The sequence below is a fragment of the Gorilla gorilla genome, chromosome 1 (genome assembly GCF_029281585.2).
Source record: "Gorilla gorilla gorilla isolate KB3781 chromosome 1, NHGRI_mGorGor1-v2.1_pri, whole genome shotgun sequence".
In the NCBI taxonomy this organism is placed as follows: domain Eukaryota; kingdom Metazoa; phylum Chordata; class Mammalia; order Primates; family Hominidae; genus Gorilla; species Gorilla gorilla.
Genome location: NC_073224.2, coordinates 97702924 through 97763871, shown reverse-complemented (window position 1 = coordinate 97763871; position 60948 = coordinate 97702924). Strand labels below are relative to the sequence as shown.

General features: G+C 39.3%; 1 protein-coding gene, 1 long non-coding RNA gene and 1 pseudogene across 3 annotated transcripts; 1 reads left to right on the top strand and 2 right to left on the bottom strand.

The window, feature by feature from the left end:
- Positions 1–1683: 1683 nt before the first annotated feature.
- Positions 1684–17920, bottom strand: AIM2 (absent in melanoma 2). 2 transcript variants are annotated; one of them, XM_031012498.3, is made up of 6 exons: positions 17706–17920; positions 14289–14570; positions 9612–9745; positions 6941–7360; positions 4445–4633; positions 1684–3677 (listed from the first exon to the last, which is right to left on the bottom strand). In XM_031012498.3, the coding sequence occupies exons 2-6, from the start codon at positions 14548–14550 to the stop codon at positions 3642–3644; spliced, it is 1041 nt and encodes a 346-aa protein (XP_030868358.3). In that variant the 5' UTR covers positions 14551–14570; positions 17706–17920; the 3' UTR covers positions 1684–3641. The 2 variants fall into 2 exon arrangements, with proteins under 2 accessions (XP_030868358.3, XP_055219222.2); XM_055363247.2 differs by lacking the exon at positions 17706–17920 and having other exon boundaries at positions 4540–4633; positions 14289–14550.
- On the top strand, positions 7472–14565 carry LOC129527038 (uncharacterized). The gene is made up of 2 exons (XR_010129296.1): positions 7472–7598; positions 13694–14565. It is a non-coding gene; the product is annotated as an uncharacterized lncRNA (long non-coding RNA).
- A 3933-nt stretch (positions 17921–21853) lies between the features above and the next one.
- Positions 21854–22730, bottom strand: LOC129527035 (cell cycle checkpoint protein RAD1-like; annotated as a pseudogene).
- Between the last annotated feature and the right edge of the window lie 38218 nt (positions 22731–60948).

The following is a 60948-nucleotide window of genomic DNA, read 5'->3' as shown; positions in this document are numbered from 1 at the left end:
CCCTTCCCATCTGGCTGTCTCACTACTGCGAAGGTCCAAAGCTATCTATGCCCAGTAAGGAAAAGAGACGTTAAAGTTTACCATTGTGGTCTGCCGTCAAAGAGTGAAATAATAAAAACGTACTGTTTTACACTACCTTTCTGCTTATGTGTCTTTCATTATAGTAGGCTTAGATGCCAATTAGACATTTTTATATTTTTTTGCCCAATGCTATTCTTATACACACACACACACACACCACACACACACACATATATATCTGTGTATGTATATGTGTGTGTATATGTGTTTAAGATTATTTTGCTCATTTTGGGAAACCAGATTCTGAAGAAACTTCAGATGCTACAGAAGCCAGTTTTCTCATCTTTGAGAATACTGAAGTTCCGAGAGATTGAGTGAAGTGGTCAAAATCACAGTATCACTCAGCTAGTTAGGAACAGATGCCATCCTAAGATGTCATAGACTGCTAAAACTGCCTTTAAATTCAAATTTGACTTAATGAACACTAAGAAAAAGGACTGTTTTATACATAGATGATGTTTGTATTCTCAGCTAGTCTAATATTTCATGTTCATATCACTTGATGTAAGCTTTCTGTAATTGCCTATTCTTGAGTACCCTGGATGATGGTGATTTGGAGTTAGTGTCACTTAGGTGGGCTGCTACATCCCCACCTTTGCTTGCTTTCCTTAACATCATGCTGATTCCCCTTTGAACTGTACTTCCTAAGGACAATCTATCTTTAAATGAAATAAGAAAAAATTACCCTCTGCTCAAAAGAATTTGCCTCTTCAATTTTGTTTTCACTTCAATAGCTTCATCCTCTAATGCCTTGACCGCACTGTGTCATATTTTTCCACCTTACCACATATCAGAGCTTCTCCATGGGACTCAAATCAAGTAGATGAGAAGCTGGAGCTTCCCCTAGATCTGTAGTGTGTAGACCAGAGAGGATAGAACAACTCACAGAGATGCTAATCTGTCCTCATCAACATTTTACAGACCAGTTTGTATCAAGTGGTTTTGAGGTATGCAATAGCACCAAAGCCGACATTTTAGGTTAAATACCTATATGTGGAATTACTGGGTCAAATAATATGAACATAATTACTAGTAATGTTGCCAAACTGATGTTTCAACTAACACTTCTGAGGACATTTTCCTAATCATATCATCATCACATTCACAAATCCTGGACATTATTAACCTAACGGATAAGGAATATTCATTGTTTTAAAGTCCCTGATTTCTGTGGGTCTCTTTAAAAAGTTTCATCTTTCTTATTTATTATAAAAGCAATGAGTATTTATTCCAGAGAAATTAAAAAAAAATCAGAATATCAAAAACATCCTTAATTCTATCTTCCAACCTGATGCATGTTTTCCATGTTTATCATGGCATAATCTACAAACAATCATACTTATTTCTGTGAATTTTTACAAATGCATGTAGTCATGAAACTACCACAAAAGTTAAGATAGAGAATAGTTTCATCATAACAAAAATTTCCTTCCTGCTGCTTTGTTGCCGGCCTTCCTCTCAACTCCAAGCTCCTAGAAACCACTGATCTAGTCTTTACTATACTTTTGCCCTTTATGGAATGTCATAAAATGAAATTAAAATGTATGTAGAATTTTGAGTCTGGCTTCTTTCACTTAGAGTAAAGATCCATCCATGTAGATGTCGGTGTCAGTAGTTATTCCTTTTTATTGCTGAGTACAATTCAATTATGTGGATCTACCAAAGTTTGTTTATTCATTTTTCAGGTGAGGGATAATCGAGTTTTTTACACTTTTGCATAATTACAAATAAACTTTCATGAATATTTACATGCAGATTTTTGTGTGAACATACATAATTATTTCAAGTGGATAAAAAACTTACAGCAAGCTTGCTGTGTCATGTGGTAAGCATATGTTTAAATTTATAAGAAATTTCCAAACTCTTTTCTAATGTGACTTTTCATTCCCACCAGCAATAAGTAAGAGTTTCAATTGCTCTGTATCCTCCTCAGACCTTAGCATTGTAGATGCATATTAAGTTTTTAAAAATGGACAAACTCTTTTGCATAAAGGTTATACCATTTGACATTCCCACCAGCAGTGCACAAGAGTTTCAGTTTTTTCAAATCTTTGTCAGCACTTGGTATGGGTAATCTATTTTAATTTTAATTTTAGCTGTTCTAATAAATATATAATGGTATCTCACTGTAGTTTTAGTTTCCATTTCCTTAAAGATGAATTATGTTGAGTGTATTTTTATGTGCTTATTTGACTTCCATGTATCATCTTTTTGCCCATTTTAAACATTTAATTGGTTGTTCTGCAATTATTGAATTTTGAGTGTTCTTTATAAATTCTGGATACAGGATGTTTTTGTTTTTTGAGACAGAGTCTTACTCTGTTACCCAGGCTGGAGTGCAATGGCGCGATCTCAGCTCACTGCAAACTCCGCCTCCCGGGTTCAAGTGATTCTCCTGCCTCAGCCTCCCGAGTAGCTGGGATTACAGGTGCCCACCACCATGCCCGGCTATTTTTTTTTTTTTTTAAGTAGAGATGGGGTTTCACCATGTTGGCCAGGCTGGTCTCAAACTCCTGACCTCAGGTGATCCACCCGCCAGGGCCTCCCAGAGTGCTGGGATTACAGGTGTGAGCCACCGTGCCTGGCCTGGATACAGGGTCTTCAGCAGCTGTGTGACTAACAAATATTAAGCCCCAATCTATGGTTTGCCTTTCAATGCTCTTAATGGTACCTTTTGAAGAACAGAAGTTCTTCATTTTGATGAAGTTCAAATTATTAAGCATTTATGTTATGTAGATTGTGCTTTTGGTGTGATATCTAAATCTTTAATCTTTGCCTACACCAAGATCACACAGATTTTCTCCCATGTTTTCTTGTAGAAGTTTTATGGTTTTAGATGTTTATGAAAAGCCCATGATCTGTTTGGAGTTTATTTTTGTATAAAGAGTGAGGAATGGCTCAGATTCATTTTTTTAAGTATGGATATCTAATTGTTGTAGCTTTTTTTTAGTCTTTTCTCCATTGAACTGTGTTGTACTTTTGTAGAAAATCAATAGACTGTAAATGTGCAAGCCTAGTTTTGGCTCTCTAGTTTTCCATTGGGCTTTATGCTTATTCTTTCTCCAATAACACAAAATTGTGTTATTATTTCTATACCTTTTAAAATATTTCTAAATCATTGCCCTATGGGACAAAATATACATCTTTAATTATTCAGTATCTACTTTCAAATAATACTGCACTGCTTCACATGTTGTACAGGATCTTCTAACAGTGTACTCCTAATTCTTCCCTCTTGTATTTTGTGCAATTGTTGTCATATAGTTCACTTTTAAATTTGTATAAACATATAATACATTGATAAAGTATTTTCGCTTGAGACAAGGGATTGACAAACTAAATGAGATAGTGGGACTGTAATGAATGAGAAACAGATGTTTATTGTGATCATCTGTTGATATTCTGAATTTGTTTATCCAGCAATTATCCTATCCTAATTTGGTGGAGAGAGGAGCCTGTGAACTGCAGCTCTCAGGTAACTTACAATCTGATTGAAGAGGCTGTATCACATATTCTTCAATTAAATGCTGCTTAGACCAGTTGGCTTGAATTGGTCCTTTTTATTTCTCTATGGTTTTTTTTTTGGCCTTAATAACCTGGATGGAGAAAAAAAACATGCAGTCTGAGATGCAGTTGATGAGTGGCCCCTCCACTGTTTGCAGTCACTATGGCCTTCTGAAGTGTATGTATCATCTTCTCATAAAATTATTTTGTTCCCACCCTTCTAATACATTTGTCTGCCTTCGATCATACTCCTGAAGTGAATATCTGACCTGAGAAATACACTCCCACTTAGCAAGGTCACATACGCATATTTCTCAAATCTTGGCCTCCACTCTTACAGAGATAGCAGGCAGTGCAACCAACACTGAGACCTGGGGAAGAGCACCAAGTAGTGGCAGGACACGGGTAGGAGGGTGTGGTGGAAGCTCAAGAGTAGGGGTTTACATGGACTTAACTGCACTGGACTACGGTAGGTGCAGGCGTGGTGGGACTGGCTAGGGAAATGTGTCCTCGAAGCATTTATTGTCTGTCTACTTTCAAATACATTAGTCAGAATGACTTTTCCGACTCTGGGCAAGCTTTCTGCTTTAGACTTGTAGTATAAATAAGGAGCTCTTTGTTGGGCTCTGTGGGCACAATAATATGCTCCTCTGCCTTGAAAAGCCCATGTTCTCTTAACTGTGTATCTAGAATACATGTTTCCTAAGAGGGAGGTTCCTCAGTTCTGTGGGATGAATGTGTACTAAATATCAATGTCTTCCACTCCATATCCTGTTCAATGGCTCCAGTCCAGCTTTCTGATAGAAAACAAAAAATATCACCCCCTTGGAGAGTTGACTTTGTTCCATGCAGTTCCCACCTTTATGGTGCTATGAACTCCAAATGTCAGCTGTAGTTTTTCTCCATTTTTTGACAGTGTGAAGAATGTAAGTCGAACCTTATCTCCTTCCTTACATTTCATTGTGTCCTCGTTTCTAACCACCAGTACTTCCATTTTCCCAGTGTTGTCACTTAGGTCAAATAATACGTTTTTCTTCTTTTCTGTTACCTGTAAAAGAAAATCAACACCCAGCCTCTGATAATCTGATTAAGGAATGCCACATCAGTCACACATCAGACGTGCCGGAAGAAGGCTCTAAAAAGAAATACAGTTGATTCTTGAATAACACAGATTTTACCTGTGCAGGTCCATTTATATGGGGATTTTCCTCTGTCTCTGCCACCCCAAGATGGCAAGACCAACCCTCCTCTTCCTCCTCAGTCTACTTAACATCAAGACAATGAGGATGAAGAACTTTATGATGATCTACTTCCACTTAATGAATAGTTAGTATATTTTCTTTTTTATAGTTTTATTAATAACATTTTTCTCTAGCTTACTTTTTAAGAATATAGTATATAATATGTATAACACAAAAATGTGTGTTAAGTGACTGCTTATGTTGTCCGTAAGTCTTCTGATCAAGAGTAGGCTATTAAGCAGTTAAGTTTTTGGGGAGTCAAAAATTATATGCAGATTATCAACTGCTCAGGGTCAGCAGCCCTAATCCCTACATTGTTCAAGGGACAACTTGAAAAAATGTTTCTGCTTTGAAACTAGCAGGTATATATCTAATAGATGTTAGCAAGTTCACACAGAGGAGGCAGACGTGTCTTACTTAGAACATGTTGTCTCCTATGCCCATCTTTCCAGTCCTAAATTCCCTTCCTTTAGGAGGAGGCCAGGGTGGCCCATAGAAGCAACAACTGCTGGATAAAGAAGATGGAGCTTCTCCAGGGCCAGTAGCCAGATTAGTCAGGGGAAAAAAGAAGACCTTGGGTTGGAAGAGAGCTATTTATTCTATTTTTTTATTTTTTGAAATGGAGTTTTGCTCTTTCACCCAGGCTGGAGTGTGATGGCGCAATCTTGGCTCACTGCAACCTCCAACCCCCTGGGTTCAAGCAATTCTTCTGCCTCAGCCTCCCGAGTAGCTGGGATTATAGGTGTCCGCCAATACACCCGGCTAATTTTTGTATTTTTACTAGAGACAGGTTTTGCCATGTTGGCCAGGATGATCTGGAACTCCTCAACTAAGGTGATCCATGCGCCTTGGCCTCCCAAAGTGCTAGGATTACAGGCATGAGCTGCCGCGCCCAGCCTGAAGAGAGCTATTTAAAACAAGTCCAGGAGAGACATGAGGTAATGATGCAAGACCCAGCCGAGAGTCTAGTAAGTAATCAAAGACACGAAATAATTCACAATCAAGTCTAGATCCAAAGGGAACAGGAGGTTGGTCAGTTATTTAGGAGATTGATCGTATTTTAGGTTTAATTTTATGGACTAAATCAATATATATTAGTGGATAGCTGGCCAGATTGAAAGCTGAAAACTGGGATAAAGAACATGACCTTCCTATCCAAGGTCATTTTACACTTGAGTTTTCCAGGAGGACTGGAGAGTCTTCCTATCAATTCATTCTGAAACTAACCCAGGGCAGCAGAGGTTATTCTGAGGCTCTGAATGCAGGGGCAGCAGGTTCCCTCTCTATGGTTCTTTAGGTCCTGCCCTAGACTAGAAAAAGTCATCCCACAAGGCTAGTTCCCTGAGGCTCAGAATCATAATAAATACTTTATTATTTCTCACTTCTAATAAGTCTCCTCAAGGAGCGCCTCTGCCCCGCGGCCCTGTCTGGGAAGTGAGGAGCGCCTCTGCCCGGCCGCCGTGCAACCTTCCAAGTGTGAAGTGACAGCTTTGTGTGTGATCTTTTCTGTCTTCCCCAGGTTCGCATTTTTGACATTAAAGTTTACTTTTTAATTAAAAAAAAAAAGTCTCCTCAAGCTAACTCTTTCTTCTGTTTTCTTCATTTAATCACAGTTCTTTAATCCTGCCTTGCGTATTGGTTTTTCAGGTCAATTAATCTGGTTTATTACTCAACTACACTTACTTTGCATTCACAACAATAGTCACTTAAAATAAAGATAATCACAACTATAGTCACTTAAAATAAAGATAATCACAACAATAGTCACTTAAAATAAAGATAATCACAACTGTAGTCACTTAAAATAAAGATAATATGTACAAAGTACAAAAATAATGCAGAAATAAAAATTATGTGAATGAACTAATTCCTTTTTCAGAGGCTACTGGGATAAGAATAAGTTGAAATAGGATCATGACATTTTTGACAATAAAAACAATTTTTGAGTTTTTGTATGAATTTTGGCATGTTTACTCTGCAGCTCTTTAGCACTTTGTATTTTTTTATTTTGTCCATATAGAAAGACATTAAAACCATTTCTAAAGTTTCTTTAAGATCAGATGGGAAATACGTTATTCTTACTAATCAATATGAAATTAGATATGAAAACTTACCTTCTGGACTACAAACAAGCCATTCACAATTGTTCCAAGGGGCTGAGTTTGAAGCGTGTTGATCTTCGGGGTTTCACCAGCTTTTCTGATAATGTTCAGTGGGACATTAACCTTTTGGTCAGATTCAGCATCTAACACACATGAGGCACTATTTACCTCTAAGAAACCACTGTGCCGATAATATCTTGATATTATAATTATTCTCTTTGGAATGAATTTATCTTTCAGCAGTGTATCAAAAACTTTTACAAAGAAGAATTCCTTTTCTGTAGCCACTGTAGCATGAAACATCTCCTGCTTGCCTTCTTGGGTCTCAAACGTGAAGGGCTTCTTTGCTTTCAGTACCATAACTGGCAAACAGCCTTTCTGAAACCCTTCTCTGATAGATTCCTGCTGGGCCACCATCTGTTTCTGTTCAGGCTGAAGACAAGAGAAGAAAGATATCAGCTGTGAGTCAAAAAGGTACTATTGAAAGGACCTTACTTCACCCACAGTGCTAAACCTCAGAAAGCCAGCAGAAGATAGGTGGAATCAAGGGAAGAGATACAGAGGGGATACGAAGAGAGCTGAGGCCTAGAATGATCCAGATAGAACAGAGAGTGCAGAAGGAAGATTTCAACTCCTGTATTCAGATAAGACGGTGTAACACGTTTTGGAGGTAGGATCCCTGAAACCAAATCCTTGCTTTGCCATGTGCTATGTATAAAGACTTCATCAGATTTCTGAAATACTGCTAAGCCTCGGGGTAAATCTGATAAATCTGATTCCATCTTCTATCGATTCCATTTGGGCATGTGTCCTTGTTTCTCTATCCAATACTGTCCTAAACGTTCATTTTACTCTGGTATAAAAGTGAGGGAGCTCAGTGACCAGCACAGGGCTCCCCAAATTCCTAGGGAACATTGTACATAACGAAATGCAGATTACATTTAATGTGAGTTAAGGGGGAGACCTAGTTCAGAGATCTTATGAGTGAGTTAAAGGAGAAATTTAAAAGGAGAATTAATACTACATTTATGGATTTACCCTTAAATAATGAATTATGCACTAAGGTTTATATTTAAAAAGTACATCTTATTATTTGAAATTATAAAAAAAAGAAATAATTTAAATACCTAAAAAATAGATTTGGTTAAATAAAATATGGTATAGTCACAAAAAGATTACTATGCAAATATTAAAAATGCTTTAGAGAAATATGATAAACTGTTATAACTGATTCAATAAAGGGAAAGGTCCTAAACAGATAAACAATCTGTTTCTTATTGGATAAATAAGCAGTTAAAGCACACACACAAACACACTAGAGAGATATTTACCAACATCAATATATTTTTTTCCTAAACGGTACAATTATAATTTTATTCTCTTCTCTGTGTTTTTTATTTTTCTGAATTAACAGAGATAAGATACCTCTTTTTGGTTTGTTTTGGGAGAAAATACTACTTTTTAAAAGCCACTTGCCATTTAGAACCAAAGGGAAATACAGGGCAAAACAAACAGAGGCATAAAAAGCCAAGTGCAGGAGTCTCCGAAGGGTGTCTCTGATGTGACCTGGAGCTTGGGCCAGTGGAGCTTGGGCCAGTAAGGGGCCCTGAAGGGCAGCATAACTGACTGCATTTGGATCAATGCAGGGAAAGGTCAGCTCCACTGAGGTCCACTACAAAAGTCCTTCTCTTTGGTCCATGTATCTTTATTTGGGTCTTCCAGACTGAATAATGCATATTTTCATTACCGATGAGGGAATTACACCATTTATACTTGAACCTTGTTTTCCTGAAAAGTCCAGAAATTTCTGGGCCAAACCCAGAGGAAATGGTTCCTCTAGACAAAGAGAATGAAGTATATATCATCAGTTTCTAGAGCTCACACAGGTATAAAATAATGTAATACCTGCTTCATAGGAAATGAAACTGCATGTGTGGTGGATTCTGTGCTGGGCCTTTCTAACGTTGTCTGCCGCTCCCTCAGGACTAAAGTAATCATTCTCACCAATGACACTCTCCAGTCACTACTCTCTCAGCTAAATGGGGCCACCTCACCTTGTCCATGTATATAGGGCTTGTCCATGTGTATAAAGGGCTTTTTTACATTACTTTTAAAAAAGCAATTTGCTGTCAAGAACCAAGCAGAAAACAAACACAGGCATGCCAGCCCCAGTGTCAGAGTCTCTGAATTGGATCTCTGATGTGACCCAGAGCCTGGGCCTGTACAAACCACAGACTCCCTCACAAATCTTGGGAGCCCTGAAAGACATTCTCAGCTCCCGAGCTCCCTGTAGGGTAGGCCAAGGCCTCTATTGCAACTACATTGGACTTGACATTCTTCCTCTTCTTCTCCTTTCACTTCCTCACAGATATTAATTCTGAAAGTGCTCTAAAATAGACTTCCTGTAAACAACGGTCTATCTCAGAGTTTTCTTCTTATAGAATCCAAAACATAACAAAGTGTTAATGTGTCCAGAACCTGGCAGAGATTAGAAGCTCAACAGGTGTTTAATCTGATGAATCAAAGGTAGTTCCTGTTTTTGTGACTCAGAATGCTTTTCATGCTGTGGCCTTGCTTCCCTTATTTGCATGCTGTGAGATAAAGAACAGAGAACAATATGGGAAATGACAGTGACAGTGATGCTCTTACAAGGACAAAGACCACTCCACTCTCCTCATCCTACCTTAACATGAGGAGAGACTTTTGGTGCAGCACGTTGCTTTGCGACATCATTTCTGATGGCTGCAGATGCAGCAGGACTCATTTCAGCTTGACTTAGTGGCTTTGGTTTTGTTACCGATTTGTATTGCTTATCAACTGATTAAAAAATGAAAGACATGGCCAATAAGCATATAAACATATGAGCAGTGCACATTTTCAAATGTCACCAGGAATAAATACTAAAACCATATTAAGATATCTTCAAGAACAGCTAATTTTTCTTAAAAAAAAAAAATCTTATTTTAAAATGAAAGAAACTGGACCTGGCACAGACACCAGTAATCCCAGCACTTTGGGAGGCCAAGGCTGGAGGATCGCTTGAGGCCAGGGGTTTGAGACCAGCTTAGTCAACATAGGGAGACCCTATCTTTACAAAAAATATTTTCAAAATTAGCCAGGTGTAATGGCACATGTTTTTAGTCCCAGCTACTTGGGAGGCTGAGGCAGGAGGATAACTTAAGCCCAGGAGTTCAAAGCTGCAGTGAGTCATGATTGCACCACTGCACTCCAGCTTGGATGACACAGTGAGACCCTGTCTGTCTCAAAAAAAAAAAAAAAAAAAAAAAGACAAGAAACAATAACTATGAAGTAGTAGTCGTCTTAAATTGGTATAACACTTTGGAAAATGGTTTGGGATGCTATTTATTAAAATTCAATATCCACTTACCTTAACATCCAGTAATACCATTCACAGGTGTACAGTCAAGAGAAACACACATACAAATACAAACATACAAAGATAAGTATATAAGGCTTATAATGTACATAAATATTCATAGCAGCATTATTCATAATGGCCTCCAATGACTAAAATAACAATAAAAAATGTACCAATTCTCTCTCTCTATATATATATGTATATCAGTTTATGTGTATATGTAATTATCAATTAAATGGAATCTTATGTAGTAGTGAAAATGAATAAACTGCTGCTATGAAACAAGGGCTGATTTCTTTTTTTTTTTTTTTGAGACGGAGTCTCACTCCGTCACCCAAGCTGGAGTGCAGTGGCACAATCTTGGCTCACTGCAACCTCCGCCTCCTGGGTTCAAGTGATTCTCCTGCCTCAGCCTCCTGAGTAGCTGGGATTACAGGCTCATGCCACCACGCCTGACTAATTTTTGTATTTTTTTAGTAAAGACAGGGTTTCACCATGTTGGTAAGGCTGGTCTTCAACTCCTCACCTTGTGATGCGCCCACCTCAGCCTCCCAAAGTGTTGGGATTACAGGCGTGAGCCACCGCGCCTGGCCACAGATTTCTAATTATGTTCTACAAGGCCTTGCATTTTCCTTCTGTCGAGGGGACCCCATCCTGCCCTCTGAAGATTCTCTGTACTGCAGCCATACTGGCCTTCTTTCAGTCCTCAAGCAAGTCAACACCTGCTGTCAGAGGGATTTTCACACAGTGTTCCCTCTGACTGAAGGTACCTTTAACTCCTATGCATTTTTCACAGCTTAGTGCAAGTCACTTCCCCATGGAACCCGCTTTGACCAACACCAACTCTAACTCCTGGCTTATGTTAATGCTCCTTTGACACATGCTGCTGAAGAATCATCTTCCTTTCCATCAGAACATTTGTCTCAGTTAATTACATTCATTAATTTGCCTGTAAGAAAAATATCTACTTTCCCTTTAGAGTAAAAACTGTACAAAATTTGGATTTGTTTTTAATACCTTGTTTTATCATAAGAACCTAAAAGCTTTCCTTGTACCTATTAGCAATTCAATGGATATTTACTGAATGGATGAAGAAATGGATGGATGGGTGGCATGTTGGCTCCTCACTAGTGCCTACAAAATGCAGTCGTATACTCTGGCTGGGCTCCTCCACGTCTATGGTCAGGTTATATGTTATCGTGAAAAGCCAACTCCTACTCCTGATTTTTAAAAAGACCATGTAACAAGATGGCCATGTTTGATGACTTAAGGCACTCTCAGGCAGAAGAGGGCCTGGGAAATTATTAGATGTTATTTCTGATAGAATTTGAACAATTCTGGACTGAAATAGCAAGGCAATCACTTTGATTTTACTAAAAAGAGAAACGATTTAATTATTAGAGCTAAGAGTAGAATGAACTGTCTTATGAGGTAGTAGGTACTCTGTCATTTCCTTTCAAAGATCAGAAAGTGGTTGACTGTCTGACAGGGATATTGTAGCAGGATCTCTGCACTAGGAAGAAGTTAAACTAACCTTCCAATGGTAAGTTAGTTCCGTGAAATTGGTTTCAGAAAGGTATGCAGATAAAGTCTCTCTTCTATGTTCACAGCATCGGAGAGAAAACAGCATCAAGGGAGGCTGAAGGAATCAACCTACCATTCTACCACATCACATCAGCCATATTTCATTTCACACACTGTGGTACCAATGCAATATTTGTGGACAAGCTTGTCTGCCGATTATAAATCTCTCATTTGCCTTAATAATCAGGTGCACATTGTTACTGATTATTTCATTTATCATTTTCAGCATTTTACTTTAATCTTGCAGGACTTTTGTGGACTTTGATCACATTTTCTCTTAGCTTCCTTTTTCTACGCTTATGTGTCCTTATATTTTCTCATCTTGCTTCATACAAAAGCTTCTCCTGTCTACTAATTATTGCCTCTGTCTTCATTAAAGATTCTCCAGGTATCTTCTACCTTCCATGAGGTGAGGTCATGAGTAGAATAGCATATAGCACTCTACATGCAGACATGCAATGGCAATGGAGAAGGATCACTTAACCAAGAATGACAGATTAACTGTTCAAAAAATAAAACAAAAACTGTTTCCCTAAAATAATAGAAATAGCATGGACACACAAAAATTTCCTACATTCAAAAGCGGCCTAAGTATGTCCGTGGATAGAATTTTAGAGCTATGAAGGAACTTAATTGCCTTCTTGTATAGCATGCAAGAAGCATACTTTGTGTTTTGTTGTTGTTGTTGTTTGAGACACGGTCTCACTGTTGTTGCCCAGGCAGGAGTGCAGAGGCGTGATCTCAGCTCACTGCGACCTCTCCCTCCCAGGTTCAAGTGATTCTCGTGCCTCAGCCTCCCAAGTAGCTGGCATTACAGATGCCCGCCACCATGCCTGGCTAATTTTTGTATTTTTAGTAGAGACAAAGTTTCACCATGTTGGCCAGGCTGATCTCGAACTCCTGAACTCAAGTGATCCACCCGCCTTGGCCTCCCAAAGTGCTGGGATTAAAGGCGTGAGCCACTGCGCCTGGCCCAAAAGCATACTTTGAATCCTACAACTGTTACATTTGGAGACTCTCATTTGGGAGAGTCGTTGGATAATCTACTCCTGAGTTTCCAAGCTAGTCCCAAACTGGATCTTTTTTAGCTAAGCAGAATAACAAAATCCCAGAATCATTAGAATAGCAAAATGGGGAGAAGATTGTAGAAGGGGAAATTTTGTGCTATCCTGGTCAAAGAGAAGAATTAATTATTAATTTATTGCCAAAATAAAAGATATTTCTAAATATCTCAGCCTATGTTTGCCAATATACCTCGATTCCTGACTGATCCCAGATAAGAAAAACAGGGCAATGTTTTGGTTGGTTACTTGGAAGTAACATGTGTAGTTACTGCCATCTAAGGGCCATCTCTAAGAACTACACCTTCTAACTTAAAGCCTGGGAAAACCACCACTCCTTTCTCTTTAGTGCCTTAGAAACTACCTAACAGTTTATATCTGTATAGAATTATGAACGTACATAGTATCACTTATGTGGCTTCATTTAGCCTTCCTATAACTCATGTGTGAGAAGCCATGTCACCCTTGTTGTACACCCACAAATGCTACTAAAAGCTATTATAATTTTTGCTGCTACGGTTGTACTTTGAATCCTAAAACTGTTGCATTTGGAGACTTTCATTTTGGAGAGTCCTTGAGTGATATGCTCCTCTGTTAGCTCCTTTTTGTTCTTCAGACATAAAGCTGGGACATATCAATTGTTCTTAGTAAACAAAATCAGGAATTTAAACTAAATATAGATAATTCAGATGGAGATGAGTGATTTATTGAATAATGTAAAAAAAAATCTTTGTGTTGTAGGTAATTTATACTGTCACCTGTACTGGAGATAGAGAGGAAAGAAAATCCCTGAAGGAGGATTCTCCCTCCCTGAAGAAGGAGGAGATCGTCGCCTAAAGAAGGATAGTCTGGGACCACAGAAAGCTGGGGACAAGGAGACGAATAGACAGACTGTGTGAAGGAAAAAAGGTGCTCAATATCCTGGTTTACAGTTTTCCAATGCAATAATTTATACTTTCAAGACTTCAGTAGAATGTGACAGCATTACATACTGCGTAAATGGAGTTGGGAGAAGTTAACTTTGAAATTCTACGTCCATATTCACTGCAATTGAACTGGAGACAAAGATGGGCAAGGAGAAAAGACGTTAAATGGAAGTGGTAACCCTAAGGCTGGAAGAAGAGATGCAAATAAAGGCTGGAATGGATTTGTGGAATTTGTAACAAACACTTCCTAGAAGCGATTCTCAGTAAAAGGGGGCAGAGACAGGTGCACTAAGTTAGCAAACAAATTCCAACAATGTGCACTGGGGGGTCATATCCCAGGGATGCCATGAAAGGAAAGGCCCAGGCTTGGCAGAAAAAGGGACGGGGCAGGTGTGGAACTCCCACATTACCTTTCTCCTTCTCTTCCTGAAGACGTTTTGCCAAAAGCATATAATTCAACTTCTGAAAAATACGAATGGTCTTCATCACTGCAGACACCGCCCCAGCATTTTGAATCATCAAGGTAGCTACTTGTATTCTGTTTGCAGTATGTAGTTTGCCTGTGGCGATATTAAACTCGTCTGAAAGAAAGAACTTAAACCTATCCAGTTCCTCATCAGTGATGTTATCCAGGCCTGTTAGCAAGAGTATCTCCTTGTATTTACTCTCCATCTGACAACTTTGGGATCAGCCTATAAGGAATCCAAAACATGTAAGATTACACCACCAAAAGTGATTCTACATTCAAAATAAAGCAAGGTGAGCTATTAATATTTTTTAAAGAAAAATAAAATATTTGCAGTAGTAAAAGAGATTTGAGTAGGACATAGGTAAGAACTTCTTAAGCAAGATGATCACTATTCCTGGGAAAGACATCTTCAGAAAGTATACAACACCTCTGGAATTCTCAGAAAACAAGATACATTAGCTGGGCGCGGTAGCTCACGCCTGTAATAATCCCAGCACTTTGGAAGGCCAAGGTGGGCGGATCACCTGAGGTCAGGAGTTTGAGACCAGACTGGCCAATATGGCAAAACCCCATCTCTACTAAAAGTACAAAAATTAGCCGAGCATGGTGGTGGGCGCCTGTAATCCCAACTACTCAGGAGGCTGAGGCAGGAGAATTGTTTGAACCTGGGAGGTGGAGGTTGCAGTGAGCCAAGATCGCGCCATTGCACTCCAGCCTGGGCAACAGGAGCGAAACTTCATCTCAAAACAACAACAACGACAACAAAACGGAAACAGGATACATTTTCCTGTTATTTTTAAAATAGATTTATCGAGGCATAACTGGCATACAACACGGTGCATACATTGAAAGTATACAATCTGATAAATTTTGGCATATACATATACCTGATGAACTGCAATTAATCAATCTGTTCTTTCATGGATCATGCTTTCAGTTTCTTATTTAAGAAATCTTTTCCAATCTCAAGATTAGAAGATTTTATGTTTTCCTGTAAGAATTTTACGGTTTGATCATTTCACATTTGGCTGTATGTACTGTTTTGAGTTAACTTGTATATGATATAAGTGATGATTCAAAGTTCATTTATTTTTCATATGAATATGAATTTTCCCAGAATCATATGTTAAAAAGACTGTCATTTTTAATGATTTTTTTTTACCTTTGCAAAAATCAGTTGTCCAAATATGAGTGAGTCTATTTCTGGATTCTTTATTCTGTCCATCAATCTATTTTTGTAACTTGTTGCCAAAATCACGTTGTAGTAGTATAGTTGTTTATGTATAGTATCCAAAATAATACACAAAACATTATAAATAATAATTCAACAGTTTATAACTATAAGATTAATATACAGAAATGCATTCCTTTATTTTAGCACCATTCCAAGAGAGAAAAAAATTACATAAAAAAAGTAATTTCCAATAGCAACAAAACTACAAAGTACATAAGAACATCTAATACAATATATTTAAGAGTTTTAAAGGGAACTTTATAAAACTTTATTGGGAGATTTAAAAGACCTACTTAAGTGGGTGTATGTCTGATATTTTAAATGGGAAGATTTGATAAAATGAAGACAGCAGTGTTGTCAAATTAATCTATAAACTCCTATCCAAAATCTCAAAGGGTTTTTCATAGAATTTATCAGAATGATCCTAAAACCTAAATGAAAAAAATAAAGACAAAAACCTGCAAAACAAGTTGAATATGTTTATCAGGATGTACTATCCCTACCACTAGGTATCAATACTTACTACAAATGTATAATTATTAAATCAGTATGGCAGTGGCGTAGAAAAAAATGAACTGATAAATAGAGTGTGGAAACAGGACCACATGTAAATTAAAGCTTGGTATATAATCAAAGTGGCATTAAAAATCACAAGGAAAGAATGGCCAACTATAAAAAGTGTTCAGACAAATGACAATACACAGGGAATGATATATTCAGCCTTTCTCTTATATCATACACAAAATATATATCTGGTTGGATTAATTATCTAAATAGAATAGTAATGATGTTGAATAAAACACAGAATTTCTCAATACATTGAAGTAGAAGGAGGTTCCTTAAACAAGGTGCAAAAAGGACAAGCCAGAAAAAAAAAAATTTGTCAAATGTGATTGCACGCATATTCTCAATTTCTTTGTAGGAAACACACACATCCGTGCACACACACACACTAAACAAAGTGATTATACAAGGAAAAACTGGGCAGATACCTGCAATACACACACACACACACACACACACACACACACACATATATATATATATGGCTATACCTGCTATATATATATATATATATATAGAGAGAGAGAGAGAGAGAGAGAGAGAGAGAGAGAGAGAGAGCTAACAGAGGTTTTGCTTTTGGAATACATGGAGAACCATGTATCAATAAGAAAACAATAAACAGTATATTTGAAAAGTGTGCAAAAGATGTGAATGAGCAATTTGCTCAAATATCCAATAAACATAAAAAAGATGTCTGACATTATTAGCAATTAATGACTTCCAGAGCAGCAACATATGAAGTGGAAGAAATAAGCCAAAGAACAAGGAAAGATGTTTATGAGCTGAAAATAACTGATTGTGAATTTTAGGGAAGCTTGAATACCCCCATCAGTAGAGTCAATGTTAATAAATTCTAAACTATCACTGTTAATGGCCTTATAATGTTTTTTCCTGTATGTTGGTAAGCGCTGGAGAAACTCTACTTATACATGTAGAGTTCATGAGTGAAAATTAAAACTATTATCAGGACCATTTTCAAAATAAGGAATACATTAAAAATATTTGCAATGATAAAGCCATCCAAATGCCCCCATCCTACTGATGAAAGCGAGGAAGGACACTACCTTTGTTGAATATCTACTGTGACAATCAGCTTGGCATGATTCCTACTTTTCTACTTGTCCATAAGAAGCTAATCTTCCTATAACCCTCTTATATAATAACAATCACATTTTAATCACATTTTATATGATTGACTCAGTTTTTTCTCTGAAGTTATGTTGTCTTATAAATGAAAAACTTGCATTTTACTTCATAATATCTGTTAACTTAAAAAATGCTTGTATTTGCTATTGGCATAAAAGTCAGCCTTACAAATAAGCTGATAGACAAACCCCAAAGGAAGCCGAAGCTTAAGGAACACCAGCTCAGAAACACCAGAGGACATGGCTAAAGTGAATAAAAGAGAAATGAACCCATCCTTTCAGAGCTGATGTCCATGTTTGCAGGTTCAGGTTCTCAGAGGTGAGCACAGCATGGCTGGCCTTTCCTCAGTTGTCTTTTTCGGCAGAGAAACGGTTAAGTCTCTCGTCTCTAACCCAGCTCCTCTATGGTGCTTACCTCCTGATCCCTGGGGCGATCAGCAAACCGGGTCTGCCACCTTCTTTTCAGAGAGCTTAACTAGCAGAGGACTCAGGAGAGCATGCCCAAATAACCTAGGTGACTTTCAAAGCTACAAAGACTCTGACACTTCTGGACGGCTTCACATGTACCCCTAATAAACACTTCCCTTCACCCCCAGGCCCAGTGTGGGTAGGAGTGACAACTGGAGCTCTAATTGGCTGAGCTGGTTTGGGTTCTCACTAGCAGCCACAGAAGAAAATGTCTATAGAAACTTGTATCTGAGTCATGCCACATAGGAACTACACTGATTGGAAACAGAAAGTGGCCTGGAAACTGTAAAAAATGACCGCAGATGACTTCTTGATACACTTTGTGACTAAGGGGCCTGGTGATGACATTTTTCTGGTATAAACAAGCACATTGATCTCAGAGGGTATCTAAAAGTGTTGCCAGTAGGACAGTGCAGGGTCTTGTCTTCAAAGCATAAGAGAATCTGAAAATGAGACCAAAGCGAAAGTATAGACATTTTATTGTGGAGCAAAACCAACGACACCCTCAAGGGAGGAGTGCAGGCACTCAAAGATTGAGTCACAGGCAATGTGGTTCACGTACTATATGAATAAGCACAATGAAGGTATGGAGTACTCTGTAATCAAGGGGAGGGGTTTTCTGGGAAATGGGCGGGCAATTCCCGGAATCGGGGTGCCACCCTTTTCTTGACTAAAGATGGTTAATCCGGAACTGTCATGGCGTCAGGTGCATGATGGGAGTGGGAATTTCCCCATGGAAGCTTTATGATATTAAGGGCATAATGAAGCTAAGGGTCAGCAGTCAGCCAAGTTTTCGACCATCTTGGCTTTAACCAGTTGCGGCCAGTTTCTTCTGTGTTACATTCTCATCTGTGCCTAAGTAGGAAGTTTGCAATCTGTCTTCATTGTCACAGCCTGTTATAACAGTTCCTATCTACTAGTGGGGCAATCCCTCTGCTAACCTTTTTGACTGCATTTTTACTGCTTGTAGCCACCTGCAAGTAATCATGCCTCATTCCTTCACTGACTGCTTGCCTCAAAAGCATATATACAGTCTTTCTTCCTAACCCTAAATTCAGCGCTTGAGGGCTTGATTCTAGTCAGCAATTTACTTGAGGTTTTCCTTTCTTCTTCATTGAATTAACAATTATGCACTGAACATCTAATATGATGTATTAGATTCTGAGAATATAAAAGTTAATAAGACAAAGTTCCAGATGTTGAGCAGCTCTGCCAAGTCATGGAAACAGACATGTGATTTAATAATCACAATAGGACATGATGATAAGTGTTATAATTAAAGCATGCTCAAGATGCTCAAGGAGCAGAGGAAGAGCACTTAACCATGCCCAGGTAATCAGCCCAGAGCTGCAGGACCTCCTTCACTTTCTACTGCAAGGCTTGTTTCTATACTTTTGCCAGCTTTCAGCTCAAATAGCACCTTATCTGTGGGGCTTCTCTGACCAGCATGTTCTCTACCTCTTCCCCACATTATCTTTTCCCACACGTGTTACTGACCATCATCTGACATATGGTATATGTCATTTATTTGTTTATTCTCTGCCTCATGCTCCTAAAATGTAAGGCACATGAGGGAAGAGATTTCTGCCCACTGGCTCACTGCATCCACTTCACCTGACACAGTGCCAGGCACAGAGAAGGTGTTCAGAAAATATTTGTTGAATGAGTGAATGCATGAATGAGTGGATCACACAAGGCGAAAGAACACCAAAGAGAACAATATGTAAGAATTAAAAAGATGTGAAGTGTATGAATTTGGTAACCTACTGAGTAAACGAGAGAAAGCTCCCTGTTGAGGAAGAACCCAACAAGCACCAACCCCAGAGAGGCGTACTGATTTGAGGCTTCAGGTCCTGTAAAAGGTGAGTTAAGTGATTAAGATGGGAAGTGGTCTCAATGAGGAGCAGGTACACTGCTGCACCTGGGGCAGAGAGACAAGTACTCATCGTCCAGCTTTGTTTTACCAAGAAATTTAATCAGAGAGATACCCAACTTGGTGACACAAGACACAGAAGGGAAAGGAGGCAACTGTGCTGAAAAAGGAGGTTTGTTAACAGTCTCACGGAGAAAAGTGGGATCCCCAAGCCCTTTCCTCCCTGACTTCTAGAGTACTGACAGCAAGGTTTATGCCATAAGCAGAAGACTGGAGGCTCCTACTGTAGCAACTGGCCCAAGAGGGGAAAAACTCTCACCGTTACTGACATTTTGAGTTTTCCAATACAAAGACTCAGGCCCTTTCGTGCTAATCCTATAATTAAACTAACTCATAAATAAACCAGGCCAACGCAAAAAGAATTCAAGTCAGTTTTGTGCGTATACATGTATGGACATTTCTTTCTTAAATATGAGTAAACAGATAAAAATAACATTCAGAAAAGCCTCCAACTTAAAAAAAAAAACAGAAAACAAATCAGAAGAAGGAACTTAAGGACAAAACAGAGGGTAGAAGAAGAAATATATATGGTCATCAGAGAGATAAGAAAAGACATTGCATCCATGAAACAAAAAGACAGTGCTAATACTTGTAAAAAATGAACAAATTACAGAAGAGATTTTATAAATATATTTTCTAAATGTGATAGCAGAAAAGTTTTAAAGCTAATAGAGTGATAAAGCTGAAGAGCTCTTTCTAAAAGTATACCTAGAAAAGAATAAAATGGAAAAACAGGAGAGAAAAGATAAGAAATATACAGGTTTATGCCCCGATGAATAATAACCAGCTAATAAGCATTTAAACAAGAGCGAATGGAGAAAAAAGCAAGTTATCAAATAAATATCGAATTTGATGAATGAGAAAGAACACACACAAAAGCATGTCACTTTGCATTTTTTTCCAGTTTGTTTCTTTTTAGTAGACTTTATTTTTTAAAGCAGTTTTAGGCTCACAGTAAAATTGAGCTGAAGGTACAGGTTTCCATATACCCCTTTCCCTCACACATGCACAGCCTCCCCATTATCAACATTCCCACCAGGGTGGACTGAGCATGACACATCATTATCACCCAGACTCCAGAGTTGCCACTAGGGTACACTTGGTGTTGTACATTCTGTGGGTTTGGACAAATGTATAATGAGTATCCACCCTCACAGTATCATACAGGGTGGTTTCACTGCCCTAAAATCCTCTGTGCTCTGTCTAGTCATCTCTCTCCCGACAAATCCTGGCAACCACTGATCTTTTTACTGTCTCCATAGTTTTGCTGTTTCCGGAATTTCATATAGTTGAAGTCATACAGTATATAGCCTTTTCAGATTGTCTTCTTTCACTTGGTAATCTGCATTTAAGATTCCTCCATGGTTTTTCATGGCTTGATGGCTCATTTCTTTTTAGCACTAAAAAATATTCCATTGTCTCCATTTATCTGTTTATCCATTCACCTACTGAAGAACACGTTGGTTGCTTCCAAGTTTTGGCAATTATGAATAAACCTTCTATAAATATCTGTGTGCATGTTTTTATGTGGGCTTAATTTTTCAACTTTGGGTAAATATCAAGGAATGCAATTGCTACGTTGTATAATAAGATTTAGTCTTGTAAGAAACCACTAATTGGTTTTTAATACAATGATTTGGTCAATAAATGTTTATGAGCAAACGAAAGGTATCTAATAAGTACTGCATTGAACAGTTTTAAGAATAAGGAGAAAATCTATGACTCTGAAGACTTTCATATCTTGTCCATAGATTTCTTAAAAAGGTATACTTTAGAAATACATCACATAAAGAATTGTTCAGACTTGTTTAGTGATGCCTCAATTTCAGAACTTTTGTAAAGAAATCACAAGTAAAAGCAAACACCTCAATGCAATTAAATGCTAATTTTAAAAAATGTATCCTTTAAACAGTGGTTTCCAAACTTTAGCATGCATTAGAATTTCCTGGGGGAAGCTTGTGAAAAATACAGATTTTAGGCCTCACCCCCAGCATTTCTGACAGGTTCCTGGGTGATTCTGATGCTGTTGGTCTTGACGCAACACTTAGAGAACCACTGCTTTAATATCTAATCTCTGGCATTTAAACTAATAAGCAATGTCCATATACCTTTGCATTTTCTAATAGTAAATAAACAAAAGAACAGTTCTGATATGCCTTCAACAAACTTTAAATCTTCAGACTCTTGAAATGTTTTACTTAAGTGGAATAGAACCTATAACTTATTCATCTTGGCTCGCAGTGATTCCCATGAGTTCAAAAGACAGAGCCACAGGACAGTCTAATACTAGATAATCTATGACTTCATGAAAGCATTTGTTCACAAAATACATAACTATTAGGGTACAGGGACCTTGCTTTTATCTTCTCCATGCATCTTCTCTACAGAAAATTCAATAAAATTATGAAGATTTTTATACTCATAATGATAACTCAACTTATGAATGTACACATAAATATCACAATGAATCATCATACTCAAGACTCAGATTCAGGAACTTCATCATCAGGGCAACAGTAATATTCCACAAAAGATACTTGCCCCCCTTCATTCTAATAATTTACTATAATGAAAGAAATCCTGTTAGTTGTGTGAATAAAATACCTTACAAGATAGGACTAACGTGTTTGTAAAGGGTATTAGCAAAGAAATAAAATCTGTTGACCTGGGTCTGATTACAATGAAATGCTTGCATCAAATAAAAATCTTTGGAAGTCAAATTGCAAACTTTCTAAATTTTCAAAAGTAGATAACCTGAAATAATGCTTGTCAGGAGACATGATAATCTGTAGGACCTCAGTCGTCACATCCAATCTGGGAAATGCTTCAGAGTCCCTCTGACTGCAGAATAATTTTATTAATAACATTGGTGCTGCAGAAGTCAAAATCCAGAGGCTCCTCAGGCTCTTGAGTATTGATTTTGCAGACTGTCACCATTCGTCTTTCTTCCAAAAATAGCATCCAAGGGTCACCATAACCTTGGTAACACATTCAAAGTGCAGTTAAAATCCCTGGCATAGGACTTGATCCAAAAATAAACAGTCTAAAAGGACAATTAAGTTAACTTTAAAAGTAACAGACTCTTCGTGACATGTAAACTCTTAAAATACTCCAGCCTTTGCAGTGTGGCCCAGATGCTAGAAAGCCCTTCCCAGCTAAGTCCCTGGGGAAGTAAGCTCCAGCTCCCTGAAAACAGGAGGCAGTGAAGCACTCTTAATTTTTGTTTTCAATTTCATTGATTTCAGCTCTAATTTTTTAAAACTGTATTTTCTTATGCTTACTTTGCAGTTAATTTACTCTTATTCTTCTAGTTTCCTAATGTGGGAGCTTAGATGATTGATTTTTAGGTCTTTCTTTTTTTCTAGCCACATGCTTTTAAAATTACAAAACACCAAGGAGAGAGAAGATCCTAAAAGCTTCCTGAGAAAGAATAGATCATATCTGAGGATTAGGAATAAGAATAGAATTGGCATTCTTGACAACAACACTAGAAGCTAGAAGAGAGCGGAGCAATTCCTTTAACATTTGAGGAAAACAATTTTCAGCCTAGTCTTCTATACCTAGCTGATAATTATAATAATCACATGTACATGTAAAGAAGGAACAAAATTATTCAGGAATCTCCATGTCTCAGTTTGTTTGGGCCTCTATAACAAAAATACTATAGACTAAGTGACTTATAAACAACATTTATTTACACATTTATTTCTTACAATTCTGGAGGCTGGGAAGTCCAAGATCAAGGTGCCAGCATATTCAGTACCTGGTGAAGACTTGCTTCCTGGTTCACAGACAGCCATCTTTTTTCTTTTCTTTCTCTCTTTCTTTTTTTTAAAGGCAAGGTCTTGCCATGTTGCCAAAGCTGGACCCTAAGTCCTGGACAGCAGGTGTGCACCACCACACCTAGCAAGATGATGGCTTTTTGCTGTGTCCTCACATGGCAGAAGAGATGAAAGTGCTCCCTGGGCACTATCCCACGTAGTATAAGAGCACTAATCCTATTCACGAAGCCCATACCCTCAAGATCTAATCGCCTCCCCAAAGCCCCACCTCCTAATATCATCACATTAGGGGTTAGGATTTTAACATATGAATTTTGGGGGTAACACAAACATTCAGTCCACAAGGATGATGTCACCCCAGGATAATGGTGACCAGAAGCCCTTGAACCTTGACTTGTACACAGCTAGACTGAAACTTGTTCAAAACAGGGGGACGGAAAGCTCAAAAAAGAATATTTCCTAAGGAAAAAGTGTGTGAGATATATGTGTAAGTTTTGCAGGTAGTGTGGGTGGTTGCAGAGAAATTACCTGAACTTATTTTGAGAGAAATTTTACTATTTTGGATCTTTTAAAAGAATTAGCAATAAGCACGTCAAGATGGAACAAATTATTAAAGATATCTCACTGACTTCAGAAAAAAATAAAGATGCATAAAGAAGGAATCTAAACATACTACATGGCTTAACTATTAGTTTTATTTAGATAGTTATGGTAATGTAAAACACCAAACAGTGATTTAATCAACAATTGTGAAATGACCATATTGGGAAAGTGGGAAGAGAGACGATGTACATGTATTTGTAAGATGTAGGGTTCCAATAATGTAAGAAAAGAGGTGTAAGAAAACTAAATTTGTATCTTCTATTGCAGCAAATCAATAGATAATGGAGTGGCTGAAATTGAAAACTAGGAATGTAACAATATTATGAAAGGTTAAAAAATGTTGCCTTGAGTGAGTGGGAATTGGAAGTGGTAAGGTATGAGGCAGGGGACTACTCTTTATTATCATCATTGTAATATTATTGATTTCAATCAATAGTAATATATTAACTGAATGAAAATAAATTTAAAACATAAATAGCTCTACTAAATGCTCATTGAAGTATCTTCCTATTCTAAGGATTTATATTCTATACCATTTAGCTCTACTAAATTTTAGCTCTACTAAATACTCACCAAAGTATCTTCCTATTCTAAGGATCTATATTCTATACTATCCTAAGGATCTACATTCTACACCATTAATCCAAATATGACCTATGATAAAATATAATAATATTTCAGAAATAGAATTCTGTACTTCCAGCTAAGTGAATTTGGAAAGGTCCAATTAGAGAAAAACAATAGCACTTGGACTAGTCCTATTAGAAGGAATAAGAGTTTTAACATGTGGAAATACAAAAAGTGGAATTCTAGGCCAATGGAATTGAATAGTCAATATTTATGGACCACCTATATATAACCAATTATTGATGCATTCTCTAGAGTCCCTAATTGCCTCTGGCACACAGAGCTAACCTTTACCACTCAGCCAGTAAGCCAATAAGTGAGAGATCTTTTTCACAGGCTATCTCATGTAACCCTACCACTCTATGTGGTAAATATATTAATTGAAACCCATAAGTGAGGGAACAGAATTTAAAGAAGTTAAGTCATTTGCTCAAGGGTACCCTGCTAGTATGTGGTAGAGTCAGAATTTAAACCTGGTTATTTTCTAAAATTCCAATGCTCTTTCCATCACTCTGCCCTGCTTCTTGGCATATTTGTACATAATTTATATATTCTATATAATGTGATCAAATGAAAAAACCCTGGAGAGGCAGGGCCTTCCCTCCTCCAAGCCCACTTATTTCTGGTTCTCGCTCACCACATTCTTCCCTTCTCCTTTAACACAGCTCAAAACACAGCTAGACTTCCTACTGGAGAGAAAGCAACAATCTTGAACTGTTCAAGATTCCTACTGCAAACAACATAAGCTTCCCTTGATAGTTTAAGGAGACAGAAACTTTATTAAAAATATTAAACCCAGGCCAGGCACGGTGGCTCATGCCTGTAATTCTAGCACTTTGGGAGGCCAAGGTGGGGGAATCGCTTGAAGCCAGGAGTTCAAGTCCAGCCTGAGCAAAAAACAGCGACCTTATCTCTCCAAAGAATTTTAAAAATTAGCAGGGCTTGGTGACACATGCCTGTAGTCCCAATTACTTGGGAGGTTGAGGCAGGAGGATCACTTGATTGTCTAGGAGTTTGAGGCTGCAGTGAGTGGTGATCAAACCACTGCACTCCAGCCTGAGTGACAGAGCAAAACCCTGTCTGAAATACACACACACACACACACACACACACACACACACACATACACACACACACATCCCTCAGAGATCACTGGAGAGTCTGAAGGACTGAAGGAACAAAGTCAAGACTAAACTCACAGAAAAAACAAAAATGTGTTTCCCACACCTTCTCCCTCCACCCACATACACACACACCAAACCAGGCAACAAAACTATTCTGGATAAGTTCACTGTTTCTGCTCCCTAAACATATAATGCCAAGACCTGACTACACTGCAACTGCTAAATCTACAGAACAAATGCCACTTCCGTATGTACTTCGCAATTGCTGCTATTGCCTAAAACCCAGATGTCTGAAGCCAGCCACATCAGCAAGATGGAAACTCCATGGAGAGCCAGGTTCTCATGTTGATGACTTCTAAATCAAGCCTCCCTTGGAAGCATCTGACAGGGCAAGCCTAGTTCACCTGTGTCCATCTGGGCTGCAAGAAAAAAAAAATGAGAATCTGACTCCTGTCTTCTGAGTTGGGGACGTGAGAATTATTACATGTGAATTATTTAAAAGGTTCTGGGAAGGCACAAATGTGACACATGACCACTAAAAACTCATTCAAGAGAGATAAGGATTCCAGAATTATTCCCAGATTTCTGGCTCAGGAAAGTAGGTGAATGATAGTGTCATTACAGAGGCAGGGAGCACCCAAGGAGGAGTAAGTCAAAGTAAGTGAGGAAAATGTGGGTTTAGCAGTGGAGGTGTTGCGTTTGAGGTGCCCAAGAGATATGTAAATGGAGATGTTTAATTGAATATATGAGCCTGGAGCTTAGACGAAAGGTCAGAACTCCAGACAGTAACGTGGGCAGCATCCAAATACAGATGGCAGCTGATGCTGCAGAACAGGATGAGACTGTCAGGAGAGGCCATCATGAAGGAGAAGGGGGCAGGCCTCCAAGCCAAGTAGAGCTCAGACAGCAAGTGGTTGGGCTAAAGAGGAAGAGTCAACAAGGAAGACTTACAAAGAAAGGTCAGAGCAGTAGAGAAAAGAAGCCAGACCTGGTGGAGTGCTGGAAGGCAAGGCAAAGAGTATTTCAAGGAAGATGGCACTCAGTGACGTAGTGTGTACTTGAGTATCGCTAAGAGAGTAGATCTTAAATGTTCTAACACACACACACACTATGTGAGGTGGCAGACATGTTTATTAACTTTATCATTTCATAATGTACACAAATATCAAAACATCACATTGTATACTGTAAATATACAATTTTTATTTGTTGATTATACCTCAATAAAGCTGGTGGTGGAGTGTGAGGGGAAAGAAGGATAGGGCTCAGATCTAGCAAATCCTGTTTCAGATCTAGGAAACATCCAACAGATAATTATTTGCTTCCACCAGATTTTACCCATCATTCTATGATGTTTAATTTGGTTTGCCCTACTTATATTTGATATCAACGTACTGAAACAGGGAGCAGGTAAAAAGGCAACAAGGGTGAGGCAAAATATTAATAAAAGCCAGAGAATAGATCCTAAAGCTCTTCCAGCTTCTGAACCACCTATCTTTGTCCTCATCGTCAGTGTCTCTCCTCTTTCCACCTCATAAACATGGATGCTTTGTTTGTGACATGAGGCTGTCTCTGTTTTCCTGTTGGCCAGCTCATCAGAGCGCTCTGGGGCCAGGCCCTTCCTGGCCTCCCTCTGCCCACATACACTAGGCTCCAGGTGAATCTGCACATACCTCGCCCTCTACTTCATCCCCCTCCCCGATCTGGCTAATTCTTCCTCACCCCCAGGTCCTTCTTTATATCTCACTTTCTCCAAAATTATTTTCAAATCCTGCAAGCCCAAGTCTGAGTTAAGTGCTCCTGTTGTTTATTTTCCCATCATCTCCAGGACTTTCCATCACAGCAATAAAGTGGAAAGAAGTAAACTCACAGGCTTGGGCACCATACCTGTGCAAGTTAAAATCCCTGCTCCACCAACCTGTGTGGCCTTGAGCAAGTCTCTTAATCTATTGAAGGCTGTCAGTCCCTAATCCTAGAAGGTGTTGTGAAAATTAAGAGTTTACACGTTTAAAACACTAAGCAAAGTAACTGAAATAAAGAACTCAGTAAACTCTATCCATTATTATTATGACTATCAATATATTGTTTTACGAGGGCTGATGTCTTGTCTGCCTTTTTCAGTGAAGTGTAAACTCCTTAGGGGCAGAAACTGAATCTGTATAAAATAATTGCAAACTCAAATCACCAAGACTCACCACCTTAAAACTCCAAGTGTACATTTGAAACTTTGTGCTACACATTTTTATTTAAATACATAATGAAAAATTCAACCTCTACATATCCTAAATCATTGATTGTCTTAGGACTCTAAGTACTTTCTCATTCTTACTTCCCTTTTACTGTTAATGGAACCACAACTCTCCCACTGACCTAGGCTCCCAACCCAACAGTCTCTACTTCTTCGCTTTTCCTTGACCCCTACACTACTCAATGTCCTTTATATTGACAACACTAGTGATAGGGCTGAGTCAGGGTGATGGTAAGGATGATGGCAGTCAGGTGAGGTTGTGATAAAAAAATAAAAATGATCACCATGGCTGAGACTAAGTTAACCTTTAAGTGTCAGTGGAAGGAACCATACTTGTGCTGAACTGTGGAAGTATACCTGAAGACAAGGATGGGGGGATCAGGAGGATGATTCTGGTATTTACAGCCCACCATTTATATTAATCAATTATTAATAAATTCTTAATAACCTATGATGCCATCTGTGTGTTATAAAAAGCAATGCCAGGCTTTTTCTTCATTCTGGATAAAGTCTTTTTTTTTTTTTTTTTTGAGATGGAGTCTTGCTCTGTCACCCGGGCTGGAGTGCAGTGGTGTGATCTTGGCTCACTGCAACCTCTGCCTCCTGGGTTCAAGCGATTCTCATGCTTCAGCCTCTGGAGTACCTTGGATTACAAGTGTCCACCACCACACCCAGCTAATTTTTGTATTTTTAGTAGAGATGGGGTTTCACCACGTTGGCCAGGCTAGTCTTGAGCTCCTGACCTCAAGTGATCCGCCTGTCTTGGCCCCCCAAAGTGCTGGAATTAGTTGTGAGCCACCGTGCCTGGCCAAGTCTATTTTTTTTAAATGTAATAGTGATAAGTGGCAGAGTTTGGTAGATTTCTGCATTGCCAGAGTGATCCTTTGATCCCTAAGTTTTTTTGCATAATTAAACATTTTTCAGTTTATTCTTGCTTCTTTCCTGTTTCTCATTTAACAAAGTAGATGAAGGGAAATTACAAAATAGTGGAAAGATTTAATATAACTGGTGATAAGTTGAGTCTCTAGGTGGAACATCGGGTGGACAGAAAAAGAGGAAGAGGCATAGATGAGGCACAGGATGCTTTTGATGTTATCAGGCCTGCTTGAGGTCTGGGGGTGACTGAACTGCCTCTGGAAAATGGCTTTGAGGTATGTGACTGTGAGATGTGAGACACAAAAGTTATGTCTCTGACACTTGGATCCTACATCTTCCTGAACATGTGGCCAAGAAGTTTTTTCAATAAAAGAACATGCCTTAGAACCATGAGAGGAAGGAATGCCAGGATTCAGGAGCTGCATGAGTCAGCTGGGCCCGATGTTTGCTGCTTCATAATGCCAAGGGCATGACTTACAGCTTCAGTCTGGTTTTCCCCAATTCAATACCAAAACATATGCCTCCATGGAGGCAAATGATGTTCCTCCACCAAGAACCAGTTTCAATGAAACTGCAGTGTCTAAGTAACTGCAGCTTTTTCTTTCTATGTATTGATGTCTGACATGATTTAAATATTTGTCTCCTTCAAAACTCGTGTTGAAATTTAATCCCTGATGTGGTAATATTGAGAGGTGGGGTCTTTAAGAGGTGATGAGTCGTGAGGGCTCTGCTCTCATGAATGGATTAATGGCTTAGTGGACTAATAGCTTATGATGGGGGTGGGGCTTGTGGCTTTAAAAGAAGAAGAAGAGACCTGAGCTAGCTCACTAAGCTGCCTCTCCATGTGATGCTCTCTGCTGCCTGGGGACTCTGCAGAGTCCCCACAAGCAAGAAGGCCCTCACCAGATGGGCTCCTCAACCTTGAACTTCTCGGCCTCGAGAACTGTAAAAAATACATTTTGTTTCTTTATAAATTACCCAGTTTCAGGTATTCTGTTATAAGCAACACAAAATGGACTGAAACAATGACTAAGAGCAGCTGTGTTCACAGGTATCTCCATTTTCACATTTTAACTTAGTTCATCACCAAACCCATTACATCTTACTTCCCTCCTTCATACTTTATTCAAAGAAAACACTGACGAATTTCTTAAGAAAACTTGGTTAAGGACTGTCATTTGTATGAGATGGAAAAAGTGTTTGTAGCCTGGGAGACAATTTCTGGCAAGTGAGACAAGCTGTGAGCTTCTGACCTAGGTGCTTACAAGCATTCTTTCAATTTAATATTCCTAACAATCCTGCAAAGTGAGTACCGTCATTATTCTTATTTTATAGATGAGAAAATAGAGGCTTAGCGGTGTTGTGTGAATGGACTAAGGTCATACAATTAGTGAATGGTAGAAATAGGATTTGAACTTCATCTGGTGTAGCCAAAGTACATCCTCCTAAGCACTAAAAAACACTGCCTCCTGGTGGCAAGATGAAGAAGTTCAACTCCATAACCAAAAGGATAAAAACCAAGGTAGATCAGGATAGAAGCACAGAAGGTAGACATAAAGCATGTCACTTGCTTAAAGAAGCCCCTGTGTTGGATTGTTTGTTCAACCCCCTTACCTACAGGCTCCTCTGCTTAGTTTCACTATCTGGTTCTTCCTTAAGAAGTTTCTTTCCTAGTTTCACTCCTTTACTCTCAGGATAGCTGAATGCAAAACCAACCAAACAAACACAGGATCACTCTGCTTAGTTCTTTAAATTATGTACCAGTCAAAACAAAAATGGCCACTCAAAACATGTACCCTGAGTCCCAGAATCACACAATCATAAGAATATACACATGGTTTCCTACGACGAAGTTATTCTTCTAAGCTTTCCATAAATCACTGCTCTTTCATCTCTGCCCTACCTATTCTATCGGTTTTTAGTTCAGTAACTATTTGTTTTCAGTAACTGGACTCTAGACCCCTTAACCAGACAACCAAAGTGCCTATTCTCCCAGCTGCTAGAAGTGTTAAAGCTGATATCTGAGTCTGTGTTCCAGGACTGCCCTATGCTGAAGGGAACTGCCTTCCCCAAGGTTGCATCCTTCCATGGAGAAAGCCTGAAGCCAAGGATATAGGGTCTATGAGGAAATTCAAGGTCACAGCCTTCTTGCCTCACTTAGGCATAACTAGAGGCCATCCCAGCTCTAGGGTTCCCAGGGGGATTGGCTGCAGCCCTCACTGCAATTTAACTTCTCCCTCTGCCCAACCCAGTTTCCCTCTCTCCTTTATAGGTGTTCCCAAGAGCACCCTCTAATAAACTTGCAGGCAAATCTAACAGTCTATTTCTTGGGGACCCAACATAAGACAACATTCAACTGTTAACTTCAGTCATATTCACAAATACTGTCACTTTAAATAAAGTGCAGGAATGCAGTGTAAAGATACATACACCAGAAAAAGATGTGAGTATAAAGTGCAAAAATATACCAGAATGTAAAAATAATACATGACTTTAAAGTCCATGAATCAGTCTCTCTCGCATGCTGCTAGAAAGCGTGTGATTGCTTCACATTTCATAATTTTGTCATTGTAATTGTCATCACGCCACTAAAATTCCATGCCTTTCAATTTTTGTTTTTGTTTCTATCTCTAAATAAAAATGTTTAATTAAATGCCTTCTATGGACACTTCAGACCAAGTCCAAAACTTTACCTTAAGGTGAGGACTCTTACTATTTTTCCTACAAGGTTGTGTTTGGGAGGTTATTCTTTTGTCTTTTATTTTTTACCATGAGCTGTTTGTCTAGTCTCCTGACATGGTAACTGGAGACACAGATCCCTCCGTCAGAGTCAGCATCAAACATGCGTAAGGCATGTTTTGACTCTAGCAAACCATCAGGGAAATAATTTTTGATCGTTCTTTGAGTTAAAATTGTCTTTTACATTGATGCTAAAGACTTTCCCTAAGCAACCTCTACCACATCAGCATAAAGTGTCTGAGTTTCAAAGATTCCACCTCAAATGGCTCCCTTGTGTTCAGCACCATCACTTCCTCCTGGTATTCTTCTTCCTGAGTAACTTCCTATTGACCTCCTTTCCCTTTCAGTCTCTTGCTGAAATGGAAACATCAGAATGAAGGGGCAGGCTGTATGTTGGAAAGATGAATCACCATTAAATGAGAAACCTCAATCCTAATGCTAGTCTTGTAGAAATTGGCTTGTATGGTCCTGAGAATGGTAAAAATAATTAATACAAATAACTTTAAACGTTACTTAATAAAGTAACAAATAATACAGCTAGAAAAGAGAATGACAGGATAAAGGTTACATTTTTTATATTTAGCCATTCTTGGTCTTGTAAGTGTAGAAGACAGAAAAGCTTGTGTCCAATCCTATTAATACTTTAAAGCCATGTGTGGCATTACAACCACTGAAAAAATGCTGGGTAGAGTCAGTCCACAATGACATGCTTGTCACGACGTGCTTTGGCAGGTTCTGCCTTTCCCTTTACTTATTCTAGGCTGGGTCCCTTTTGACTACTGTCAGCAGTGAAGAGGAGGAGAAACTCCTCTGATTTCTGAAGATTCACAAGTTACAAGACTATCTTATATGCTTGAGGATGGCCAGCATGTAACTGGTGACAATGAATAAAATTATATACTTACAAAGTGCAATCGTTACATTATCCTGATCATCTCTTGTGTTGAGAGCAGTCTGTAGGATGGGATGAATCAAGGCAGACAGCTGAAGTCCTGCCCTCTGGATGCCCTTGGGGGAAAAGGTATTTGGAGAGTAACTCAGGGTGTGATGTGTAAAGGATGTGGTAACAATTGATATGAGTGTGTCTGTGTTCACTGACACACCAGCAATTGCCAAAGCAAAAATGGCGGCTTTGTCCCTCTCTATTGAAAAGGGCCTGCTTAGAATGTGGATGCTTAAACTGCTGTCACCTATAAAAATATTCTAGCATGAAAGGGGCCTCAAGGACACACAAAACAGAAAGTAAATGGTATCCACTGAAGTTAGCAATGTAGCAGGGCCACAGGAAACAGAGGGTGATTGCCCAAGGGCACACACACCCTAAACATAGCCCTATTTCTAATGTTCAAATTAAGGAAAAAAACAATTAAGTGAAATCCTTAGGTGAGTCATCTTATCATGAATTAAAAATTATTGAAAAAAGAGGGCAATTATAACCTAACAATTCTAATTCCTGATATTTACTGTAGGAAACAAATATATAAACTCATTTAAATAAATGACTATTCACAATTTTAGCAGTAAAACATGAAAATATTATCTGAACATGAAAAACTAAGAGACTAACCACCAAAGTGACTCAGGAAATGATTCACCATGTTGCATAAGCTGAAAACAATTAAGTTACTATATAATATGTAGAAGATGGCCTAAATGTTATAAATATATATATGCAGCAGGAGTTTGTAATAGCAGATAACAATTTTAGCCCTAACTATGAATAAGTTAAACTCCAAAAACATACTCCGCAATTACACAGATTAGAGACTGGCCCCTCTTCTGGACCCAGGCCCACATTTTCAGACTGAAGGAGGTTAAAGCTTATTTTCTGAGGACAAGGAAGAACACGGTGAAGGGTAAGGTGGGAGAGGTGGGGAAGCATAGGCAACATCATATCAGGAAGTGGAGAAGGAGGTGAATCCTCATGTCCTAAGTATTCTCTAGGCCCAGCCACAACTCTGGGAATAGGAACAATTGTACCTACGTTCAGACAGAGAAACCAAGATGCAGAGGAAAGAGGATAGGTTACTTGCCTGAGGTTACAAAGGTGTAAGTAGAGGAGTCAAAATTTGATCCCAGGGGCTGGACGCACTGGCTCACGCCTGTAATCCTAGAACTTTGGGAGGCCTAGGTGGGCGGATCAATTGAGGTCAGGAGTTCAAAACCACCCTTGTCAACATGGTGAAACCCCATCTCCATTAAAAATACAAAAAATTAGCTGAGTATGGTGGTGGGCACCTGTAATCCCAGCTACTTGGGAGGCTGAGGCAGGAAAATTGCTTGAACCCAGGAGGCGGAGGTTGCAGTGAGCCAAGATCGCGCCACTGCACTCCAGCCTCGGTGATAGAGTGATGCTCCGTCTCAAAATAAATAAATATAAATAAATAAATAAATAAATAAATAAATAAATAAATAATTTGATCCCAGAACTTCTATTTCCAGAGGCTGAAATCTTAACCCCATACCATTCTGATTTCGCATAAATAAAATACTGAAAGCACATTAACCCATACAAATACACAAACACACGCAACTTCATGACACTAATGGAAAAGAAGTACTAATGACAGCATATATATAATTCTACAAGATCTAGCATGATACTTCAATTCCCCTTCCCAGCCATACAATATTAAAAGGCATCTAAATTTCCTGAGAGTCAGTGCAGTGACGTAGCCAGAACACACTGAATTCTGGGAGAAAAATTGGATTTAATATTTCTTACAGATTAACAAATCTTATTCACTGCTGGTAGCATAGGGAGATACAACTTGTTTAGAACATAATGCTGTATTATCTATTAATTTTGAAGACACATACATCTTATGACACAGCACTCCCAGTCCCAGCAAAACTTTTAGCAGCACTGTCAAAGCCAAAAAACGGGGAAACCTGTCAAAGGGACAAATAAATTGTGGCATATTCATGGATACTCATGTGCTGGAATACATTACAGCTGTGAAAATGAACTGCAGTTATGACATAATGAAGATCAGCAAGTTACAGAGGAATGTATATAACATTTTATTTATTCAGAAAATATATATATACATATATATGTATGTGTATATATATATATACAGAGAGAGAGAGAGAGAGAGACGGAGTCTTGTTCTGTCACCAGGCTGGAGTGCAGTGGCACAATCTCGGCTCACTGCAACCTCCACCTCCCAGGTTCAAGTGATTCCCCTGCCTCAGCCTCCCGAGTAGCTGGGATTACAGGCGCCTACCACCACGCCTGGCTATTTTTTTTTTTTTTTTGTATTTTAGTAGAGATGGGGTTTCACCATGTTGGCCAGGATGGTCTCGATCTCCTGACCTCATGATCCACCTGCCTTGGCCTCCTAAAGTGCTGGGATTACAGGCATGAGTCACTGCGCCTGGCATATTTAAATTATAAAAATGTGTAAAAACTTAATATATTGTTCATTGTTATAAAACTTAAATGAAAAGCAGAGAGATAATAAGACACAAAATTTAGTCGTAACTTCAGGAACTGGAAAGTGGCTAGAACCAGAGGACAGACGGGAACTTCAGAAATAATGATAACACTCTATTAGGTTGGTGCAAATGTAATTGCAGTTTTTCCCATTTAAAAGTAATGGCAAATGCCACAGCTACTTGTGCACCAACCTAATACTAATATTTCATAAATTGGGTGGTAGGTACATAGCTATTCATTGAGCTGGTGTACTTTTACACCTTAAACATGTGCTTAAAAGTGTTCCGTATGCAGTATTCAACAATTTTAAGAAATCAAGGCCAGGTGCGGTGGCTCATGCCTGTAATTCCAGCACTTTGGGAGGCCGAGGTGGGTGGATCACTTGAGGTCAGGAGTTCGAGACCAGCCTGGCCAACATGGTGAAACTTTGTCTCTACTAAAAATATAAAAACTTAGCTGAGCTTGGTGGCGTGCACCAGTAATCCCTGCTACTCGGGAGGCTGAAGCTGGAGAATCGCTTGAAACTAGAAGGCAAAGGTTGCAGTGAGCCAAGATTGCACTACTGCACTCCTGCCTGGGCGACAGAGCGAGACTCTGTCTCCGAAGAAAAAATGAAAAGAAAAGAAATCAAATGTTCTCAATGAATTTTTTTAAGTATTGGTAACTTGACATACCATACAAATTTTTTGCAATGATTTATGAAGATTTACATTTTAAAAATCAACTTTCCAAAATTGAGAATGTCATTTTACCTTTTTGCTTTGTATGTCTAATTTATTTGGGGCCAATTATTCTTAGTCTAGGCTGCTTATGCGAAAAAGGTAAAAAAAAAACCCTGAATATCAAAAAAATTATTATTTCTTTTATTAAGCCCATTTCTTTTTGTCTCTGTTACAAAAGCAATTTAAATCGTTACTGAAAAAAAATCCAGAAAATGTAGCCAAACAAAAGCAGACAAAGAACAACACTCATAATCCCATCATCCAGAGAGAGAAGCACTACAGGTATTAACTCTTCTGCAGAAATCCCTTCAGATCATTTTCATTGCTATCCGTAAATTAATATAATTATGGAAAGTGTTTATTTTTGTTGTACATGCTTTATCATCAAGCATTATAGTCAGTCTAAATCAAAAGGAAGAAAACATTTAAATCTATCCCTTCTCTCTGTCTCTGTACCCTAAGGAATTTGTGAAATGATTCAGCCATTTCCCCGAGGCAGGAAAAAAAATAAAGCATGATAGAGAATAGTTTTTGTTATAAATGTCAACTCGAATCAATTTGGTATTGGTTGCATGTACTTGAGCTACGAATTCTCAGTACTGAGGGCTCAGGAAGAGAAAGGTGAAGTAAGAGCATTGAGACCTTGTATCTGCCATCCCGGCCTACAGGGCCTCTGCTTATGTGACAGCTGTTACCTCTGTTTCTCCAGCTACGTGCTCAAGAATGCTCTCTGCTATGTTCTGCACTTTTTTCTGGACCTTCCTCCTTTGCTGAAAGATACCTAGTTTACTCTGTCTGATATAGAAAATGTATGTAAATTAAGAATTTTAAGGTACCACGTTTGTCTTGAAGTGAAAAAAAAATACTCTTAAAATATTATAAAGGATGCTTGGAAATCTGTAGTGGTTAGAAGTATTTAACATTTTAGTCTCTTAATTGGCAATATCATACATTGTATATTATCAGGAGTTCCCTAAGAAGGTAAGACCACTGAAAAGGAGAGCCTCAAAATTTCAATTCAATGCTTTATACTGGTGACTATGGATGTTCATTTTCATTTCAGGGATATTATAGTGAAAGGAGGGATCAAATTGAGAAGAAATTGCAAAGAGTATGGAATTAGACTAGGGTCTCATATATTAAATCTCAATAAAATTTGAGACATCACATAATAAAGGTCCATTTTCATAAAATCTCACGTTACCACAAGCCAGATTATAAGCTGTCTTGGTAGAGTACATCTGGGCTTTGGGATGACTCCACTACCAGAGACAAGGGTGCTGGTTCCTGATTCAACATAAACACAATGCTACTGTAGGCTGAAAAGATCCTTCTTTAATTAGTTGTCCCAGCCTTCTCCTTTGTGCTTCAAGACAGGCAACTTTGTGTAGCAGAAAAAGCAAACACTTAAAATATTTTTAATGCATCTTCAAATCCTACTTCATTCACTAGCTAGTTGGCCTTGGGAGGGTTACTTAGCCTCTCTCTCTCTCTCTGATTCTTGTCTGTAAAATAAAAATATAATGCCTATCTTGCAGTAATGTTGTGAAGAGAAACAGGATAATGTGTGAATCACCTAGCACAATGAATAGCTCATAGTCTGAGCTTAATAAATGTTGGATGTGTCATGTATACCAGGGGAATAATAATATAGTATTTAATAAATAAATTGCTATTTATTTTCATTTAAAAAATTTTATGGATTTTGGTGCTCTATATATCCACGGGCTCCTTTTCCAGCTTTAAGAGACAATTTAAATTTATTTCTTTGTAAGACTGCCTCTCTAAACTTTTCATAATTTCTGTGGCTTGCCATTTCTTTCCTGAGGTATGATCATAGACAGAATTGCAAAAGGCACTCTCAGGGCAGACACACCATGGCTCAGTAGACTCAGAGCTGGGACCAACCAGAAGAAGAATGCCTGTAACTATTTGTAGGTACCAGCAGGCTGGAGAGCACAGGTATGACATGGGCTGCTTCAAGACTTAGAGGTAACTTTCATTCCCTGAGGGTGAAGGATGATGGGGGGAATGGGGGGTATACAGAGACTAAACTGGCCTTTAGCGACAAAAACAAACAAAAAGTATTCCCTTCATCCTTCGATATTGTCACCTACTTGTAATCTAGGTGATTTCCTACTCATTAGGTTGCTCTGAGATTTAGGCAGCTCCAAGGCACAGAAAATCTGGGATTGTAAAAAAGAAAATAAAGTCGGGAAGTAGGCAGATCCCTACCTCTCTTTCACCCCTACAAGGGCATGAATTCTTGAGCTGCAGGAGACAGAAAAGTCTGAATTCTGCCCCAGTCTCATGCAAACCGCTAAGTCTTGTAACTGTGTAGTCTCTGAGACCTGACATTCCTTACTAGCCACTGTGCCAATACATCAGATTCTCAGCCCCTGCTCAGGATGAAGCCCTTTCACATACATATTTTATGTCATTTTAACAATAAAATTAGGAAATATCTCCCCAAATTTCATAACAGAATAAATTGGAAGGAATTAGAAGCAGAGGCTTCTAACTCCAAGGTGAATTATTGTCCCCTGGGCCATAGCTACATCCTCCCACTCTTTATTCCTTCCAGTCCCCTCACCTCCCAGCCTGCAACCCAAAATATTATCTTTAGGAAACTCTCACCAAATGTGGACACACACAATTTCACAGCCATAATGAGGAGCAGAATTATGCTAAGAACAGAGAGATAGTACAAGATAGTACAAGTAATTATACAGTAGGCAATCCAAGTGAGAATGGATTTTGGAACCAGAATGCCTGGGCTCACATCCTCATTTCTCCACTTAACTGAGTTATCTGAGTAATCTTGGTCAAGTCCCTTCCCCTTCTATGTTTAAATTTCCTTATCTGTCAAATGGAGATAATAGTAGTACCTATTTAATGAAGTTGTTGTGAGGATCACATAAGTTAATGTACATGAAACACTTAGACGAATGCTTGTTATATGATACAAACTGTAAGTATTAATTCACATTACCAAATCGGCAAATCAATTTTCTAACTCAAGAATTGCAGGCACTGAAACCACTCAACCACAAAGGAGAAATAAAGTGAAAACGCCATTCTGAGACAGTGTTACATTCCCAGGAAGGGTCTTCTTCTTTTTTCACATTTTGTACATCTCCAGACAATTTATGAAAACACATTTTTAAAAATCTCTATGGTATAGTTCAGAGTTGAGTCAGAATAAGCAATTTCTACAGTGAATTCAGATATCTTAAGCCTACCAGCTAATGCTAGCTCATAGCTGAAGACTTTCACATACCCAATAATGATCATTTAAATATCTTAAATCCATCAGTGTAGATATCCAAATCCTTTTGAGACAGAATTTTTTCACATTGAACTTTCATCTCACCATGGAAAAGAATAACCACTAAGAGACACACAATCTACAGATTATGTGCCCAACTTTCTTCATATTGTCGGCACAAGCCAGGCACCGTGCTGGCCCTGAGAAATACACCAGAGAGCTATACAGACAGTCCTCACAGAGCTGAAAATTGAGAGTCGTGTGTGCTCTCCAACAGTTGCCACTAACCGTATATGACTATTTCAGCTCAAAATTAATTAAAATTAAATATTAATAAAAGTAAAAATGTATTTCTTCAGTCATGCTAGCCACATTCCAAGTGTTTCATAGTCATATGTGCTTAGCGGCTACTGTAGTGGACAACAGAGATATAGAATATTTCCAGCATTATAAAAAGTTCTATTGTGTATTGCTGACCTAGAGAAAGATAAAAATAAGTACACAGGCAATGAGAATACAGTGTGAAAATGCTACGACAGAAAAACACGGGAGGCTGAAGGAAAATCCATAAAGTCAGACTTGGTAAGAGATAGGGATTAGAGAAAAATTCCTAGAGTTAGTGACATCTAAGCTGAGACTGTTTGTTTAACAAACATCTTCTGAGCATGTGCCATACTCCATATGTACCATGTGCTGGAGACACAGGAAAGAATAAACAAAGGCTCTTTCTCATGGAGCTTTAGTGGAGGAAGATAATAGACAAACACACTCCTGAGATAATTTCTGGTTATGATGAGTGCTATGGAGAAAAAAACAGGATAACAAAAAGAGGCTACTTCAATCCACTGAAAAGGTAGGACTCGGTTGAGTCTGAGAGTCTTAAAAACATAGTGGCACAAGCTTCATGGTTGTGTGATTTTTTTTTTTCCATCAGTGCTCAGTCACTCTGGAGAAAGTTGGAGAAAGTTCAAGAAAGTCAGACTGTTGGGGTCTTGTAACAGTAGAATGGTGGGTCCATAGAATTAAGAGTATGGCAAGGGTTATTAATGCTCAGGACCATGAAATCCAACTTTAACAGGAAAGGAAGTGAAGACAGGTGGACTAATACACACTGAGAAAATAGGTCGAAAATTGCAGATCTGAATGGGGCAAGAGGAGACAAAGGGCAGGGACAGCTGGCCACAGGATTGAAAGGACAGTCAGAGAGCCAGGGAGGCAATGGTTAGAGAGCAAAATGTTCAAATTTTATTGTTCAGAGAAGAAAAGTTCCAGGGAGTGGCCATAGAACTGGGTGGACAAAAGAGACTAGAGGTGAAAGCAATGCAGGTGAAAATGCATAGATGTGAGATTCTGACTTGCTCCTTGAGGCACGACTCAGGACTCATTCCACAAGGTCACCATAGACCTACTTTATTTTTTTTCCCTCCCAAAGACTACTAGACCTATCACATCACTCTGTGCCCATTTCAGGGAACAACTTTTCTTTTTTCAAGTCACCTACTTGGATTGAAAGTAGGAACATAACTACATCTGTTAATGGGCTGGTGTCTGCTCATATCAGCAACCAAGTACCCAAATTCCCAAGCTGGAATTGATTCTCCTTGATAGAGAATGCCCTACAGCTCTAGGATCCTCCCATGTTCCCAGCAAAAGCCAGAGGATCACTTATTCTTGGCTTTTAGGCCTAACCTTGCCTGTAAAAACAAGATCAGTCTAAGACAAAGGAGACTCATTTAAAGAGCAGCAAGAAAATCCCCTAGCCTCAAATAATTCCCCCAACTGGGTTTACATTTGCACATTGGCTTTAATAACTGCCTTCTCTGGCCTTAAAAAAAATGAGAGCAAAATGTCATTCTTACTCCCAGCCTTTCCCCTCATTTTAGCTTCTACCATGAGAATCGTTTGTGCTTCAGCCAAGGCTCCCTGGTCTGCAATCAAATTAGGAACCCTGACACCATGCCCACAATAAGTGAACTGGCAGATAAAACCTGGCAAAATCATCACGCAAAGTAAACTTTCCAGAAACATGGTCTGCCCTTTCTCTACCTTATAATGCCTAGGGTATTCCTACTTACCCTTCCAGACCTTGCTCTTTTGACTCTCCATGTTAATGAAGACTTTCGCAACCCTTAGCCACCTTCACCTATAAAACACTTTCTCCTATATGACACTACTATTTCTCTACTGCAACTTTAAAAAAATCTATCTGGTCACCTTATAAAACCATTTGTGTCGGGAAATGATTTTTTTAAGTTCATCTTTATTTTTCTGGTACTCTTGTAATATCTAATACATCAAATGCATGTAATGAATATTTCTGGTAGAAAAGAAGAAAGAGTAGGACCAACGGAAAGAGGGAGGAAGGAAAGAAAGAGTGCATGAAATCAGGAAGGAGAGGAACAATGGGTCAGTTGGAGAGAAATGATGAAATTCTAGATGTTCCTATTACAAAAGGTGGAGGCAGGAATAAGTAGAGAAGTGGCTATGAAACCCATTCTGAACCTAAGTCCGCATTAGTCTCTAGAGTCTAGAAAGTCTATAATGTTCCTTTACAACAATTGAATCTGCATTCCTGTGTTCTTTGTCTTACATTTTACCTGTAGAGGAAAGCAAAGCTTAGTGAAGAGGAAGCTAAAGTCAAAGACCTGGTTCTTGGTTGTGTGGCTAGTTGGTCCTGTGACCCCGAATGAACCACTTAAACCCCCTGAATCTCAGTGTCAGCGGGCTAGTCATATCTGCTCTATGTCCTTCTGGGGAAGTTCAAGTGAGATAATGCAAGTGAAAAATCTTTGTAAAATCTAAAGGGCACTGAGGATGGATGAAATTTCTGTCACTGGATTTATATCTACATGGCTTCCAGATCTACCGTCCCCCAGGCTGAAGTGTAGATTCAGTTGACTCAGGCTGTCTCATCTACATACATAACAAGAAGTACACCTCACTTTCACCTCACTTTCATCACAGATAAGTTAGACAACATCACATATACTCATATGATATGGTTTGGCTCTGTGTCCCCACCCAAGACTCACCTTGAATTGTAATAAGCCCCACGTGTTGTAGGAGGGACCTGGTGGGAGGTAATTGGATCATGGGGCTGTTGGGGGCGGGGGGCGGGGGTGGTTTCTCCATGCTGTTCCCATGATATCGAGTGGGTTCTCATGAGATCTGGTGGTTTTATATGTCTGGCATTTCCCCTTCTGGCACTCATTCTCTCTCCTGCTGCCCTGTGAAGGGGTGCCTTCTGCCTAGATTGTAAAATTCCTGAGGCCTCCCCAGCCATGCAGAACTGTGAGTCAATTAAACCTCTTTTCTTTATAAATTACCCAGTCTCAAGTATTTCTTCATAGCAGCGTGAGTATGAACTAATACGGTAAATTGGTACTGAGACAGTGGGGCACTGCTATAAAGATACCCGAAAATGTAGAAGCGACTTTGGAACTGGGTAACAGGCAGAGGTTAGAACAGTTTGGAAGGCTCAGAAGAAGACAAGAAGATGTGGAAAAGTTTGGAACTTGCTAGAGACTTGTTGAATGGTTTTGACCAAAATGCTGATAGTGATATGGACAATGAAGTCCAGGCTGAGGTGGTCTCAGATGGAGATGAGGAACTTCTTGGGAGCTGGAGCAAACGTCACTCTTGCTACACTTCAGCAAAGAAACTGGCAGCATTTTGTCCCTGCCCTAGAGATCTGTGGAACTTTGAACTTAAGAGAGATGATTTAGGGTATCTGGTGGGAGAAATTTCTAAGTGGCAAAGTGTTCAAGAGGAAGCAGAGCATAAAAGTTTGGAAAATTTGCAGCCTGACCATGTAGTAGAAAAGAAAAACCCATTTTCTGGGGAGAAATTCAAGCCAGCTGCAGAAATTCGCGTGAGTAATGAGAAGGCAAATGTTAATCACCAAGTAAATGGGGAAAATGTCTCCAGGGCATGTCAGAGACCTACACAGCAGCCCCTCCCATCACAGCCTCGGTGGCCTAGGAGGGAAAAATCACTTCCTGGGCTGGGACCAGGTGCCCCCTGCTCTATGCAGCCTTGGGAAACGGTGCACTGCATCCCAGCTGCTTCAGCTCCTGCTATGGCTAAAAGGGGCCAATGTACAGCTCAATCCAGTGCTTCAGAGGGTGCAAGCTCCAAGCCTTGGTAGCTTCCACGTGATTTTGGGCCTGCAGGTACGCAGAAGACAAGAATTGAGGTTTGGGAACCTCTGCCTAGATTTCAGAGGATGTGTGGAAATGCCTGCCTGTCTAGGCAGAGGTGTGCTGCAGAGGCAAAGCCCTCATGGAGAACCTCTACTAGGGCAGTGTGGAAGGGAAATATGAGATAGGAGCCCCCACACAGAGTCCCTACTGGGGCACTGGCTAGTGGAGCTGTGAGAAGAGGGCCACCGTCCTCCAGTCCCCAGAAAGTAGATCCACAAATAGCTTGCCCCATGTGCCTGGAAAAGCAGCAGACACTCAACACCAACCTGTGAAAGCACCCGGGAGGGGGAGCTGTACCCTGCAAAGCCACAGGGGCAGAGCTGCCCAAAGCCATGGGAGCACACCTCTTGCATCAGTGTGCCCTGGATATGAGACATGGAGTCAAAGGAGATCATTTTGGAGCTTTAAGATTTGACTGCCCTGCTGGATTCTGGCCTTGCATGGGGCCTGTAGCCCCTTCTTTTTGGCCAATTTCTCCCATTTGGAATGAGTGTATTTACTTAATGCCTGTACCCTTATTGAATCTAAGAAGTAACCAACTTGGTTTTTTGGTTTTACAGGCTCATAGGGAGAAGGGACTTGCCTTGTCTCAGATGAGACTTTGGACTTGGACTTTTGGGTTAATGCTGAAATGAGTTAAGACTTTGGGGTACTGTTGGAAGGGCATGATTGTGTTTTCAAACGTGAGGACATGAGATTTGGGAGGGGTCAGGGGTGGGAAGTTATAGTTTGCCTCTGGGTCCCCACCCAAATCTCATCTTAAATTGCAATAATTCCCACATGTCGTGGGAGGCACCCAGTGGGAGGTAACTGGATCATGGGAGTTGTTTCCCCCATGCTGTTGTCATGATACTGAGTGAGTTCTCATGAGATCTGGTGGTTTTATATTCTTCTGGCATTTTCCCTGCTGGCACTCATTCTGTCTCCTGACACCCTGTGAAGAAATGCCTCCACCATGATTGTAAGTTTTCTGAGGCTTCCCTAGCCATGCAGAACTGTGAGTCAATTAAACCTCTTTCCTTTATAAATTACCCAATCTTGGGTATTTCTTCACAGCAGTGTGAGAACAGGCTAATACATCATAGTTTTCACAATTCCCACTTTTTTTTTTTCCTGCATCTACTATGTTGGTATGGGTTCACAGTATTCCTCAGCTTAGTGTTCATCTCAGAAAGACAGTCAGTCACAGCAGCAAAACCTGCTCCAGGTCAATCTGGAGAGACAGCCATCTCCTCTTTCCACCTCACCTAGAGAGGAATTAAAACAAGGGTAGGTGGAGGAAGATTTTCATAGTCCTCAACCCATTGCTTTTGGATCTAGGCCTGGCATACATGAGCAAGGTGACTGAAATAATCATTTTCCTTATTTTTAAGGTGGTGCTTACCATTGACTAGAATACAAGAGAGATACACTAACTCCTGAGTCTTCCCTTTTTCCACTGCCTTGCACACCTCTCCTTTCTTCTCACTTTCACTTCCATAGCCTTCCCGAATAACAAATCTGCAGTAGCAAAAGAAATTCTAGGGGGAGTTTTCTCCTTTCTCTTTCTGACAAATCACTTTTCTCTCCCAAATTCACCCACGCCAGCCAAAGGAGGATGTAAGGAGATTTAAAAAGTAATTGCAGGAGCTATTTTGGAACCTCATTAAGTAATGGGGTTTGGCATAAATCTGTCTGGCTATTATTTTCCCCCAGGATGGGTCATCCCAAATTTTCTGATCTAGTAAGCAGAAATAACAGGAAAAACCTACACTTTTTTTTTTTATTTTATGAAGTTTCACTTTCCCCAAGTAGGGAGTATGGTCTGTATAAACTGGGGTATTTGAATACTAATGCTGAATATGAGGATGCCAATATTAGGGGCTAAATGTCAGAAGATCTGAAAAGCCCATGAGAAGAAGATGGAAAGAGACTATTCCAAGGTAGGGGAAATGGGGGCAGAGCCACGGTGACAAGAGGGCTTCTCCCCTGATATTGAAGCAATATGGTATCATGGCTGCAGGCATGGACTCCAAACCCACACTGCCCACAGCAGCAGCCATATGCCACACATAGCTCTCAAACATCCTAAATGTGCAACTGAGGAACTGAATTTTATATTGTATTTAGTTTTAATTTAAAACTCATATTCAATTCAGTTATTGAAAATAAGTATGATTGAAATAAGTTAAATATGTAAACCTTCATTTTCAACTAAATTCTATGAAATCTAAATACTAATGAAATATTCCCGATTAAAATTTATCATTCAAATTGAGATTGCTGTAAGATTAAAATACACACCAGACTTCAAAGACTTAATACAAAAAATGTGAAGTGTCTTATTAGTGATTTTTATAGTGATTACATGTTGAAGTGATAATATTTTGGATATATTGGGTTTAATCAGATATATTAAATTGACTTCATTTGTCTCTTTTTACTTTTTTGAGGTAGCTACTGGAAAACTTTAAATTACACATGTGCTTGCATTATATTTTTATTGGACAATGCTTTTCTGGAGCATGGACTACATGAGTTCAAATTTCATTTCTACCACTTTCTAGCTAGGAGATGTGCTCAAATGTGTTTTCTGGGCCTTTTATGAAAAATGGGCCAATAATAATACCTACGACATAGAGTTGGTGTGAAATATAAGTGAATTATATGTGTCACAGGATGTTTCAGGGGTTGTTTCACCAGCCGGAAACCCCTGTGTCCAGTGGTACCTTTGCCTGAGTTTTGCTTGGGCCTGCTGGGCTCATTCTACCCACTCAGCCTGGCAGGCTGTGCTTGGCCTACACTACCAGCCCAGATCCCATGCCTGCCAAGGGTGAGCCAGGCACAGAGCAGCAAGGGATGTGTGAGCGAGCAAGTGTGGGGTCCAGCCACTGCACACAGCCAGGCACTCCAGCTGCTGCGGCAGGGCAGGCAGCTCCAGGTGCCAGCATAGGCACTGGCTCCATGTGAGGCTACGACTGGACCAGACGTACTGCAACTGGCGTCTGGACGGGGGAATGCAGTAGCATCCAAAAGCTTGCAGATGCCAGAAACCACAGACCTCCAAAGAGGGTGTTACAGCCCTCTCCCGTGGACCCTCTTGGTCTGGGCCACAGCTCCTCTTTCTCATAGCCTGCAACATAGTGAGTGGGGGGACATGTTTCTGCCCTGTTTGTGTTACAGCTCTTTCAGTCTCACCATTCAGCGGTCCTGAGTTCTTGCCCCATGTCCAGGAAGAATGAACTAAGTGGACAACTGGAGGGTGAGCAAGGTGGAGAGGAGCTTTATTGAGTGACGGAACATCTTTTGGGAGACCCAAAGTGGGTAGCTCCTATACACAGGCAGGTCGTCCCGATGAGTATCCAGCTCTTAGCAGAGAGGAGACCCAGAGTGAGTAGTTCCTATCTGCAGGCACGTCATCCTGATGAGCTGAGGAGACCCGAATTGGGTAGCTCCTTCCGCAGCTAGTAGTCCCAATGTCTATGTGAGTCTAGCTGAATCTGTGGTTTTTATGGGCTCAGAAGAGAGAAAGTGTGTAGCTATTGGTCCATGGGTAGTCATAGGTGGGCCTGGAAAAAGCACCGTATGTTCTCACTCCAGGCTGCAGACTCCACCCAACACTGACAGCCTGGCCCCCATGCTTCGGGCCATCCTTGGTTTGAAGATGGAGCTTCACTGAGGACCCACCCCTTTCTGCCCAGGATCCTGTCTTCCTCCTGTCTCCATTAATCATGTTGTCCACAGGCACCCAGGCTGTTCATGGCAAGGTCATGACAGTGCCTGGGCTCAGCTACAACTTTGCTCCACACTGGAGCAGATGCCAGGTGCAGGGAGAGGCCAGGGAGTGAGAGCAGGCACTTCTGAGACTGCGGGGGAGAGGGGGCTTCCAAACCCCCAAGAGCACAGCAACGCTGGGTCCGGAGCTGCAGCCATGCCCAGGGAGCGCCGGTCTCCCGCTCCGCCAACTCAGAAGCAGGCAGGGCTCCCACCTGTTCCTGGCTCCCACAGGCTCTGTGGAGCACATAGGTCCAGCCAAGCCTCCCCTGCTACAGCCAGCATCTTCACAGTGGCTGCTCTAGACAGGCTTCTGCTGCCATCACATGTAAGTGTGTAATTCATGAATAGCTCATGTCAGATGGTGTGTTCAATATATGTTACCTATTATTATGCTTATAGCTGTCAAGGTTGTGGGAACAGCAAGAAACTGGAAAAAGACTGTGAAATGTGAGAAAGAAAAAAATTTTCTCTTTCTTCTGAAAGCCTTGTAGAAAATATCCATTCAGATCTGGGTGGAAAATGACTGAGACCTTGCTCCCAGGGCATACAGCTGCACACTAGGACACCACTGACATCCCCTCATGGGTTGTGGATTAGAACATTCTCTGTCTCCTGAATACTTTCCTACAAAATCTCAAAAGGAACAACTAATGCAAGGTTGCCCTGATATAATTTAGAAAGCGATATTAGTAAAAATGTGGCACTGAACCACAAGTGTGAAGGCTCTCTGCCACAACTAGCCTTATGCCTTTCAGAAAGTCCTTAGTTTCTCTGGGCTCTGTTTCCTCATCAACTAAATAGAGATAATAGGAAGTGCTATTATGAGGATTAAATAAAATGGCAGGGTAGAGAGAGGTCTGTAAACTACATAGTACTGTACCAATGTCAATACCTTTTACTTTTAGAACCATTACTGCAGGACTAGCTTTCCTCCTGGACAAAACATATGGATGCTTCTATAGGATTATTTCCAGAGATCATGAAGACCTACCCGTCTTCCAAACTTTCTCTAAACTGGTCTATGGTAAAGTGGTCAAATCCTATGCTGTAGAAAGTTCCAATAGTCCTTTGGGAAACAAAAATGCAAAAGACATCCAATTTAGGGATAAACTAGTAAATCACCATCATCTATTAACATCTTGTCTCTTTAGAGCTTGCAGTGACCTGATAAGTCTTTGAGGAAATGAGCCACAGTTTAGGTAGGTTTTCATTTATTCTTTTACTCCTTACATCAACAGATGTACACGTGTGTGTGTGTGTGTGTGTGTGTGCGCGCTATAGCATGTTACTGAAATAAGAATTACTAAAGCAGGATAAGAAAAATGGATCAGGACTGCAGGGGGGAGTGGATAATGTGATTTCAATTGGGTAGTCAGACTATGCCTCATTGAGAAGGTACCATTTAAGCAAAGACTTGAAGGAGTTGATTATGCAGCCACCTTGGGAAGAATGTTGCAGAAAGAGGGAAAAACTCTTGTGAAAACTCTAGGACAGGAGCACACCCATGACTAAATGAAATTGAAACAAAAAAATATGAAATATAAATGAAACAAAAAGCTGGTTCTTTGAAAAGATGAATAAAATTGATAGACCATTAGCAAGATTAACCAAGGAAAGAAGAAAATCCAGATAAGCTAATAAGAAACGAAATGGGAGATATTACAACTGACACCACAGAAATACAAAAGATCATTCAAGGCTACTATGGACACCTTTACGTGCATAAACTAGAAAACCAAGAAAAGACGGATAAATTCCTGGAAAGATGTAACTCTCCTAGATTAAATCAGGAGCAATTAGATACCCTGAACAGACCAATAAGAAGCAGCGAGATTGAAATGGTAATTTAAAAGTTACCAACAAAAAAAGTCCAGGACCAGACAGATGCACAGCAGAATTCTACCAGACATTCAAAGAAAATTTGGTACCAATCCTATTGACACTATTCCACATCACAGAGAAAGAGGGAACCCTCCCTAATTAATTCTATGAGGCCAGTATCACCCTAATGCCAAAACCAGGAAAGGACATAACAAGAAAAGAAAACTACAGACCCAATATCCCCAATGAAATAGATCCTAAAATCCTTAACAAAATACTAGCTAACCAAATCCAATAACATATCAAAAAAGTAGTCCACCACGTTCAAGTGGGTTTCATACAAGGGATGGAGGGATGGAGGGACGGTTTAACATATGCAAGTCAAGAAATGTGATAAAAAACAAAAAAATCACATGATAATCTCAATAGATGCCAAAAAAGCATTCAACAAAATCCAGCATCCCTTTATAACTAAAACTTAGCAAAACTGGCTTACAATGGACATACCTCAATATAACAAAAGCCATCTATGACAAACCCACAGCCAACACAATACTGAATGGGGAAAAGTTGAAAGCATTCCCTCTGAGAACTGGAACAAGAAAAGGATGCCCACTCTCACCACTCCTCTTCAACATAGTACTGGAAGTCCTAGGCAGAGCAATCAGACAAGAGAAAGAAATAAAGGGCATCTAAATCAGAAAAGAGGAAGTCAAACTGTTGCTGTTTGTGGCGATATCATAATTTAACTAGAAAACCCTAAAGACTCCTCCAGAAAGCTCCTAGAACTGATGAAATAATTCAGCAAAGTTTCGGGATACAAAATTAATGTACACAAATCAGTAGCTTTTCTATACATCAACAGCGACCGAGCTGAGAATCAAATCACGAATGCAACCCCCTTTACAACAGCTGCAAAATAAAATAAAATACTTAGGAATATGCCTAACCAAGGAGGTGAAAGACTTCTACAAGGAAAACTACAAAACACTGCTGAAAGAAATCATAGACGACACACACAAATGGAAACACATCCCATGCTCAGGGATGGGTAGAATTAAAATTGTGAAAATGACCATGCTGCCAAAAGCAACCTACAAATTCAATCAATTCGCATCCAAATACCACCACCATTCTTCACAGAATTAGAAAAAACAATTCTAAAATTCATATGGAACCAAAAAACAGCTCACATAGCCAAAGCAAGACTAAGCAAAAAGAACAAATATGAAGGCATCATATTACCTGATTTCAAACTATACTATAAGGCCATAGTCACCAAAACAGCATACCAGTACAGCATACTCTACTGGTATAAAAATAGGCACACAGACCAATGGAACAGAATAGAGAACCCAGAAATAAACCCAAATACTTACAGCCAACTGATCTTCAACAAAGCAAACAAAAACATAAAGTGGGGAAAGGACACCCTATTCAACAAATGGTACTGGGCTAATTGGCTAGCCACATGTAAGAGAATGAAACTGGATCCTCATCTCTCACCTCATACAAAAATCAACTCAAGATGGATTAAGGACTGAAATCTAAGACCTGAAACTATAAAAATTCTAGAAGATAACATTGGAAAAAACCCTTCTAGACATTGCCTTAGGCAAGAATTTCATGATTAAGAACCCAAAAGCAAATGCAATGAAAACAAAGATCAATAGGTGGGATTTAATTAAACTAAAGGGCTTTTGCACAGCAAAAGGAACAGTCAGCAGAGTAAATAGACAACCCACAGAGTGGGAAAACAATCTTTACAATCTATACAACTGACAAAGTGCTAATATCCAGAATCTACTATGAACTCAAACAAATCAACAAGAAAAAAAAATTCCATCAAAAAGTGGGATAAGGATATGAATAGACAATTCTCAAAAGAAAATGTACAAATGGCCAACAAACATATGAAAAAATGCTCAGCACCACTAATGATCAGGGAAATGCAAATCAAAACCACAATGTGACATCACCTTACTCCTGAAAGAATGGCCATAATCAAAAAATAAAAAAATAGTAGATGTTGGCATGGAAGTGGTGAACAGGGAACACTTCTACGCTGCTGGTGGGAATGTAAACTAGTACAACCACTATGGAAAACAGCATGGAGATCCATCAACAGAACTAAAAATAGAACTATCATTTGATCCAGCAATCCCACTACTGAGTATCTACCCAGAAGAAAAGAAGTCATTACATTAAAAAGATACTTGCACACGCATGTTTATAGCAGCACAATTTGCAATTGCAAAAACGTGGAACCAACCCAAATGCCCATCAACCAATGAGAGGATAAAGAAACTGTAGTATATATACACAATGGAATACTACTCGGCCATAAAGAGGAATGAATTAATGGCATTCACAGCAACCTGGATGAGATTGGAGACTATTATTCTAAGTGAAGACCAAGACCATGGTTCACATAAAACCTCTCTCAGGAGCCATCCTATGACATCTCATTTTGAGAAAAAAATCTGAGCCATCACCAAACTTTTGGGTGTGCAGGTTATCTGACCATAGTCAGACTGATGTTTTAAAAAATTCTTTTATATTAGAAGCACCGCTAGGTACAAGAGGCCCAAATTCTATGTTCCTTTAGGCCCTCTAGCTGTGCCGTTGGTATACCAGGGTCTGTGGACCTCAAAGTGCCATTAAAAATATTAAGCAGATTTCAAAGAAAAAAAAAACTGACACCGTCAGCCCACCTATTGCCAGAGTGTGAGAAACTGATGGAAATGACTTGATAAGAGCAATCAGTACCTTTAATGAACTGTGCTACCCAAAATCTGTTTGCCTAAAATCATAGTTAGAAAAATATGTGTTCCTTCTCTGTTTCCTGCCCCTCTAGATTATATAAATGGTATCTGCATCAAGCAGACAACTGACATCAAACCCTTCACTGCACACATATTAATTTTTTTAGTGGCTAAAGTGTCATCTGTTCACATTCCTCTCTTTTGTACATAGGTTCAGAAGTTAGAACATCTAGAGCACATCAGAGAAGGGTTTGCGGTAGGGTGAGAGTGTGGGACTCTTGCAACATCACATTCCATTTACCATCTAGGGAATTATACTTACACTAATGTGCTCTAGGTGAGGGTAAAGGCAGGTAGAGCTCTAATAACAACGCTTATTGGGGATGGCTTTCTTCTAATCTAGTATTTAGCATCTACAACGAACAGTAAGTAGGACAAGAATCTTCTTCATTAGACAAAACCACCCTAGTTAAATACCAGCTCACAAAAACAACCACAGCAAGAACAGGTAGGACTGGGTGAAGAAATCTGCTCTTTGACCTCAAATTAGACTAATAGTTATTCTAACAGCAAAGTGAATAGGAATTAGGCCAAGGACAGTCCACATCTCCTTTGGAAAGTGCTGGGTATGTGTAGCCTTGTTCAAGAAGGCTAAAATAACCTGGCGTAGGGTCTATTAAAATGCATTACAAAGCAAAGCAAAATAGACGTTGTTGTTATTTAAAACTAGTTAGGTGGTGGTTGCACAACATTGTGAATGTACCAAATGCCACAGAATTGCTCACTTTAAAATGGTTACTTTTACATTATGTGGGTTTCACCTCAATTAAAAAGAGAGAAAGAGAACTTGCTCCTAAACAGTTACACAAAAGAACTACATCCGGAAGCAATTTACTTGTATTTTAAGAAAATGACTTGTCCCCACAGAGTTTATGACAGGATTTATGAAACAAAAATCAAAGAAAATATATATAAAGATTGGTCCTAGAAAAGATTTTTAAAAGATGAAAGCAAACATAGAAAAAAGAAGTATAATATAAAATAAATAAGATGGGGCCAAATGCAGTGCCTCACTTTGGGAGGCTGAAGTGGGTGGATTGCTTCAGGCCAGGAGTTCGAGGCCTGGCCAACATGTTGAAACCCATCTCTACAAAAAAAAAAAAAAAACTATCTATTTATCTATCTATCTATCTATCTATCTATCTATCTATCTATCTATCTATCTATATATCTATCCATCCATGTATTAGCCGAGCATGGTGGTGGGCACCTGTAAACCCAGCCACTTGGGAATTTGAGGCTCAAGAAGCACTTGAACCTAGGAGGTGGAGGTTGCAGTGAGCCAAGATTGCCCCACTGCACTCCAGCCTGGGCGACAGAGTGAGACTCTGACTCAAAAAATAAAGAAAAATAAAAAACAAGATGGTAACACCAAATCTAAATATTTCAACTACCCTGATACATATAAATTAAACTTGCTGGTTAAAACACAATGTCAGACTGGAATAAGACATACTCCAGTTCCTATGCTATTTAAAAAAGACTTTCCTAAAGCATGAAAATGCTGAAGGGTTGAAAAGAAAAGAATGAGAAAAGATACATCCGCCAAATACTAACCAAAAGACAGCTAGTATAGCTATATTAATAATAATCAAAGAAGACTTCAAGACAAATAGCTTCATTAAAGACAGCGTTTCTATGCAATGATTAAACATTAGTCACCAAAGCAATATAACAATTCTAAACTTGCATGCACCTCATTAAATAGACTTAACAGATATAAACAAAAATTGAGAGACCTCAAGGAATAAATTGACAAATCCACCATGAGAGTGGGAGCCTACAACACTCTTATTTCAATAAGTTATAATTCAAGTAGCCAAAAAGGCAAAAATATGGAAGTCGAAGAATACAATTAACAACTTTGATCTGACGGAATACTTAGAAATATTTATTATATACTCAACAGGTCTATAAAAGATGTCACAACAAATTTCAAAGAATAGCTACATGAATCTAATTTGTTCCCTAAACCCTAAGAATTTAACCATGGCTATGGGAAAAGTGGGGTCCAGTCTTAAATGAAATGAAATAAATTTTCTGACACCTAATGGACTAAAGGAAATAGAAGTTAAAATATGTAACAGAAAAATGTTTAAAGCCACATTTCTTGAATACGGAGTTTATGGAATGAGAGTTTTTCTACTAGACTTTTTTTTAACTGCAAGAATACTGTTTTCAGAATACAGTCTTATACTCTGATGTTTCAAACCTAATATATACATATATATATACACACACACATATATATATATATATATATATATATATATATATATTTTTTTTTTTTTTTTGAGACAGAGTCTCACTCTGTCGCCCAGGCTGGAGTGCAGTGGTGCGATCTCGGCTCACTGCAAGCTCCACTTCCGGGGTTCACGCCATTCTCCTGCCTCAGCCTCCCGAGTAGCTGGGACTACAGGCATCCGCCACCACGCCCAGCTAATTTTTTGTATTTTTAGTAAAGACGGGGTTTCACCATGTTAGCCAGGATGGTCTCGATCTCTTTACCTCATGATCCACCCGCCTCGGCCTTCCAAAGTGCTGGGATTACAGGTGTGAGCCACTGCGCCCGGCCCAAACCTAATATTACATGATAGGCATTTTGTCATATCATTGTTATCTTTTATTTAGGAACTCCTCCCCAGGCCCTACATTTCTCTCTCCTTCAGCCAGAAATCAAAAGACCTCTTCTGAATATAAATTTGTCAATTAAGATACCTGGAGACCAACACACCTAGAAAGTTATAATTCCTTTTAGACTTCATCTGGGTCAACCCGTTCAACAATATATTCTAATTCCTGATGCAGCCAAATGTACTTTCTTTTGTTTAGGTCTCAGTTGTAGTGAAATAAAAGACGACTTCTATACTTTCAGTTAACTGAGGGTTTAAAATCGGACTACCTACAGCTTTTTCTTTTCTGGAATATAGTCAATACCAGCCCTTCTTTCCATCACAGAAACCCATAATTACTATTTCCTCCTAATTTTCTGATTAGAAACTTGTTCTTTGAGCTTTTTCTAGAAAACTTCCCACAGGCCTTACCTCACTGGAATCTCCTTCCACAGCAGCCTAGTCCTTAAGTCAGAGCTTCAGGGATGACCATGTATTTTGATAGGGTAAGAACATATATCAGATGGAATTCTTTATTGAATAATGGTGGGGCATGATAAGAAGTTTTGAAAGTTAGCCAGGAAGAAGTGCTACTGGCTATTTTCACTTAGAAACTTGACGAGCTCTTACTGTTTAACTGTGTGCTAATCCCTGGGAAAGAGAAGGCACAAGTGTTACAGGATTTTAAGGCTCCTCCCATTAAAATTCTTAGCTTTCTGTTTCCTTTTTCTGACAAGTCTGAACAGTTTTTCTCTTATTAGCTTGAGAGTTCAGCCAAAGATTATTTTAGGTGTAAAGAAATGAAAGCAAAGAGCTCTTCCTTTGTTTCCCAGATTTCAAGGTAGTTCACAACTTAGAGTAGTGGACAAGAGACAGGGTAACAGAAAGAACTCAAGTCAAAGCAAAGGAAACACCCCAAACAGATGGTCAGTATGAGGGACTATGCTGAGGAGTCATGAGGGACAAGCCAACAGAATGCAAATAAGGGGAAAACACATGAGTACAAAGGGTTTCAAATGGAAGAAGAAAACTGAGCCTGGGAGAAGGCAGCAGTTTGAGCTAATTAGAACAACTGTGGACTTGAGTTTAGTGGGAAAGGGTCCAATAAAGTGACCAGTCCTGCTTGGAAAACACCAGTGTACTTCCAGTCTTCTAAAGTCACTTGGGGACGGGCATGGTGGCTCACGCTTGTAATCCCAACACTTTGAGAGGCCAAGGAGAATCACTTGAGGCCAGGAGTTTGAGACCAGCCTGGCCACCATGGCAAAACCCTGTATTTACAAAAAAATTAGACAGGCATGATGGCGTATGCTTGTAATCTCAGCTACTCAGAAGGCTGAGGCACAAGAATCACTTGAACCCGGGAGGTGGATGTTTCAATGAGCCAAGATTGTGCTACTGCACTACAGCCTGGGTGACAGAGGGAGACCCTGTCAAACCCACAGCCAATATCATACTGAATGGGAAAAAAGTGGAAGCATTCCCTTTGAAAACTGGCACAAGACAGGGATGCCCTCTCTCACCACTCCTATTCAACATAGTGTTGGAAGTTCTGGCCAGGGCAATTAGGCAGAAGGAAATAAAGGGTATTCAATTAGGAAAAGAGGAAGTCAAATTGTCCCTGTTTGCAGATGACATGATTGTATATCTAGAAAACCCTATCGTCTCAGCCCAAAATCTCCTTAAGCTGATAGGCAACTTCAGCAAAGTCTCAGGATACAAAATCAAGGTGCAAAAATCACAAGCATTCTTATACACCAATAACAGACAAACAGAGAGCCAAACCATGAGTGAACTCCCATTCACAATTGCTTCAAAGAGAATAAAATACCTAGGAATACAACTTACAAGGGATGTGAAGGACCTCTTCAAGGAGAACTACAAACCACTGCTCAAGGAAATAAAAGAGGATACAAACAAATGGAAGAACATTCCATGCTCATGGGTAGGAAGAATCAATATCGTGAAAATGGCCATACTGCCCAAGGTAATTTGTAGATTCAATGCCATCCCCATCAAGCTATCAGTGACTTTCTTCACAGAATTGGAAAAAACTACTTTAAAGTTCATATGGAACCAAAAAAGAGCCCGCATCGCCAAGTCAATCCTAAGCCAAAAGAACAAAGCTGGAGGCATCACACTACCTGACTTCAAACTATACTACAAGGCAACAGTAACCAAAACAGCATGGTACTGGTACCAAAACAGAGATATAGACCAATGGAACAGAACAGAGCCCTCGGAAATAATGCTGCATATCTACAACCATCTGATCTTTGACAAACCTGACAAAAACAAAAAATGGGGAAATGACTCCCTATTTAATAAACGGTGCTGGGAAAACTGGCTAGCCATATGTAGAAAGCTGAAACTCGATCCCTTCCTTACACCTTATACAATTTAACTCAAGATGGATTAAAGACTTAAATGTTAGACCTAAAACCATAAAAACCCTAGAAGAAAACCTAGGCAATACCATTCAGGACATAGGCATGGGCAAGGACTTCATGTCTAAAACACCAAAAGCAATGGCAACAGAAGCCAAAATTGACAAATGGGATCTAATTAAACTAAAGAGCTTCTGCACAGCAAAAGAAACTACCATCAGAGTGAACAGGCAACCTACAGAATGGGAGAAAATTTTTGCAATCTACTCATCTGACAAAGGGCTAATATCCAGAATCTACAATGAACTCCAACAAATTTACAAGAAAAAAACGAACAACCCCATCAATAAGTGGACAAAGGATATGAACAGACACTTCTCAAAAGAAGACATTTATGCAGCCAAAAGACACATGAAAAAATGCTCATCATCACTGGCTGTCAGCAAAATGCAAATCAAAACCACAATGAGATAGCATCTCACACCAGTTAGAATGGCAATCATTAAAAAGTCAGGAAACAACAAGTGCTGGAGAGGATGTGGAGAAATAGGAACACTTTTACACTGTTGGTGGGACTGTAAACTAGTTCAACCATTGTGGAAGTCAGTGTGGCGATTCCTCAGGGATCTAGAACTAGAAATACCATTTGACCCAGCAATCTCATTACTGGGTATATGCCCAAAGGATTATAAATCATGCTGCTATAAAGACACATGCACACATATGTTTATTGTGGCACTATTCACAACAGCAAAGACTTGGAACCAACCCAAATGTCCAACAATGATAGACTGGATTAAGAAAATGTGGCACATATACATCATGGAATACTATGCAGCCATAAAAAATGAATGAGTGCATATCCTTTGTAGTGACATGGATAAAGCTGGAAACCATCATTCTCAGCAAACTATCACAAGGACAGAAAACCAAACACCGCATATTCTCACTCATAGGTGGGAAATGAACAATGAGAACACGTGGACACAGGAAGGGGAACATCACACACCAGGGCCTGTTGCGGGGTGGGGGGAGGGAGGAGGAATAACATTTGGAGATACACCTAATGTTAAATGACGAGTTACTGGGTGCAGCACACCAACATGGCACATGTATACATATGTAACTAACCTGCACATTGTGCACATGTACCCTAAAACTTAAAGTATAATTAAAAAAAAAAAAGTAAAGTCACTCGGCATTAGAAACTCTTCTGAAACTGTATTAAGTTCCCCTGAATGCTACAGGGAGAAAATTTAAGAAGGAAAAGGTACTGAATTTTTTTTAAGCTGCAGAAAGAGAAAGATATGTGAGTACAGAAAAAAAAATTGGATTTGACTATCAAGTTATTTTTTTGTGTGATTTTAGTGAGAGTTGTTTCAGAAATGAATGAGAAAAATGAGTAAGTGGCCAGAAAATGGCAATAGCTTGTATGGACTGTAGTTAGCAGAAATATAGCTGTCAAGGGAAGAACAGAGATAGGGCAAAACATCTTGGAAGGCTGTGTAGTAGCAGAAAAAAGTTATTTTAAAAACAGAGGAGACAGGTGCATTTGTGTGCACACAAGAGAGAGAAAGACACAGAGAGAGGCTGAAGGCCAAGAATCGACAAAAAGTTCACAAAGAATGAGGCTTAAAAAAGATCAGATTAGGATTCTAGAGGCATTAGAAAAACATGTGCTCTGGAGAAAAGGCATAGTTAACCTTAAGGAAGAAAAACACCTCCTGAGACAGGGCAGAAGAGGTGGGAAGATAGGAAAAATAATAATATATCAAGTATAACAAATAAATTTTGTATCCAAGATTTTTTTATAAAACAGAGAAGCACCAGGCTATCCAGTGATATATGGTTTCTCCAGGAGGCTCTGAGTCAAGTAAAGTGTAATTATTGACTCTTTCTCCTAAATTAGTGGATTATTCTTTGGACAAGGAAAAAATATGGAGGACATAGAAGTTCAAGAGCAATCATTCAGGCTCAGAGCTTTTAAAATAAAATGGTTAAAAATATAAAAGAAAAGGAAAACAGCTGAGGCCATGTTGACCTTACTAGACTTCTAGATCAGGATGGCATTTTAGACACAGCTTTGAATTTCACTGACACACACACACACACAAAGACACACACACACACCTTTCCCCGTGCAGTGTCTTGCTTCATTTTGTTTCCTGCTTTATTACAAACAAATTCAAATTTAAATTTGACAGAATAAGATAAGTTATATACCCATCACTTAGGTGCAATAAATGTTAACATTTTGCCTTAACTGCAAAATTATGTTTCTGTCCCTGTATAAATTTATTGATGAAGCATTTGAAACCGGGTTAGATATCATGATATTTAACCACTAACTACATCAGGATACATCTCCTAAACTAAGAAAAATCTCTTATACAGCCTCAATACCTTTATTATACCCAGAAACATTATCAAAAATATCTTGATATCCCCCAACATCCAGGCCATACTCAAATTTCCCAGACTGAACAACAAACACATTAGTAGTTAGCTTTTTCAAACTAGAATCCAATCAAGGCTTACGCACTGCATGTAGTTGTTCTATATCTTTTGCTAATTTTAAACCAGAATAAAACGAGGCACAGACTGTGGTTTTGTATCCCCTTGACATGGGCATGTTAAAGAGTCTCAAACAACAGCTTTATAAAATTACCACATTCCTGATTTGTTGTACAGCATTGTTTAACACATACCTGTGTCTCCTGTACTCCTTATGTATTGGGAATCTGAACAAAAGTCTTGATCACACACAGATAAAACATTTGAGGTAAGGGTAATTCAAAGGCAGTGATGTTACTTCATAATGCATTACCTCAGGAGGCACACAATGTCAAGCTGTCCACTGTCAGTGAGGTTTAGTTTCATGATGACAGTTTTATTTTAAAGGGTACTTCACCCATTATAAAGAGCAAATATCTGTAGGGTGGTACTTAGGACTCATTCTAATAGAATATTAGCAAATATTCTATTTCCTAAAATGTTTTTACCTAATGGTTCCAAAATTCATTGATAATTCTTTCCTGAACCAATTATTTCAGGATATCAAAATGGTGACTTCTACTGGTATTATTCCTTCTACACTTATTTGCTGGGAATCTTCTGCAATACTCACAGAGCTCATCCTTTAAAACGCAATACGGTTGTCATTTGGGCTATTCACCAATATTCTGGTGTTTGGGTTTTTTTTTTTCCTTCTGCATACATAACGGGTGTATTAATCAGTTTTTGCATCGGCAACAAACAATCCGGAATCTTAGTTGCATATAATGACACAGATTTCTTGCTCACAGGTCTGTGATTTGGCTGAGGCCCAGCTGTGGCTCTGGTGTGCTTTGTTCCAGTCCCTAGTTTGGCATTACATATCTCTCACACCAGAACTCCGAATAAAGAAGCAATGGCTCCTTGGGATCTGCTCTTTTACTGGATGGTATGAGTGCCAAAGAGTGAAAGCATAAGACACCTCCCTAAGTGAGTATGACATGAATCAGAATGCTTGTAACCCCAGGAGAGACATGCAGTGAAAGTGAAAAATACACTTTTTAGCTTTGAGCCACCGAGATTTTGAGGTTGTTTCTGACTGCAGCATAACCTCTCTATCCTGACAAATACAAACAGGGTGCAGCTTAATTATTTCCTTTAATTACTAATTTTCAGAGTAAGGAGTTGGTGTACTAATAACCTCTACTGTGGCAAATAATCTTATATTTTATCTTTCCCTTTTTCCTTTTTTTGAATGTCATTTTGGACTTGGACATTTTTGTTAATATGATCAATCACAAACATTATTTTTCTGATGCTCATATTGTCCCAAACTCAGTCAGTGACAGCCCCTTCAAGCTGTACCCTTTTGTCAAGACCCCAATTGTTCTCTAGAAACTCCTGATACAATAGGAGATCTTAAAATCACTGTAAATATTCCCTGTCTGAAACCTAGAATCAGCCAGTTCCATAAGGAGCCCTAGTTCTTTTTAGAGAGAGTGGTATTTTAGAAAACAATACCTGAATGTCAGGTGTGCTCAATACTACTGGTTCATAATGGTTTCTAAGTTCTTTCATTAGACAGAGTGGATAAAGCATGTATTTTCGTTCTCTCCCCCACCCTATGTGTGTGTGTGCATGTGTGTGTGTGTGTGTGTGTGGGTGTGTGTGCCACTCTCTGTCTCTGTTTCCCTATCCCTCTCTCTTTTTCTCCACATATGCACACTCAC

Coding starts and splice junctions, on each gene's coding strand:
- AIM2 (XM_031012498.3), bottom strand. CDS start 14,550: ATGGAGAGTAAATACAAGGAGATACTCTTGCTAACAGGCCTGGATAAC. Junction 9,746..14,288: donor TCAGGAAGAGAAGGAGAAAG/GTAATGTGGGAG, acceptor TTTTTTAATCAG/TTGATAAGCAATACAAATCG. Junction 7,361..9,611: donor AAGTCTCTCCTCATGTTAAG/GTAGGATGAGGA, acceptor TCTTGTCTTCAG/CCTGAACAGAAACAGATGGT.